Here is a 72,089-nt window from a genome sequence, read left to right as displayed (position 1 = left end):
ATCTTCAGAATTGCAATTAAACTCCCATTTTTAATTCAACATCTGGATCAAACTCCCATCTTCAACATCATAATCTTCATCAACAAAAAAAAAAAAAATTCCTCTGCAGATCCGGATCATCTTCATCATCTTCAACATCATCATCTTCAACATCTTCAACATCATCTTCATCATCTTCATCAACAACAAAAAAAAATTCCTCTACAGATCCGGATCAACATTATCATCATCAATTTTTTTTTTTTTTGCAGATCTAGACTTAGAAAAAAAATGAACAGATTTTTTTGCAGATGCAGATGCAGATCCAGACATCAAATTTCCCTTCTCTCTTTTCTCTCTCTCTCTCTCTCCTCTTCTCTTCCCTTCCCTCTCTGTCTCTGAGTTCGAAGGAATGAAGAGGAAAAAATGAAAATGAAAGAAAGAAGAAAAAGAAAAAAAAAAAAACACTGTCCAAAACGACGTTGTTTTGGGCAGTTCGGGCCATTCGAGCCAGACCAAATTCGAGCTACGAGTCATTTTTCAGGAGCTTTAGGGGATGGGTCTCACTCATTGATGTGATGTTTTAGATTTTTTTTCTTATCATATCATTAGAGATAAATTAAAGCTCCAAAATTAAGGAGATGTATTATTGCTCTTATTATTTTTATGTTCTAATAAGTCTATGAATGACATAATTACTAAAATACTTCTAATAATAATAGGGTGATGAACATTAATGTTCATATTAATAGTGTGAATACTCTATGTTGTAAACATTCTCATTAAATAAATGTGAATGTTCACAATATAGAACATTCACACGGTTAAATTTATTCATTTATTTATAAAATTATATATTAAAGTGATATGTTATTTGATAGATCTCGTTAACTAAGTTTCAAAAATATAAATTTTATATAAAAAAAAAATGCACAATAAAAATTATGAGTTTTTAAAATTTAATATATAAAAAGTGTAAAATAGTCCAAAATAGTGCACACCACATTGCTAAAAGGTTCAAAAAATATTTGTAAAGGTTAAATTATTTATAAAATATTTTAAATATGAGAATTAAGATTTAATGGATCAAATGTTTAAATAATAAAATTTATTAAAATATAAAAATATGTTATAAACTAATTGAGATATGTGTTTAAAATAAGATTTTCTAATAAATCCTCCGTAAAGAAACCACAAACAATGAAAAAAGAAGTAGATAAGAGAAAATTGAGTCCATGAAAGGCAACGGGATGGGACTCGTGGCATTAGAGGGGGGTTGTGTTCAAGATGTTGGAGGTGTTGCATGCCTGTGGGTTTGTGGTGGAAGCCATTGGAGATCATTATTGGGGGTATTTGGTAGGATTTTTTTGAGCCAACTTATGGCTTTTAACTTTTAAAAAGTTATTTTAAACTGTTTGGTTAAACTTATTTTAAACAGGTTCTGATTCTAACAACTTATTTTAAGTCAAAAAAGCTGATCCTGAAAAGTTGTTCACCCTTTATTTCTGATTATCAGCTTCTGCTATGGACATATTAATTCACAGTTATACTCTTAGATTTTTTTTATTTTTTATTTTTTTAAAAATAGAAAAAGACCCAAATGGACTATACAATATTATTATTATTTTTTATGAGAAATATAAACAAATAGTGAATAATAAAAAATAAAAGTTAATTGAAAAAGCTACTTCACAGTTTATTTAACAAACACTACTCAGCAATTTAAATCTATAATTTAACAGCTACACCAAATAGATTAACAGCTTCTGATTAAAGTCATAATCTATAATCTATTAAGTTATAATCTATAATCTGTTCTGACAGTTACACCAAACAGGACCATTCACCATTGATTCTCTATCTCGGTAGTAGATCTAGAAGTTGGCGGTAGCAGACAGAGGTGTTGACACCATAGGTTGATGAAGAAGGATGAACAAGAAGAGAAATGGGCAAACCTCTATAGACAGTGACGAACGATAGTAAGAATTGAATAACTCATTTCTTGCCATTTTATTGGTCCATTGTATGTTAGGTTAACCCATTGTTATTAATTTATTTAGCAACTTAAAAGGTCAAAACAATAAATTTAAAGTATAAATTGATGACATCTACGATCCTCAACGCCAACGGGTGCAGTGAAATACAACTCAAATGTTGAGAAAGGCTAGTGTCATTTTTCCAAGCTAATCAGCGTTTTGTTTCAATTTTTTTGGATTTAATTTTCTAAAAATTGAATTTTTTGTTTTTCTTATTTTTTTGTCTGTAGTGAATATTTTTAAAATTTTAAGTAATTTTTTTACTTTTTTAAATGCACCTTACTTTAGATGTATCTAAAAAATAAAATATTTGTAAAAAATAAATAAATATACAAGAATACTAAAAATGTACTGAATTCTCGTATTTTTTTATTTATATTTCTGGTATTTAGTAAATTTTCTAAAGATTTTTTTCACAAATATTATACTTTTTAAGTATATTTGTGTTAGGTGTATCTAAAAATTAAAATAATTTCTTAGAATATTAAGAAAATTTAGTAAAAACAAAAAAAAATATGAAAAATAAAAATTTTCAATTTTCTACAAAATGAATCTTGAAAATTCAAACCAAACAAGTTGAATGGGATTCAAACAATTATTAGGAAAGATTATTGTAATTTTCCCTAAAATATATATCCATCCTCATCTCGATTCTCCATTTATAGAGTGAATGCAGATAGAAATGGTGATTGATGAGGCCCGCTCACCCTGCTTAGTCTAGCTCGATATTTTTAGGATTTGGAAAAATTATTTTGCCCATAGAACTAAATTGGGTTAAGATTTGGTGCCCATTTAATATTTGGGTCGGATTTGGGACAAAAAGTTCTAATCAAGCCCTACTCAATCCGTCTATTTATAAAATATTAATTATACTTTTATATTCTTTTAATAATAAACTGAAGTAGAAAAAATATAGAAGACAAAATATATATATATATACTAGGACTTAAGTTAAAATATTTATTAAAAATCATAGTTATTTTACCATTAATTTTTTTAACATTTCAAGTTCAAATAATAAATTGGGCAAACTTCACTTTACTCCATGTGGCTTGGGCTGATTGCGGTTTACTCTCTTGACATTCGGAAATCACCATATAACCCCCCATGTGGTTTGTGGATTGAAATGCACACTAACTTCTATTAACAGAAGTTGTAAATTGATAGTTATACCCTTCTCTTTCTCTCTCTCTCTCTCTCTCTCTCTCTCTCTCTCTTCCTCTCTCTCTCGCTCGCTCTCTTCCTTCTTTTCTTCTTCCTCCATACCCACATTTTATACATATATATACATATATACATATCAAACCCAGTTTTCTTCATCAAATACAAACCCAATTCACATATACAAATCCAAACCATGGAAGAAAAATAGAATGGTTATTTTTCTGCTAAATCATGGAACAAACCATTGAAGAAAAATAGAGTGTTTCATTTTGTTGTAGACAAATCCAAACCCAGTTCTAATCATATACAACCTGTGGGGACATATTTTAGGTAGTCCACATGGCCGAGGTGCCACGTGGGTGGACCATGGTGCCGAGATATGGTGCGATAATACGGAATTCGAGATATTTTGGATAGAGGACTAGAGTCCTAGATGACATCAAGTTACCTATTTGGATAAAGATAAGACTCTTGAGGGAGTTCATCTTAATCTGAATAGTGTGAGTTGTGATAAATGTTATCCTTGTAAAGGATAGAGTCCCATGAAGTAAGACTTCTAGGGGAAGTTGGACACTGATCACTATAAAAGTGAGGCACCCTCATGGGTCTAAGATATGCTTTTTATGTTCTGTCTAGTGACTTAAGAACTATTGGTTATCTTTGAGAGATATTTGATTACGGACTTGAGCATCGGAGTGCCCCCAAGTGGACGAACCGCCGCCGGATTTTTATCTTTCTGTGATAGGTTGTTCGGGCTTAATCTATTCTGCTGGTGCTCTCCAGCTGAGTTCCCTTTTTGGTTGTGTGGTCGAAAATCAACACCCACAATTTGGCGCCGTCTGTGGAAACTTAGTAAGGATAGATGGCCAACAACAAACAGGAAGTGAGGATTGAAGACGACATCCATAGTAAGAAGGAGAAGAGAAGAGCTCAGCCTGAGTGAGCAGATCCAAGATTCCAGAAGACAAGATCTCGGGCTAGGTGATTAGGTCTGAGAAGACGAGAGTTCAGCCTAAGTGAGCAAATCCAAGATTCCAAAAGACAAGATCTCGGCCTAGGTGATTAGGTCCGAGAAGATAAGAGCTCAGCCTGAGTGAGCAGATCCAAGATTTCAGAAGACACGATCTCGGCCTAGATGGTGAGGTCCGAGAAAAGAAGAGCTCAGCCTGAGTGAGCAGATCCAAGATTCCAGAAGACACGATATCGGCCTAGATGATTAGGTCCAAGAAGAGAAGAGCTCAGCCTAAGTGAGCTGATCTGTAACAACCCCGAACCCTGATTAACGTTAATCCATGGTTAATTATGCTTAATTGGTAATTAGGATGAAATTATGAATTAAACTGCATATGTGTATTGCATAAAGTATGTCTATATCTATTTAACGTAGGAAAATCTGTTTATGTTTTTCTTTCGGTTCGCAAATTGGAGGCCTTATCGGTATCCGAATAAAAAATTGGCTTAATTTATGCGCTAATTAGGATTTATAGAATTTTATGGTAGGCTCAATTGAAATTCGATTTGGAACGAATAAATTAGATTAAACTAACGTCCACTAATTAACCATTAGTAAACACACTTTTGTTTAATGGCCTAATTAAGGCCTTAGTGGCCCCATTGATCACCATACATTACCCACTCACTCTTTCCTTCACCTTGATATTCTCTAAGCCCAAAAACGTGAGGGAGAGTGAGAGTAGAGGAATTGGTTCAAGACTTGAGAATTTGAGCTCAATTAAGGGGAATTGTTGGCATTTGGAGAAGTGTAACAAGCCCGCGGGGGACCTCGCTACAGCTCGGACTCGACTTTGTAGTCACGGTTCTAAGTCTGAACCAAAGAGTCCAAATCCGGCAAATCGTTTTGAGAAAACAGATTTTGAAAGAAGTGCCAAACATGGACTGCTTTGCCAGATACAGAGTCGCCACCTAAATGTTTTTTAATGGGAAATTTAGGAAACCCTGACTCGGTGCCAAAGGCCACGTGTCCGTCATCACCAAAGTTGCCTCGGCTCGGGAACTTGGGTACGATTGGGGAAGGTCACTTCGTGAGCACCCCCGCTCGCCCGATCAAAGATCGGCCTCTACTAACCATGATATCTATTTTTGAAAACATTATGAGTTCTTATTCCGGTTATTAGCCTAGGTTACTATGTGATGCGCACAGCATACAAGTATAGACTGGATCGCCTGAATTGGAACAAAAACATTTCATGTTCGCTTTTTGAAAATGGTTTGCTACCCGCAGGTAGGCTTGAAACATTTGATGATTTATTCCAATCCAACTAACCCAACCTTCACCCACAGGCATTCAGGCAGTTATATCACATAAGCATTTAGCCTCATGGTAAGCATGCTATTTATGGCAGTCACTCACACGCATGCAGGGATGCTAAAGCATAAAGCTTACCGAGTACTCCAAGCCAAAACAGAAACTCATTAGAATTTTATGCATGATCCTAACTATACAGAAATGCCTAATGCAACACATGCAAAATGCAACTATAGCAGGCTCGGCTATTCTAAGATGGCGTATGAAATGTTACAACTATCATGTATTCAATTTGGAATTGAAAGTACAATGCAGTTAGTATGATGCGCCGAGCCCGGTGCATGCAAAACAGATGAATGATGCAAACATGCTGTCATACTGTATACTAATTGAAATATGCCCTAATCTAACCATCAAAAGCGGATAAATAAAAGGGAAGAAAGACGTGGGGTTGGAAGACATACAACACACATACGCACACTTATTACAGTTGTGGCCCTCGCGCAGAGGGTCCAAATAAATATACAGTCCCGAAATAAAAGAATATTACAGTCCGAATAATACAGTCCAAATAATGTACAAATTTCTAATTAATTAATGAATTAACTAAGAAAGCGGTAAAACTGGCATGCAAGCCAGGGACTGCCTTGCTTCTGATGGATGATGCATGTCCGGGTTGTCTTGCGCGGAAATCCACCGGGATGCCCCAATTAGCCTCTGTTTAGCGGTTATTCTTGAAATGCGCGCCAAGTTTCGAAAAGTTGCTGATTCCTGATTTTGCTGCAACAGAGAGCAGGAAAGGGGCATAGCAATGTATTTCACAAATATATGCATACCTCGATCCTCGTGCCACCAATTACGCATGCCGAGGCATGATGGCCGAGGAGTCGAATTGCACAACTCAATATAGAATGAATGCACATGAAAACACAGCTAAAACCTAACTCCATCATGGATAATCCGGAGTGTCGGTGACTGGGAATTGAGACACATTCCGTCACTCGAAGTACGAAATGTACCTCGTTTCCCGTGCCCAGGCTAACTCCTATTCCGAACACGATGCAATAATGCATGACATGCATGAAATGCAACTAAGATACAATCCTAATATACACAATGCTATGGAATGACATGCCTCGAAATACGTGCACACGGGCACGCAAACTGAGAAAATGACAGAATGCGATCTAAGATACAACCTAGTATGCACTATGTTGTGAAAATGAGATTCCTCGAAATACGTGCACACAGGCACGCAAACCGAGGCAATGGCATACGCAATGCAATATGGCTAAAATGGCATGGAAGATGTAACATGGACTTATACTAACATGAGAGAGCCTCAGCCACTCTCACATAAGAAGCCGATGGATGAAAATGAAGTGCCTCGAAATGCGTGCACACGGGCACGCAAACCGAGGCAATGACAGAATGCGATGCAATGGCATGGAAAATGCAACATGGACTTATACTTACATGAGAGAGCCTCAGCCACTCTCACATAAGAAGCCGATGGATGAAAAATGAAGTGCCTCGAAATGCGTGCACACGGGCACGCAAACCGAGGCAATGACAGAATGCGATGCAATGGCATAGAAAATGCAACATGGACTTATACTAACATGAGAGAGCCTCAGCCACTCTCACATAAGAAGCCGATGGATGAAAAATGAAGTGCCTCGAAATGCGTGCACACGGGCACGCAAACCGAGACAATGACAGAATGCGATGCAATGGCATGGAAAATGCAACATGGACTTATACTAACATGAGAGAGCCTCAGCCACTCTCACATAAGAAGCCGATGGATGAAAAATGAAGTGCCTCGAAATGCGTGCACACGGGCACGCAAACCGAGGCAATGACAGAATGCGATGCAATGGCATAGAAAATGCAACATGGACTTATACTAACACGAGAGAGCCTCAGCCACTCTCACATAAGAAGCCGATGGATGAAAAATGAAGTGCCTCGAAATGCGTGCACACGGGCACGCAAACCGAGGCAATGACAGAATGCGATGGCATGGAAAATGCAACATGGACTTATACTAACATGAGAGAGCCTCAGCCACTCTCACATAAGAAGCCGATGGATGAAAAATGAAGTGCCTCGAAATGCGTGCACACGGGCACGCAAACCGAGGGAATGACAAAATGCGATGCAATGACATAGAAATGGAAAGCAATCATTCTAACAGAATTTCAGCAATGAAATATGGGGTAAAACAGTCCCGAAATGAGGCGAAATGACACCAAATGCATGGAATAGTCCCGAAATGCGAATTTAGGCACCCGAAATGGCCTATAGCTATGCCAAACATGCACGATATGGACATGCAATGCAAAGACAGAAGCTAGGCAGTCCCAAAAAAGGCACTTTCACAGTTATAAACATGACCAAACAGCAAGCATAGGTAGGGCAAAAATGGCATGCAAGAATAGGGGCCAAATAAGGGATAATGAAGCAAGTGATATAAGCAAAATCCAAACTGAAAAATTTCCTTCTACAACATTGAAGAGGGACCAAAAATATGAATGTTTACAGTATATGGAAAACCTCAAATCAATATACAAACATGCTAAAAAAAGGGCATAAGATTGAGGCTCAAAAGGTGCTATAACATGAAGTATACAAAATAATCACCAAACGGTGAAAGACCCTTAATAAAACATGAAGAATGGGCCAAAATAAGACTATTTTCAGAACTGTAAAATGGCCAAAAACAAAAGAATGATAGGCTAACAAAACATGCAAGAATGGGGACCAAAAGAGAGATACAACATGAAGTGGCATATGGAGGTCCCAAACCATGAAAGGACCTAAATGAAACATGAAGAATGGACCAAAATAAGACTATTTTCAGAACTGTAAAATGGCCAAAAACGAAAGCATGGTAGGTTGCCAATTTATGCAAAAATGGGGGCCAAACAAGGGATATAACTACAAGTGGCACATGGAGGTCCCAAACCATGAAAGGACCTAAATGAAACATGAAGAATGGACCAAAATAAGACTATTTTCAAAACTGTAAAATGGCCAAAAACCAAAGCATGGTAGGCTGCCAATTTATGCAAAAATGGGGGCCAAACAAGGGATATAACTACAAGTGGCACATGGAGGCATCAAATGGTGAGGGGCCCTTCAACAATGTTGAAGAAAGGCCCAAAATAAGTACATTCACAGATTATATCATGCTCAAAAACAGATTACTCATGGGCCAAAAATAGCATGCAAGATTATGACATATGAGAGGATCAATGAAGCAAGTGCATCATGGAGGACTCAAACAGGGTTGAGTCCTTAATGAAAAGTGAAAATGAGCTCAAAAGAGGGCCACTTTCAGTTAGGGCCGGAGCTTGAAAAAAAAAGCATATAGGGCTTATAAATGGATCAAGAAAAAGGGTCAAAAGAGGAGAAATGTCACTCACCCTTGAAAACTAAAGCTTTTGTTGCTTCTTGGACCAATTTGCAGCTCCTTTAGCCTTTGAGAAGCCCTCCTTGTTGCTGGAAATGAAGTGGTGATGGTAGAGCTTGGTGGTGATGAAGAAAACAAGGTGTAGGACTTAAGGTTTTTTAGGGAAATGAGAAGGATGGAGGGAGATATGGATCTTGAGGCTTGAAGAACAAATTTTCTAACCCCTAAATGTGATGCCACCAGCTGGTTATAAGGATCAAAAAGGGGGTGTAAAGGTGGGGGAAAAGGAGGCCAACTTTCTCCCACAAAATATCCCCCGGATATTGATATTTTCTGGGGGATAAAGCTATACAGCTGTAAAGTGAACAGTGCAAGGATCTCGGCCGGCCAGTTATTTTGGTTGCAGGTGGCCGGCCGGCCACACCCCCTAGCCGGCCGGCTAGGGGTCAAAAGGGTCAAGCTGATTTAGTGGTCGGCCACCACATGATGGTGTCCTCCCATGTGTGTACAATACAACCCTGTGGTTAAAAGTCCAAGAAAGTGGCTCAAGGGTGTTCAACATTAGCCCGGAAGGAGGGGTTCAAAAGGGTCAGGTGGAATTACTGGCCGGCCACCAACTTTTAGGATCCTCCCAAGTGTGTACATCACAAATATGTGGTTCAAAGTTCAAGAAAGTGGGCCCAGGGTGTTCAACATTAGCCCGGAATGAGGGGTTCAAAAGGGTCAGGTGGAATTACTGGCCGGCCACCAACTTTTAGGATCCTCCCAAGTGTGTACATCACAAATATGTGGTTCAAAGTTCAAGAATGTGACCCCAAGGTGTTCAACATTAGCCCGGAAGTGTGAAAAACGGGCGTCGGAGGGCGTCGGAGGATATATAACTGGTTGCTGCAACAATTACTGGCCTTCCACCCTTCAGTGACCTTCCTAGTGATAAAACAGAGGTACCTGGAAAAAATGAATGAAAACCGTTGCAAAACGAATGCTCGGGAGCCAAAACGCGCAGTTCGGGGCCTCGGAAATGGGCTGTTGAGCACCAAAAGAGGCATTCGGCCACGAAGTGGGTTTCTCAGACCCCAGTGTCCCTCAAAAGGGAGTAAATAGGAGGTATGCCAAAAACCGGGGCAAACGGAGATGGTTAGGCGGTCCCGAACCGAGGCACACGGCCAACGATTCCGAAAAATCGGAAACCGGACTCCAAAATGGGCAAAATGGCCCGCGGCCACAAAATGTAGCCCACGGCCACTAAGAGATGGTCTACAGGACCTCTTCCTCCCCTCAGGAAAAGAAACAGAGAAAACCGAGTCTGGTTCGCAAACCGAGGCAAGGCACAGAAGAGGGTTCGGAAGTCCGGAGGCAGGGCTCGCAGCCAGGACTCTGCAACTTCTGAACGAGCACGATATGCAAAATCACCGAGTGCTCAATTGGTGACGTCTGAGTCTTAAGGTCGGTCAAAAATGGGGTGTCTACAAGAAGATTTGAAGATCTTAACTTCAACCACCGTAGATTCAAGCCCCTAGGTAAGAAATTGGACTCTTCATTGAGTAATTGAGTTGGATTCTACAAGATTATTGATGAATTATGTGAATTCATGTAGGGATTGCACTAGAATTGGAAATAATTGGGCCATACCATACATGCATGTACATTTTCTTACAAATTGAGCATGATTTCAAAGAATTCCTTCATGCATGTGTTTATCTCATCTATGTTTTGAGAATTCATCATGTTTTCTATCAATTTTCCAAATTTGATTTTGTTTTGAGGTGCTTGAATTCAAAGGAGTTCATGCATGTTGTATTTTTGAAATGGTCATAAAGTTTATGTTGGAATTTTATACAATTGGCAAACTCTTGGGCCATAATTTTGTGAAATAATCTCCAATTCATCATGTATTAGAAGTTTGCTATGTTATCTCAAGTTTTGGGGCTCAAGAGATGTGTTTGAAGAGTTGAATTCATGTTGTGAAGATTGGAAACAAATCTGGAAAACCCAAAATTCTGCTTCCTCGCTCGAGCGAAGGATTCCACGCTCGAGCGACCAACTTTATTTCAAATTTCCGCTCAAGAGACAAAAAGGTTGGCTCGAGCGTAAATTGCATGCTCTCAGGTGTGTGTGCGTCTGGAAGCACGCTCGAGCGATAAGAGTTACGCTCGAGCGAAGGATTGTGTCTCACGCTCGAGCGACCGTCGAGCGAAGATTTCATGCATCCAGAACTTTTCACATTTTGCAGACTGCTCGAGCGAAGGAGTGTGCGCTCGAGCGACCACTCACTTTTCGGCATGCTCGCTCAAGCGAAGGAAGCTACGCTCTAGCGAGACCCCTGTTTTAGCAAAAATTTGGCTAAGTGTTTCAAGTACATTTTTGCATCCTCATTCCATCCTAGACATTCCTAGGCCATGATTAAGACTTCATAATGAGGTTAAGGGCTAGAAACACACTAAGAACAAATAAGATAAGTTATGTTCAATCTAAGTGTGTGTTTCATGCGTAAATCTGCTATGTTGTGTAGGTCACGCGCCTCAAGTTAGCTGAATTGCCCACTTTGCCGTCTACCTGGAGCTACCGATTATCTATGAGTAATAACTTAGTAAAACTATGTTCTAAGTTACGTATTTCCTATATACGATATGAGATCTGTTGAAAGAAATGCCATGTTTTATACTATGAATGATTGTCCGACAATAACAAGCTTTTATGATGCTATGCCATGATTTAAGTATGTTGCAAGTGATATATGCCACAATTCAAGTATGTTATAAGTGACATGATGTTATGATCCAAGTATGCTATAAGTTCCCAGTCCGGAGGTTCCTAAATAGAACTGACAAGTTTACGAGTTCCCAGTCCGAAGGTCCCTATAAGGGACTAACAAGTTATCCTTACCCGGCCGGAGGTTCTTTTATAGAGTTGACAAGTATAATTGGAGGCACTCTGTGTGCAATCTATTAGCACTAATGAATGTAAACTTTTATTTCAACCACGAGTATGGGACATCATTCATATACCCCCTTTACTTAGTTATTATTCGTTGGGCTTTAGCTCACTATTTACATTATGTATGTAGGTGAGCAAGCATATGATCAAGCCCAGAGTTGATGGCCTACACTTCAGTTTTGTCAGCCAACCATTGTGCCTCCCGAGGAGGTTCCGATTGAAGTCAAGTCTCATGGCTGTTTTTGTAATCATGTTAGGCTATGTTTATACTATGTTGTGTTTGTGCAAGACGTCTGGTAATGTGTACCTGGAAGTGATGTGTAAAGTTTGTATTACTGTTATAAAAATAAAAAAAAAGGGTTTTAAGTTATCTGTTCCAGGTATGTCTACACAGCTCTATGGACCATGTATGTCTTGATTAATTGCTTCCATAGCCCCTATTATATGTCATTATGCCAAGAGGCCTTTGGTAATCTAAGGATTACTGGATGGTTACGATGCTAAACCTATAGGGGCAGGTTTGGGTCGTGACAAGATCCAAGATTCTAGAAGACAAGATCTCAGCCTAGATGATTAGGTCCGAGAAGAGAAGAGCTCAGCCTAAAATGAGCAGATCCCAGATTCCAGAAGATAAGATCTCGACCTAGATGATTAAGTCCAAGAAGAGAAGACCTTAGCCTAAGTAAGCAGATCTCAGATCCTTGAAGATAAAAAGGAAGCACACAAGTTCAGACTGAAGTCAGCCAGGTTCTGCCTGTCGGCAGAAGGCCATCTATATAGAAGGGTTTTAACTAGACCTTTATTACGATATGTACATCCTTCCTAGGTTAAAGACTTTTTATATAAGGTCCACAAAAGAGTATGTGGAAGCCATGCAGGAGGCAGATCCCTTGTCCATAGAGCAATATCGCAAGGATTCTTTTGGCCTTACATGTAAAAGGAAGCTAAAGCCTATGTAAAAAAACGTGAAAATGTTATTGAAATCCACTTGCAACATGCAAGAGAACAACAATTCGGCTGGGGGCATACCAGCAACAATTTGCTAGGTCTTACAACAAGAAGGTCAGTCCAAGAGAGTTCAAGATTAGGGACCTCATCTTGAGAAAGGTTGTCGCCAATAAGAAGGATCATAGGGAGGCCAAATTTGGCCCATATATAATCATTTCGGTTGGTGGAAATGGGGCATATCGGCTGAAGTAATAATAAAGTGCTAGTTTGATTTTTGTGAATTTGAAATTTGTGCGATAGGACCGACCAGTCCTATGACGATGTTTCTGAATAAAACATGACGAATAACTTAGACTTATAATATGGCAGAGTTGAATTATATTTGCATATAATAGAGTTGAACTAAGTTGGCGATATTTATGAATGAAACATGACGAGTAACTTAGACTTATTATATGGTAGAGTTGAATTATACTTGCATATAATAGAGTTGAACTAAGTTGGCGATGTTTTTGAATAAAAATGACGAGAAACTTAGACTTATTATATAGCAGAGTTGAATTATATTTGCATATAATAGAGTTGAACTAAATTGACGATGTTTCTGAATGAAACATAACGAATAACTTAGACTTATTATATGGCAGAGTTGAATTATACTTGCATATAATAGAGTTGAATTAAGTTGGCGATGTTTCTGAATGAAACATGACGAATAACTTAAATTTATTATATGGCAGAGTTAAATTATACTTGCATATAATAGAGTTGAACTAAGTTGGTGATGTTTCTGAATAAAACATGACGAAAAACTTAGACTTACTATATGACAGAGTTGAATTATACTTGCATATAATAGAGTTGAACTAAGTTGGCAATGTTTCTGAATGAAACATGACGAGTAACTTAGACTTATTATATGACAGGGTTCAATTATACTTGCATATAATAGAGTTGAACTAAGTTGGCGATATTTCTAAATGAAACATGACGAGTAACTTAAGCTTTCTATATGGCAGTTGAATTATACTTGCATATAATAGAGTTGAACTAAATTGAATTCACCTAGACTTGCCATGTCGGTAGAGTTAAACTCAGAATGGAACTAAGTTTGCTTTAGAGAAACCAAGGTTGAACACCTCGGCTAGTCTTTGTTTGAATCAGACTTCAGCGAAATTAAAGATGCATGCTTATCGTGAACATAAGTGACACTTGGGTTCACATCAAGGGGCATGAAATAGGAATAAGGAATAGGCTTAACACTTGTTAAAAATTTTTACAAGTTGGAGTCAGCCGAGGTATCCAGATGAGGGGACACTTGAGTTATTGATTACCCGAGATCACCAACCAGTTCGTCAAACCTGGAAATATTAGAAGGCAGTAAGTACAAGTAAGGAAACAATACTTGTTGAATGTTGTTTAAAGAATTTTTATAAAATGCTTGTTGGCCGAGATCACAGTAAAAGGTGAACTCCGAGGTAAGTTGGTCCGAGGTGGCCAACTAAGGGTGTACCCGAGATGAAGTGGATCCGAGGTGGTATGTGTCAAATGTGTTATAACTCGAAGTGATTACACAGTTAAAGTATAGTTGGGAGAAATACAAAAATATTCTAAGTATAGAATCATACAAGGCAGTAAAGATAGAGACAAGCATTGAACACTTAGTCAAAAAGAGGACTTGCATTAAAAAAGACAACTTGTTCAGATACAAAAGAAGGCACCTCGTCCCAAAGCGAAACAAGATATCAAGATGGAATCTGACTTCACCCTCAAATGATAGATATTATAGGGAAGGGCATACATGTCTCTCCAGGCATCATGGAATCCTCCTCCCCAGCCAACCTTAGATGAACGTCGGTTGGAATGAAGAATTCCTAATGGAAGTATTCTAGCTTATTGGAGAAGTTTACCCTCCATTTGAACATCCCCATGACCTGGGTTATCAGTTTTAGGGTTCTGAGGAAGGTTTGGGGGCAAAATTTGTTTTAGTTTTCCTAAGTGTGGATTCTAGCAAATTCCAAACCTACGTCTATGCAAATGTACAAGATTTAGAAACAGTAATCTACTAACAAGCAAGAACAGACAGAAGAAACAGGTCTAAAAAACATGAAACAGTGATCAAAGACTCGAGAACACGAGAAAAATAGAGCATTGATAGATTCAAGGAATGAACAAATTGATAGAATTCGATGACAGTGTGCTAGGAGATATGTGTCAAATACAGGAAAAATGTGAAGATGGGCTCAAGAACATGAAGGACAAAATATGAGTCAAAGTAAACGAAGGCATGTAGAACAATGAGATTCGAATATGAATACAAGATGGCAATGTAGATGCAGATACAGATACCGTGTGTGATGTGTAACAATCCACAGAAGGAATATATTTGAAAACAATGGAGAACTGAAGTTAAAATAAAAGAAATCAAGGACTTACAAAGTGAAGCCGAGGAAGTAAATGTCGGAAAGGGATTTGCCGGAGTCAAACAACGTTATGATTGGAACAGAACTGCTGAGTGCACGCCAGAAGTGGTGACCAGAGTTGTAATAGGAATGAATGCTTCAAGAACAACGATGATGGTTGCAGAGACCAAGAGAAAGAGAGTCTAAAGGCACAAGTAGACACGAAATGAGAAAATGAAAAGGTGTTGCTAGAATTGGAAAAAGATGGCAAAAAGTTATGATTTCAATTCTCGACATGTCCGCGTTGACATCAAGCAGCAGAGGGCAGAATTGATGCGACACAATGGGGACGTGATTGGTATGCTCCAATCTGATGATGATCTTGATTGAGAAGTGCGATCTTAGTTGAGATATTGATCTCGGTTGAGATGTTGAAATTGGATGAGGGCAGAACTTGTTTATTTTTGGTTTCTGATGAGATGATACTAGGATCTTGATGTTCTTGAACTAGCAAGTCATGATCATTGCTAGTAATGTGATCTTTGTTGAGATGTTGGACTTGGATGAGATAGAACATGATGGTTCTTGATTCTTGATTCTTGACGAGTGGACATATGAGTCCTTATTTCTTGGAGCTGACAAGTCACAATCTCGGTTGGAGGAGTACGTGTATAGGTTCCATCACCTCAGTTTGCCGAGGTAATAGAACCTAGGGGGCAGTTGTGGGGACATATTTTTAGGTAGTCCACATGGCCGAGGTTGTTAGCCGAGATGCCACATGGGCGGACCATGGCGCCGAGATATGGTGCGATAATACAGAATTCGAGATATTTTGGATAGAGGACCCAGAGTCTTAGATGACATCAAGCTACCTATTTGGATAGAGATGAGACTCTTGAGGGAGTTCATCTTAATTTGAATAGTGTGAGTTGTAACAACCCTCACCTTACTCTTGTCATACTTGCATACATTCTTGCATGGTCTTGCTTTATTATGTTAATTGGAAGGATTTGTTTACCTTGTTTTGTTAGTATTACTTGCGTGATCTTGTCCCTTGTTCGGTGTGTGCGTAGCCGAGGTCATCTTGAGCTTAGTCCGCCTTTGAACCTTGTACTTAGAACTATTTTGAGATCTTGTTCAACCCCATCTTCACCTCGGGCATTCATTGCCGAGATGCTTCGCACTTAGTGAACCTTGTCCTTGGGCAGGTATGGCCTAGGCCGAGATGTGGCACACCTCGGCCAAGGTGTGGCATAGCTTAGTCAAGTGTCGTCCTCCCTAGCCGATGTTTTCCTGTCCTGTTGCTGGATCCTTGATTTGAGCCGATGTCATCTTGTTGCCAATGTGTCTTACCCGAGCTTGCTGCATACGCTTTGTCAGAGACTTGTCTTGTCTATCAATCACCTTTTTGGAGCTGAACCAACCCGATAACGCCACGTGTCCGAGCTGATTGTTAAGGCAGCCGGCAGACCCTGAAACAAATCATTTTCTTGTCTCAAATCTTCGTTTTAGAGAGAGAAGCTCTAGAGAGGAGGAAGAAGAGTTCTTGAGTGAGAGTAGTCTTCCAGGCTTGATCTTCGTGGCTTGAACCGTTGGATTCAAGATTTGGGGTAAGATTCTTGATCTACTTTGAATGTTGTTATGGATTATCTAGCTGCATTGCATGATCGGATTTGTGTTGCATGTCATGCATCGTTTTGAAGTTGGTTTTGGTAAGAGAAAATGGTTTTTCCGTGTGTTCTTGAAGAAAGTCTCGTTTTGATCGAAAAGTTTGGAACGAAAACCATGTTTTGTGTTTATTCTTGCATGACTTTCTTTAATGGGTACCCAGGTCCACATTTTGAACTCTTGGCATGAAAACTCAGATTTTTGTAACAAGTTGTGAGCTTGCATCCATCTTTCAAATGATCATGTTCTTCATATTCTTCAAAGGAAAACCCAGGTTTTTCCTGACTTTGTTTAACGGGACCTCGGCTTAGTCCTGGACGGTACCCAGTGTGTTTTCGAGAAACGGGAGCAGTGATTAAGCTCCCAGCTTGTTTGCTTTGTCTTTGACTTGGATCTGGCAAGAATGCCGAGATCATTTGTATGTATATAGAGCTTGCTTTGAGAATGTGACTTGCCATGTGATTGTAGGTCCTTGATATTTGCTTTGAGTCTACACCTGAAGAACTAGGTGAGTGGTATTATTGATAAAGCTATGTTATACTTGTTTTGATAAATCTTGCTTGCCTTGTTTTGACAAAAGTGTTTTGTTAAGCATGAATGAATAGCTCTTGTTTTGATGTGTCAAGTATACTCCTTGTTTTGATGCCATCTTTGAAAAGGATACGGTCCTTGTTAAATCGGGCTACGGGCCTAAGTAACACAAGTCCCTTGTACTGGAGGACTCTAAACTTTCGCGGTACCAAGTGCACAAGTCCCTTGTATTGGAGGACTCTAAACTTTTGCAGTACTAAGTATAAAAGGATACGGTCCTTGTTAAATCGGGCTACGGGCCTAAGTAACACAAGTCCCTTGTATTGGAGGACTCTAAACTTTCGCAGTACTTTTGACAAACGATTACGGATCGTACAGCACTTGAATGATGAATACGGTTCATCCCTTGCTTCGCCGATGTTATGATACTTGAATGATGAATACGGTTCATCCCTTGCTTCGCCGATGTTATGATACTTGAATGATGAATACGGTTCATCCCTTGCTTCGCCGATGTTATGATACTTGAATGATGAATACGGTTCATCCCTTGCTTCGCCGATGTTATGATACTCGATTGATGAATACAGTTCATCCCTTGTTTTGCCTATGTCAGTAAACATCTTTGGATACTTGTAATATTTGATTGATGAATACGGTTCATCCCTCGTCTTGCTAGAGTTGATGAGTTTGTTTTGAAGGACCTCGGCTATATTCATGCAAAACCTTTATTATTAGTACCATTCACTGAGTATTTGTACTCACCCCTCTATATATATGTAGGTGATGAGCAGGACGGCGGCGACGCCTAGATCGTTTTGGATGCTTGTTTTGGATTCGTACTTATGTGGGCTTTGCTTTTGTATTTACGTCGGCGATGCCCTGCTTTGCACGTCGGCAAATCTTGAAAATTATGCTTCTTGACTTGTATTAGCTGTATTTTGTATATGTCGGCTCGAGAAGCCTTTTGATCAAGATGTAACATATATTTTACGCTGTTGTATTCAAGTTGTAAAGTTAATTGGAAATGTTTGGCATTGCTTTGATCTACGCACAACTCTTATGGACTACTTGTATTTGATTTATCGCTTCCGCATTTGTGAGCCCCCTATATCCATACTCTGGTTGTGTTAAGTTTTGAAAAGTTGGCCTTCGGTAATTACGGATTACTGGCCATCACGGCACCAAACTACTAGGGGCGGTTTGGGGTCGTGACATGAGTTGTAGTAAATGTTATCCTTGTAAAGGATAGAGTCCCATGAAGTAAGACTTCTAAGGGAAGTTGGACACTGACAACTATAAAAGTGAGGCACCCTCATGGGTCTAAGGTATGCTTTTTATGTTATGTCTAGTGAGTTAAGCACTATTGGTTATCTTTGAGAGATATTTGATTACTGACTTGAGCGTCGGAGTGCCCCTAGTGGACGAACCACCGCCGGATTCTTGTCTTTCTGTGACAGGTTGTTCGGGCTTAATCTATTCTGTTGGTGCTCTCCAGCTGAGTTCCCTCTTTGGTTGTGTGGTCGGAAATCAATACCCACACAACCCAATCAAAGATATATATATATATATATATATATATGTATGTATGTATATATACAATGAACTCTTAACATATATTTGGAGGTTATAGATGTCCTTGATCTTTTGGTATATAGTTTGGAGCAAGATCTTGAGAACAATGACACTAGTTGACACCATTTATCAAATCATTCAACTCTCCACTTGGTAAGTCACTAGCAATGTCATGTCATCATCATGACAATTTCCTTAGATTTTATATCTTCACTTTCTGTACTTATTTTGTTAAATCTTTGGTCATGCCATTGTTGTTTTTTATTTTTTATTTCTTTCAGAGACGAGTTCTTTATTGGTTGATGACTACTTAATTGTGGTTCTTTCTGTACTAGAATATTGGTAAATGATTTTTTCCTCATTTTTCGAGGATGTTTCCATACACAGTGATCCTTTCTTCATTCACAAGATAGAATGTGGATATAGAGATGTTGAAGAGATAATTAGACGGGGAAAGGGAAAGAGAGATAGTATACAGTAGAGAGGAAGATCTGTATAAAGAAAATAGAGAGAAAGAACATAAAGAAAGATCTGTATATATATAAAAAAAAAAATTAAGAGAAAGAACAATGTCATTCTTTTGTAAATTTGAAGATATGAAAAGGGTATTTATGTCTTAAACAATGGCTTACTCACCAAATCAGCGTCTTAATGTCACTGCCAGTTGGCTTAGATGGAAAAGTTAATGGTGCATTTTGGTCCACAAACCATATGGAGTGATTTCCAAATGTCAGGGGAGTAAATCGCAATCGGCCCAAACCACAGGGGGTAATGTGAAATTTGCCTTAATAAATAAAAGGATCTAAACAATTTAATATTCATAAAAGATAAAAATAAAAAATAAAAAATTAACAGCTCATATTTGTTGGATTAAATGGGCAGGCTTGATAATTTTTTTAAAGTTGGGCTTGAAATGACTAGATTAGGCTTGGTGTTGGGGCCAACCAGACTTGAAATAACACATATCCTCTCATTATATAGTGCAAGTTTGACCTAGCCCGGTCCAAGGTTTGCTTAACCCTATTGCCAGTTGAAGTCGAAGTTGATGTAGGGGTGGCCATTCAGTTTGATATTTTTAGGGTTTAGAAAAAATATTTAACTCATAAAGCCAGCCTGGACAAATTTTTTTAGCCCGTTTAATTTTCGGGCTGGGTTTAGGATAAAAAGTTTTATCTTGGCCCAATTTGCCCATTTAGAAAATATTAATTTTAATTTTTATAGTATTTAGTTACAAAATAAATAAGAAAAATAATAAAAGATAAAAAATACACATATATATACTTCTTTCTATAGCTTAGATTACAACACTTCTTAAAAGATTATATTTGTATTATTATTAATTTTTATTAATATTTTAAATTTATGAAATTATGAAAAAAGTTTAAATAATTTAATAATTTTTTAAGATGGAAAAAAAATTAATAGCTCATATCTAATTTGAGATTTAGGTATTTTTTTTAAAGTCAAACTTAGAATAATTAGGTTAGGTTAAGATTGATACATAGTTGAACCAAACTTAAATGATGCACATACTATAGTGCTAGCCCGGTCCCAAACCACCCCCCCCCCCCCCCCCCCCAGCCTTTGTCCACCCTTAGCTGGTGTTGGAAAACGTGGATAAAATAAAAAATTTAGGCAATAATACCACAAATCTATTCACCTTGTTTTGTTTTCAGTTTTTCAAAACATTTTTCAAAAAATTCTACTTTCTTATTTTTCGTATTTTTTTTGTTTTTATTGAATTTTTTTAATATTTTAAGTAAATTTTTTTATTTTTTAGACATACCTAACATAAATACACCTAAAAAATAAAAAAATTATAAAAAAATTCTTTTAAAAATTCACTAAATACAAAAAATACAAAAAAATACAAGAATTTAGCACATTTTTTATATTTTTATGTATTTATTAATTTTTTAAAATATTTTTTTACAATTTTTTTACTTTTTAGATACATTTAAGTAAGGTGCATCTAAAAAAGTAAAAAAAAATATTTAAAATTTAAAAAATATTCACTAAAAATAAAAAAAACACAAAAACAAAAAAAGTCAATTTTAAAAAAAATTTAATCCAGAAAATTCAAACCAGAATTTATTTTAAAAAAAAATTAATAACTTAATTTTAGAAGTTGTTTGAGATGATCTAAATAAGTGTATTTTTTATCTTTTTATAAAAAAATATAAAAAAAATAAAAAAATAATGTGATAAAAAAAATAAAAAATAAAATATTTAGGAAATGACAAATCACCCCTTATTTTATATATAAATTTCATACTTTATCGATTTAATTTTCATCGTATAAACCAATTCGAGATAAATTTGGTATCATCGGTTGGGTTACTAACAATTTTCAAACTTTATGTTAAAAAAAAAAGAAAAAGGAGTCCTCGATTAACGATTTCGGACACTTTTCCTGAGAGATCGTCAAACCAGATCGCCCACCATTTTTCAACCCAACCACAATCCCTACCAGAATTTCTCAACTCATACACAGAATCAGCGACTCTCTCTCTCTCTCTCTCTCTCTCTCTCTCTCAAACATATCGATCTTGTTCCATGTCTTCTATTCTTTTGCTTCTGGCTCTGTTTCTGTTGATCTTCGAAGCATTTCCATCATCATCGGCTTCAATTGGATCTCGTTCAATTCTCAGAGCTGTCGTCACTAACAACGGCGATCAACCTGACTTCGCCGTCGAATTGAACGCCACGAATTTCGATGCTGTTCTCAAGGACACACCAGCTACATACGCCATTGTTGAATTCTTCGCTAACTGGTCACTCACTTTGCTTCTTTGATGTCGTTAATTGGACTTTGCTACTAATGTTCTCTACTGTTATATCTAGAAAAAAAATGCTTTATTATGTTGTGAATTCTTTATAGGATCTATCCAACTCCGACAGTGATATGCTAATTCAAAAAAGCTATAGAATAACTGTACTTTGAAACTATCAGTTATGTCATTGTTTGATAATTGATTAGAATTTTGATGTCTCCTGTTTTCAACAATGTAGTTTGAGAATATTTAAGAACTACATATAGATAAGATTTAAGGAAGAAAAGGTAAAATTTTCTCTAAGGCTGTGTTTGGTTTGAAGATTTGATGAAGGAATTGAAAAGGGAATGGGAAATAGAAAGAAAAGCAGAAAGAATTGATAGGATTCCAGTTACAAACTATGTTTGGTTAAGTTGGGAAATGAAGAAAGAGAAGAGCCTAACACTGGGTTTGGTTGGGGGATTTGGGAGGGAATTTGGAAAAGGAAAGAGAAAAAGTGTGTGAACTCGAATCCCTACATTTTCCCTTTCTCTTTCCAAATCTCCCAAACAAACACGGCGTAAGTGAACTCAAAAGACAAAAAGTGGGATTAAAATTTCCCTTTCCCTTTCCCTTTCCCTTTCTTTTCCCAGGTGTTTTCCATTATAATCAAATAAAAAGTGGGATTGCATTTTCTTTTCTCTTATCAAATCCTCCAACCAAACACAACCTAATAGATTTGAATTACTATTTTTAAAAAGTGGGAGCTGGAGAAGTGATTTCTGATAACAACTGTGGTCCGTGGTGGATCTGGGGGGGTTATGTCTACGGATGGATGGTCAATGACTGCCACCATTAAAATTTCAGTTTTACACCACCACATCAAGTTGGCATAGCGAAAATTAGAAAGTCAGCCTCTTTATGTGCACTACTACATTTAATACCTCGTAACTGTAAAACGACATGCATTTTGTGCTCCTGATAGTTGCCCATGGCCCATGGGGGAACAAAGGCCACGTTTCATTAATTAAATGAAAATTAGCTAGCTTTCATTGTTTTTACCAAATAATTTAGATACTGATGGCTTGTAGGTATGAAAATGCTGGATTTTTTGTTATTGTTCTCATATTGTTACAATATTAGTTCTTACATGCTTCTATCTGTCCTACAGGTGCCCAGCTTGCAGAAATTATAAGGTATGTTCTATGCCGAATGTTGTGTTTAGCATCTTAAATTAATGTTTTCTTATGTTTCTATTGCTTGAGACACAACTTGCAGCCGCATTATGAAAAGGTAGCGAGGCTTTTCAATGGACCTGAAGCAGTTCATCCAGGGATCATATTGATGACAAGGGTAGACTGTGCATTGAAGGTATTGTTGCTATGCGTACATGATACTTCTCCTTAGGTGGTATTATGCTCTTATAGTCATATTAATGAAATCAACTGTTAGCTCTCCACTGTATAATGTTGATATGTACTTTTGGAAAATGGAAGAACTTTAAGAATAATGTAATACTGTTTATATGGAACAAGGACATTGAATCTCAATTACATTAACTCTAGTGGTTAGCAGTGTTCTGTCATCTGCATTTGTTGTTACTTCTTTTGAAATATAGCCAGTCATCATATATATGCACATACATGTGATTAGGAGGCCAAAAATGTCATTATGGTCTTCAAACTCTATAGATTTGTGACTCGACTTATGTCAGTTAGACTTAAAAAACAGTCTTCAAACTAAATTGTGACTTGACTTATGTTAGACTTAAAAATTATAAATACGCAACAACTTTTCTAAATTTAAAATAAGCATCTAAGAAAATTAGGAGGTTTGGTTTGTTCAATCAAGTTGTTTGGGGTAAGATGTAGGATAGCATTAGAAAACTTGAATTAAGCTTGCATAGAATTGGTTTTCTGGCAGGTTAGTCAATTGCAAATTTTAGTATCAGTCAGCCTATCGGGGTTCTATTAGGTAGAAGGAAAGGTTTTGAGGTTTTTCTCGCAGAAAGGGTTGAAACCAGCTCAGTTTAGACAAGTGTATAGTTGCTTGAATTCCCTCAACAACACAACTTGTTAGGGATTTAGATGTGGAATAAACTCCCAAAGGAAGAGAAAAGGCTGATGATTGGGTGTGGTTTTGTGGCTGAAATCAGGGTTGTTCCAAGGATGGGAACAGTAACCCAATCATAGGTTTTCACAGCTTTGTAAGGAAGGAGATGGAGACGAAGAAGATATAATTTAGGAATCTCATCTAATCCCATTGAGGAAAGATTACCTGCATATCATTGGCTGCCAGTCTTCTCCTAAATTCTACTTAGACAATGACTTACAATTAGGAAACTAAGAAAATTTGACTAATTAGAATATTTTAGACCTAAATAAAGCCACGTGTAGCAACCTAACGAGAACACCCAACTCATAAGAAGACCCATTGATGGCCCTTTAAATATAATGTTTGGCAAATTGTAAAATTACTTATATTTCTAGATATAGAACCTTCCAAGAAAAAAATATGCCCAACATAGTCCCTATTGGATGGGAGTCGGGGAAGGGTAAGCCCAAACTTTGATATTATTTGCACAAAGTGGTTGCTCTCATGTTTGAAACCACGACCTCAAGATTGTTAGGTTGAGTTTTAACCACTAAACCAGTTCCCCCCTTGTTATAGAACCTCTGAAATATACAACAAAATTAAAATAGTATTTGACTAACATGTAGAAACATAAAATTCGCTCAAATTAACCCTAACTATACACATGGCAATGTTTTTCTTTCTTTCAATGCTTTGCCACAGCTAATAGAAGCAGTATATTTGCTCATGAGAGAGATAAGTGTTGGAGAAGAAATATCATATCAAAGAACAAGGAGATGAGGGTGATTGGAACACTATAGATAACTTTAAGGTGTGTGGAGTTGGCCTCTTGAAAGGTATTGGACAGGGATGACTCGAGTTTGCAAACCATCTTTTTTTTTTTTTGCAGAGGGAGATGGAGATGGGATGAGCTCTTGGCATGAAATTCAGTTCGGAGTTGCTTTTTTATGGAATGCATTCTTTTTTTTTTTTTTGTCCTTTCCTTGAGATGGCAATGGATAGATTTACTTTGTTGTTCATTGCATACAAGCTAATGATTGGGAAATTGAGCTGATGTAGTTTTTTGACAGTTTGTATAGGGAGGATGTTTTAGGATGGTGAGAGGATGGGTTAAGAGAAAACCCCCAAGGTTTGTGATGTTTGATGTCAAATCTTTTCATAAGAATAAGAGGCTATTAGGACCCTTGGATGGAAAGGGACTTGGAGAGCTAAAGTTATTTCCAATTAGGCATTCTTTTGGGTGGGAGGCCACTCATGGGAAGATCCTTACAGTTAAAGTTAATAACTTGATTAAGCTAAGAAAATTATCACCAATTGGTATTACCTGTTATGAAATAGGCTACCAGTGGACTCGTTTTCATTCATTGTATGATGGTAGGAGAGGTATGGTCACTTTTGTTGAATATGTTTGGTGATTTGTAGGTAATACCTAAGTCTGGCTAATTTATTTCGTTATTGGAGAGGGTGCAATATTAGCAAGAGAAGGAAGATGGCATAGTTGGTAGCTCCTTCACATGTGATGTTGTGTTTATGGGGTAAGAGAAATAGGCAATCTTTGATAGAGAGCCTCCAGTATTTGTTGTGAAGAGTAGATTTTTGAATTTTTTGCATTGTTGGGGCTCAAGAAAGGTGCACCCATTGTGGACATGTTTTCATATTTTGTGGATAATATGGAGGGTTGAGAGTTGTAGGGGGGTGAGGGGATTTAGTTTTGTATTGTATTGGTATTCATGTTGCATGCATATGTGATGTCCCCTTAGGCACTGATTTATGTGTGAGGTTATCTTCTTATTCAATTTCAAGTGGCTAAGGAGCTTTGAAATTTGATCTTGGCAATGTTTGGGGTCTCATGTTGTGGCTGGTTGAAAATTCAGAAGGCGAAAATATTTGGCTAGACAGGAATACCCACTTTTTCCATAGGATGGCCAACACTTGTACGAGGCAAAATTTTATTAATATGGGGGCTTGTTAGAGGAGGAAGCTTTGGTTAGATCCATTTTGAAAGAAGAGTTTGCAAAGGCTGTGAAGACGTAAGAAATTAGTTGGAGACAAGCTAAGGAAACTGTGGCTTAAAGAGAGTGATAGGAGTACCTACTTTTTCCATAGGATTGCCAAGACCCATTGGAGACGAAATTTTATTAATAACATTCATAGGGTGACTGTTGTTTTTTCTAACTTGACTTTGATTAAAAGCAGTTTGTCTAGCCTTCCCATCTATTTCATGTCTTTGTTCACTATTGTAGCCCTGGTGGTGAAGCTTTTGGAGGAGTTGCAATGTGATTTCCTTTAGGGAGAGATTTGAGAAGAGTTTAGATACCACCTTATAGATTGGGATGCAATGTTTTCTTCAATTAGAGAAGGGGGCTTGGCTATTCGTAGGGTTGCTCTCTTTAATCAAGCTCTGCTTGTGAAGTGGTTGTGAAGGTATGTTGTGAAAGGGAGAGGTATTGGAAGAGGGTGGGGGCTTGTAAATTTGGAGATGTGTGGGGTATTGGACCACTAAGGGGGTGTCTTTGGTTTATGGCATGGGTTTGTGGAAAGGCATCAAAAAGGGATGGGATATTTTCTTGTGCCACATCTAGTGTAGGGTTGGTATTGGCGATCAAGTGAAGTTGTGGAGCCATTGTTCGTATGGTGGGGAGAAATTGGGGTGGCCTATCGCAATGTTGCCTGGTTTGCTATTGACATGGAGTCTTCGAAGGTAAGATAAGAAATTTGAGATTATTCCTATTATCATAGATAACGAAGCATGCCATTATTCTAAAACATTGTCATTTAGGATCACCTTTAGCTTGTGCCCTTGAGCTTCCCTTTTGTTCGTTAGGAAACTGAGTTTTCATCTTAGGAGTCTAGGGGTTTTCGGGTATTTTTGCAGTTGGTGGAGTGATGCTGTTCTATATCGCTTCTGTGGTTTTGAAGTTTTCTTATCTTCTATGCATTCGTATCCTTTTGGGCCTTTTACTCTCTTTCAAATAGTAGACTATTCAAACCTTGGAGTATTCGGATGCATGTGCTTTGTTCACATTCCATCCTCTTTTTTATTTTTTATTTTTTATTACCCTTGATGATTTTACTTGTTCCTTGTCCTTACCTAAGAAACAAATATCATTCTTTAATAAAATAGGGACTAAGCATGAGCATTTTAAATACCATTGCACGGAAAAAATTTGTTGATCTTGAGTTGAATATCCATGGGCATGAGTCATGACTAGGCTTAATACAAGTTCATATTCGACCTCTTAATCTTCTGAACCAGTCTATTATATTGGTGCTGTATGTGCAAATCTGTCTCTCATTGCTTGTTCATTGTAAGGTTGCTAGGGATTTGTGGGGGTTGGTTATGGTGTTGTTTGGGGTTAGTTGGGTTTTTCAGGAGGAGGTGACAAGTGTCATGTTTGGGTGGTGGGGTGAGGAAGTGTAGAAGAAAAGGCTGGATCCTTGCGCCACTTTGCTTGATGTGGCTTATTTGGAGGGTGCATAACAAGAGGGCCTTCAAAAGTGGGGAGGAACCGGGGCACAAAGTTGAAGGGTGCATTTTTGGTTATTTTGTATAGTTGGTTTTTTGGGAGAGGCTTGTCTACTTTGGACAACCTCATTGATTTTGTAGATTCTTTAGTCTTGTGAAGAATCTTTACACTTATGCTTGTCCTGTGTTTTGGCTTTGTTTGTTGGTTTCTGGATGTTATTAAGGCTTAACCTCTTCTCCTTTTTGTATAGGGGTTTTTCCTTCTCTCTTCTTTAATGGAATTTTATTACTCATCAGGGAAAAAAGTCCATTTCCTTCTGTAGTATTTCTTTTCTCCAATTTTTTGGTATACTACTCCAGTCCCTTTTTTCAACATGTATGGCTTAGTGATTACTCTCTCCTCTCTTCAATTGTTGGCAGCACAGATAAATAACGAACTTTGTGATAAGTTCTCTGTGGGTCATTATCCTATGCTATTATGGGCACCTCCTAATAAATTTGTTGCTGGTGGTTGGAAACCTAATCAAGACAAAAGTGAGATATGTGCCATTGATGATGGACGGACAGCTGATCGCTTGCTTAACTGGATTAACAAGCAAATGGGCAGGCATGTAACTTCTTTACCTTTTCTTTCGAACATATATTGTTACTGCATGATGTCCAAGATTTAATCATTTTGATCTTCGAGTAAAATTGCTTTTTGTTTTTTTCCTTCTCCCTTTCTTAGGCGTTCTTATTCTCGATGAAATTGCTCTTTAATACTTAAAAATTTCTGTAACACTGCCTTTCTTTAACTTTAAGGAGCACATATATTTTTTCGAAAGACAAGTTTGAAAGGAACATGTAATTATCGTGAGTACAAAGATTATAACTTTGGAGAACCATGCAGTTGTGCATTAAATGTTTTCGGGGTAATGGGAATAAAATAATTATGCCATGATGTGTTTTGATAAAACAGATCCTTTATTCTTGTTTATTATTTTCTGGAAGGTGATTTAATTTTTATTGCAACGTGACAACTTGTGCACTGTGGTCAAAAGGTATGCACTGCCAAAAAGAGGAAAGAGATAACCTAAAAGACTGTAGCTTCATTGTGGAGGTGCAAGGGATAACCTAAAATACTAGAGTGTGGTGATATGCTTACTAGTGCTACCAAAATTGTGACTTTTCAGCTGTGGTTTAAGTTTGGAAGACTCTCACACCTATTGCACAGCATACATACAGTCACCCATACATATAATATGTTGATTTTCAAATATAAAATTTTGAAGATGTGGGGGTATATTGTAAACTTTGTATTAGTATTACAATAACTCTACTTTAACTAAAAGTGGGCGAATGTTAGAAATTTTAATAAACTAAAATATTATTTTATTTGCTTAGCTCAATTACAAAATTAAAGATCTTTATTATTACAAAATTTATGTTGATCTATTAAATATTGTTTTAATTTGTTTATTATTATTAATTAAGATTTAATTAAAATTAATTCTATATATCTTATATAAACCTATGTCTTCTTAAAGTTTAGAGACAAGAAAATCATGCACATGAGAATCATACATATAATTGAGATTTTACAAAAGAGTGTTCTGTTGTTTTGTATTATCTGCTATAGGTGTACTCTCTTCTTTCAAACTAATAAAACTGTGGGCATTTAATATATGTTATACTACTTATATTGTAATAAATTATATTGATGAATTCCTGAGACATAACTAGATAACAGACTCTTTATTTGATGAGGTTAGTGGCATATTTTCTGTAACCCTCCAAGTTGGACAACAAAATTATGAGTTTTAACCTCTGATTCTATGAATCCTGAATCCCTGTCTTATGTATTTGGTCATTTTCCCCTTTCTAAGCTATCCCACCCAAAACCAGAAAAGAAAATAAAAAAGAACCCATTTTATTTGGGACTTTACCCAGCAGATTTTCGAAATGGGGGAGCACTAAATACTGCTTGAGGTATCCATTAGTGCCTAGTGGTGCCAAATTTCTATTCAGTGTGTCACTTCTTGGATGGAGGGATTGATCGTATCTAAAAGTGCACTGATTGGAAGGGCTTAAGCTAACTTTTTGAAAGTGGTTTGATTGGAAAGAGGAAATCTCAAAGGAAAAAAGAAATGCTGTGTTAACTGGTTTGAATTTGAACCAATCCAGTTTGGCTTCAGCATGTTTTATCACCAACATGTCATCGGATAGGGGGTGTTTGGTGTGGTTTATTTTGGCCAACTTATAGATTCTAGGCTTGGACAAGCTATTTTGGATTGTTTGGTTAAACTTATTTCAATCTTCCTCTGATTCTAGAAACTTATTTTAACTCAAAAAAACTGATTCTGAGAAGTTGCTCAACCCTTACTTCTGATTATCAGCTTCTGCTGTGACATGTTAATTTAATATTTTACTCTTAAATTTTTTTATTTTTTATTTTTTAAAAAATAGAAAAAGACCCAAATGGACTGCGGATTATTATTATTATTTTTTATGAGAAATGTAGACAAGTAGTGAATAATAAAAAATAAAAGTTAATTCGAAAAGCTATTTAACAGCTTATTTAACAAACACTATTTAGCAACTTAAATCTATAATCCAATAGTTACACCAAACAGATTAACAGCTTCTGATTAAAGTCATAATCTATAATCTGTAATCTGTTAAGTTGTAATCTATAATCTGTTTTAATAGTTACACCAAACGGGGCCATAATGGGGGAAGGGGACAAGGGGCTTAGTATTAATCAACTAGTCCACCTATTCCCCTGTTCCTTTCTGCCTATTACATTAGAAGCTGTGGGTACTTGTATCAAGCCTAATACATGGCAAGCCCTATAGGTGCTACATCACCAAAACCCCACCCATGTGGTAGACCAACAAGGCACCACGCGGGCATGTTGTATGTTTGATACACGGTGAGCCCTACGGGCGCCATCTGCCTAGGCATTACGTAAAACCAAGACTATATGCTTAGCTTAAGCGGGAGCATACATATAAACCAAAATATATCTAAATACGAAGAGCCCTGCAACAGGCAACACCATGGCCCCGCAAGGCCCATGGTCCTTCATACCTCGCTCTAAGACCAAAACACCAACACAATCAGCCCTCGGTTCACTTAGACTTGGATTGATAAACACTGGCTCTCCTAAATATTGAGATAGGTCTACGGCCCATTCTCCTATTTGGTCGCTTGGAGGCGAGCCCTGGCTCTCCTAAACATTAACGTGGGCCGTAGCCCATTCATCTACTTGGATGCCTGGGTTGGGAGCAGGACCCAGGCACTACTACTCGGGATCACCAGAAGATACTGGACTGGCGGCTGAGGTCATGGGATCATCAAGATGGTTGTCTTCTTGCTAAGACAACTCCATCTCGACCAAGCTTGGAGAAGAGGTAACAATGACCTTACGTTCGTTTCATCTGATACATATACGAAACGTTACTTTCCGCTTGCCATGAAATGTTGCTCTCTGCCTGCCGTCAAGCCACAGACGGTAGAAGGGCTTATATCACTTCTGACAGAGTTGAGGAGAACGAGCCACCTGTCCAACAGTTTGCTTGGGCTCCAATACTCCTGTGGCCTATATAATGTATCGTATATGCAGCGAGACACAACAACAATACAACCAAGTCTCATGTTTAGACACCCTCTCTCACACTCTACATTAGTGTTCAAGGTCTATCACTGCCAACCTCTCCTGCTCCATGCTTGTCTTGGCCTCCTCCTCTCCACCTCCGGTGATCTCAGGCCATTGAAGTGCCCGCTATCTTCTTGGACTACCTCTAACCGCACCTCTCACCCACAGAAGCATTTCATCAGAATGTTCAAATCGAGAACTTACACTTAGCTTCACCGTGCTCTCACAAACAGGCAATATTGCACGTGTTGATAAGGGCATGGTGAATCTAAGTGCATGAAGGGGGGAAAAAACGAAGAAATGCTGAGCAATTGGGGAAGCAGGTACTTGTATAGTAACAGTAAAAGTTAATAAATGGTTCAACCATGTCGCCTTTCTCTTTATCCCTCTTCTCCATTCCACTTTCTTATACTTTGAATAAAATTTAACTCCTTTCCTTTGTTCTCAAATCCTCTTTTTTGAATAACAAAAAAAATAAATAAATAAAGGAAAACAAAAATAAATCTTTGTTAACACATAATCATCTATGGCTTATATTTGCAGATCCACTTAGAAAATGAGTTGATTTCAAATCAGGGAGACTTGAACTATCATTGATTGGTATCTTAACCAACCAACTTGTTTAAAAATTTCAATTTTATGTTACAGTTCTACTATGTTACAACACTAAATCTAGGTGTATATATTTTCAGTTGTATCAAATTGCCTTGAAATATTTATTTATTTTTGGGTTTGTGTGGAGGGAGGGAGAAGGAGGCGGTTTAGGAATAAATTGATTAGTGATAAAGCTGTTATAGGCTTATGTCAAATGTGGCAAATTGCCATCATCCATTATGTGCTTTTTAGGTGGTCAGTGTCATTGCTACCATGGGATTTACGCAATCGATTAGTTTATATAGATATCCCTTCAACAAACATAGATAATGTTTCAATCACCGAGACTGCCAATGAGCTAGTTTCTTTGTTATCCATTCTTGACGGGGATATCATTGAATCAAGGAATCATTGACAAGAGAGAGTGGACTAATCATCTATTATGGTAAATTTCTTGCAATTTCTTTTTTGATGAGATTATTGAATATCCAACTGTCCCATTTTTTTCCTCACAAGTTGATTTGGGATGCATGTGTGCCTCTTAAACTTAAAATTTTTGCATAGCCTTTGGCTTGGAGAAAACTCTATGCCAATGACAAGTTTTAAAAAAGAGGCCTAGTTGCAATTTTTTCATGTGGTGTATAATGTGTAGGGATGAGGAGAGTATTGATCATCTAGTTGTATGTGGTCATTGTTGGAGAGCTGGATATGCACTATGGGGTCCCTTTCCTAATAGTTAAGCTTTTCAGACTAGTGGTGATGTAATATGGTAGTAGAGCTTAGATAAGGAGAGGTCTTGGGATCAAGTATTTTCGTTTGGAAACTTTGCATTTGTTCCTTCATTTGCATTATGTTTCTCTTTATGTTTGGATGATTGCATCTCTACATGTAAGACGGGGTTGCACGTGAGAGGGGGTGTTAGAGAGCTTAATATATATTGTTGTTGGAGAGCTTAATATATATAGTTGTTGGGCCATTTTCCCATCTGCTTAAGCTTATGGGACTATTGGTTATCTAACAGTCCTATGGCTATGATGTTATGGTATTGATTATTTCAGTTAGCGGAAATTGATTGGGTAGTCCTAGTTTCATGTGTCCAGTTGCTCTTAATTGATTTTAAAGGTTTTGCTGTGTTGTTCTTTGGGCTATTTACTTGGAGACAAATTCGAGAATATTTGAAAATTAATCGAAAGATTTAGGAGATTTATGTAATAAGATTCATTATTTGTTTTCTTTTTGGGCTTCAGTGTAGTCTCCCTTTAAGAGGGTTCCTTAGTTTTTGATAGCTAGAGATTGGAAGGCTGTTTCAATTGTAATTTTTCTTTATTTTCTCTCTTGTTGTCCTCTTTTATTTCCTGTGTACTTCTATTCCGTGTGTACTTCTAATCCGTTTATTATTAATGAAATTTTGTTGTTGATTGAAAATAAACAAAGAAACATAGGTCATTGAAAGGATTTCGGAGACTGAAAAAAAAACTTTCTTCATGTTAAGTCTTTGTTATTAACTTTGTATGACTATAGGTATGCCTTCTTCTACTTCATTTGATAATCTTATGCTTTACAGCTCGTTTGGCTTGGATGATGAGAAATATGAGAATGAGCTTCTCCAATCAAATGTGTCAGACCCTGGACAGGTCCTTCAAAAGATTTACTCTGAATGTTTGCTTTCTGTGTTTTTACAAATTATAGTGCTCTGTAAAATTTGAAATTTAACTTTATAACACTGGCTTGTGATAGATTGCACGTGCTGTGTATGATGTTGAGGAGGCAACATCTTCTGCCTTTGATATAATCTTAGATCACAAGGTAGATCTTTGTTTCCTTTACGCAGAATTTGTTTCTTTTCATATGTTACATATGTTAACATTTGAGGCTTTGATGTACTCGAACTTTGCATTTATGCAGATGATCAAATCAGAGACTCGGGCATCACTTATAAAATTTCTTCAACTTCTTGTGGCTCATCATCCATCGAGGAGGTTAGTACCAAGACTTTGTGTGTCCATAATTGATTTGCACAAGCATAATGTGCTGATTCTTTCGTTTATCAACTCATGACTTATATTAGGTGCCGAAAGGGAAGTGCAGAATTCCTTGTCAACTTTGATGAGTTGTACCCACTAGATATTTTGTCAGCCAACAAACAGGAATCCATCAATGTTACCGGAAAGGGTGCACTTGAGAATTTCCAGATTTGTGGAAAAGAAGTTCCTCGTGGATATTGGGTGGGTACACGATAAATTGCTGTTCTAAATAATTATGATCTCATCCTTTGCTTTGTTTATACCGCACGTGAACGCAAGAAGTTATGTTTGATACTTTTGTGTCATAAAAGCTCTTGATCTGCTCATACTCCTTAGTGTTAATATTTTATGTTGTTTATCATTAGATGTTCTTCTGTTGCAGAATTAGTAGATGTTCTTGTGAAATTTTTATTTCCTTTCATTTCTGTATTTTTATTTCTTGAACCGCGATGGTCAATGCATATTATAATCCCTATTTGCACAGTAAAGGGGAATTGCCCCCAATTCATTAAAAAAGTTTGTTTGCATATGTTTTCATCTCATTGTCCATCTATTGATTGATTTAATTATTTGAAATTAGTTCTTTAGAAACTAATTTGCAATTTTTTTGTAGTATCACCATCTTCATATCATCATTGTGTCTTTGCACTTGGTTAGTATGTGACAATGTGTGGTAGAGACAGAGAGACACAGAGAGAGAGAGAGAGGAGCACATTACGATTGGTGGGAGAGTTGCTATTCTTACACCTCTATTACATAACCACAGTAACTCAGCACAAGTTTGTTTATTTGTAGAGTTTCATTTCATAAATAGATTATTTGTGTGGTTCAAAATCTCAGCCGTTCATTGTGTACCATCTATTCGAAGCGGAAAATGAAGGATACAGGCCGGTATACTAGTGTGAGTAGAACATCGCATGCAAACCTGTCAATTTGAAGTTTGAACAAGTAGGAACCAGATAATTAATCAAGTTGACTGTGAACTGGTCTGGTTCATGCAAAATTTCCTGATTCATACTGTGTATAACTCTAAAATCAACAGGTCAGGTCCGACATTTGCTGCTTCAATTTCTTTGATTTTCTTTGCGATTTCTTCAGCTAGGTTTGTACGATGAAAATAAAGTTCACAAATCTGCATAAGCCCCATCTCCCTGTTTTTAATTTTGATCTTGAGAATCTGATGGGCAAGAAATTAGAGAGAGAGAGAGAGAGAGAGAGAGAGAGAGAGAGAGAGAGAGAGAGAGAGAGAGACTTGCAGCATCCTGTTAAGCCCCATGCTCTGCTCTAGGTTTTAATCTTTGGGCAATATGTTGGCTTTGTATTGTTAAAAGATAAAAAATAAGATGATGAGATAACAATGCCAGAATGTTGTGTTGGTCTTCGTGCGTGAAAAACATCACAAAGAAGTAGGCAAAGTACTTCAAGGGGGCATACGCCCCATTACAAAGAGTAGAGCTCTAACAAAATAACGCTTCGTTTGTGTTATCCGGATTTTCCATAGAAAATGTTTGGTTGTGTTCTTGAATTAATGTACTAATGGTTGCATTAGTGGTGGTGGTAGTAGTGGCGTCGGTAGGGTGGAGGTGGAAGTGGAGGTGTTGGAGGCGGGGGCAGGGGCGGCGGCGGGGGCGGCGGTGGCAGTAGTAATGAGAGATTGTAGTGGTGGTGGCTGTGAGGCGGTGGAGGTGGTGGCGGCGATGATGGCAATGGTGGTTGTGGCTGTGGGGGTGGTGGAGGTGATGGTAGTAGCGGTAATGTGGTGGCACTGATAAAACTTTGGTTTGGAAAATTTTTTTCGCCCAAATAGGCTTGTTTTCCATTGACCACAGAAAATGTTTTCCGTTGACTTTGTGTTTTCTGTTATACCAAACGACAGAAAATGCTTAAAACATTTTATGAAAAATCCAAACAAACGGAGTGTAAAGTTCATCTGCTTTTCTATTACTTGCTTAAAGAATCCCATTTTTCCCCTTTTGTGGTACTGATAAGTATCTGTGGGCTTGTCCTTACTTGGTTAACAAAAAAATGTATGTGGGCTTGTAATTTAATAAATTTATATTAGAATAACACAAGCAAAATGTATCCACGTCACAAAAGTAAGTCAAATGTGACAATTGAGTTAAAGAGATTTAGAGAATATCTAGCATTGAGTTTTAGATTCAGAACCACGTCACCTGATTCTCGATGTATGTCGCTCGATACTCCCGATACTGTGACACTGATTGATACCGTTACATCTCCTGATTCAACTCTTTTTCTTGATTTTTTCTTTCCAATTATGTGTCATTCTGTCCCTCTATGATTTATTTAATGCACAATCACCTTTATTTATCAATTTAAAGTCCTTGTTTTATACCCCTACTTCTACATCTAGGCCATTCGTAAATTACCCTAAACATGAAAATATATGCTGCTCAAGTGCAATGAGCTTATTTTAAGTGAGGCACTATAAGAGATGGATTGCTTACACACCTAACCTTCACCTTAACTTGCGCCTCTGGAACAAGATATAGAATGGCTATCCAGACATGATCCGGAACCCAGTAAGGCAGCAAATAGGCTGGCCTTAGACCTAAACCCATTTACTCCAGCTTTATCCTATAAGCCATAATACTCACTCCGTCCCATTCATTTTGTCCATTATGAAAATCCAACTTCATAAGGGGGCATGCGTTAAATCCTTATGCATCCAACTAATATAGTTTTAAATTTTATAACTATCCCTCTTAGCTACTTTATTAATGCATTCACACTGATATAAGAAAGGATAATGTTGTAAAATCATTATTTAAATTAAATGCCCTGACTTTCAAAATGGACAACCATTTTGTGACATCCCAAAATGGAATAGTGGACAAAAATAATGGGACATAGGGAGGTCTTAAATACCACCTTCTCGAATATGACTACCGTAAACATCTCTAAACCATAGCCTGCAGATTGATTGATTGTAAACAGCGTTTCTTGCAATAAATTTCAATGGGAACTTGAGCTTAGCTCAAGTGGTTGTTCCCCTTGGTTTCCCAAGGTGGAGTTTGGGGTTCAAGCTTATGGACAAGCTTCGAATGCCCTATTAGAGCAATCTAACTTCCTAACCAGCTAACATCCTGCCTTTGACAAAAGAATAAAAATAAATTTCAATTATATGAATCTTAAGTAGCATTGGTAGTGATACACACGACAACGACTACAAGAGGAGATGGAGAACATGAAATAAGATTCATTACTATATTAGGCGGAAAGTATTTCATGGGATAACCAATTACTGTATTAAGCAGAAAGTATTTTCCTTTTAGTTGAGAATAGTTAAAATTGAGTCAGTTATGTTTGGATCTGGTAGTAAATTTATTGACCTATATTTTTTTCCCTGTATTTTGATGGATAGAAATTTCATGGTTGGGCTTAGATTGCATAATGGGCACAAAACTGGGGGTACTTTTTTACTTTGCATAATGGTGTGTGCTTTTACTTCAAACTGTTACTAGAGAGATTGAATTAAATTGGTGGGATGCTCCAAGACCTTAAATCCTATCTTCTTAATAGTTGATTTCTGATATTCTCATGATAATGTTTCTTCAAAGGAAGAAATTTACTGCAGTATAAAACTAACGCTGCATTAGTCGTTAGTCTAACTTGTCTAGTTTCTTGTGGTTTTCTATTTTAATCGTCCCTATATGTTAAATAAGTCGTTAGAAGGCAATGCACTACTACTAGTCAAAAACTAAGGTAGTGTTTGGTTCATTGGAATGGAAGCTGAAAATGGAATGATCATTCCGGTGGAATACACATTCACATGTGCGATTCGGTAGAAAGGAAGTGGATGTACATTTCAAATGGAATCACCATTCACCATTTTAGGAGAATAGTCATTCCATTGGGAGGCCAAGGAATAGCCAATCCATTCTTGCTCAAAATCGTTCTAGCAAAACCAAACACTACCTAAATGACTCTTTTGGTAAGGGATGGACCAGTGTTAGCTCTTGGAGTGGATTAGCCTTAAGAATTGGACTGATGTAGTATATATTAGGAAATTAGAGCCTAAGGTTGCCTACAATGTAGCTGTGCTAGGTTTTGGTTATGGAAAGCTTGTAAGGATAATGTTCTAATTAGTAAAGTAAATTTTCTAGGGTTTGGTGACAGAATAGGTGTGAGATTTGGCTTCATTCTCAAGATGGCAGTTTGCAGGATTTTCAGAAAAGTGGCTGCTGGAAGGTGTGGATAACAAGTATTGTGCTGTAATTTATTGTGGAGTTGAAGGCCAAAATGTTGGGGAAAGGGTCAGGTATGCCTGACCTAGCAGTGTTTTGGGGCTGAATTAGGGATCGTACTATGGTAGTGAAAACAATATCCCAATAGTTGTTGGTTTTTTTGTGCAGAGAAGGGGAAGAAGCATGAAAGAAAGAGAAGGAAAGGGGGCAAGATCACACAAACACAATCACAAGTTCTCTTAACTCAACTCATGCATGTATTTGTAGGCTGCTACTAGTAATTCTAATAGGATTTCAACTTGATATTAGGAAACAAATAGATCTGGACTACCTATAAGACCTAAATAACATTAATTGACCCATTACGCAACCCATGGGTAACCTTAGTAAATTACAAAATAATCGAAATACTGTCACTCTCAAAACATAAGAAAATATAGATAAAATCACCTAGCACCAAAGTTTTGAAGCCAAATGCATAACGCTGTGCATTTCCCCCTTGCACGACAAGGCGTGAGCCTCAAAGTGAAGCATATGCATTTTGAATTTCAAATTTCAAATTTCAAATTTTTATATTTAGTAAATAAATAAAAATAAAGGTAACTATTTTTGTCCCCAAGGAGTCGAACATTTCACTGCTGAGAAGAAAGCTTGCCCTCATCAATGGTGACACAACATTCTTAACTTCAGTTATTGAGCTTCTCATTTGAGCTTTAGCTTTGTGTTTTTTCTTGGTTGGTCATTTACTTGAGTTTTTCCCTATGAAATATAGTACAAAAGAGGATCTTCTTTTTCATGTTTAAACCATGTATTAGACTAAGTTTAACAACAGCCCAAGCCAAGCTTGCCATATGCATGCTCCCCATATGTTTATGTGAAAAAGGTGTACAAGTTGTACTTGAGGTGTGCGCCTTAGATTGTGATGCACAAGGCTTTTGGGAGTGTTGTCTAAAATTCAAATCGTCTATGCCCAAGGTTTTAAAAAGCGGTTGCGTTTGCCGTAACGGTGGCGGTGGCGCGGTTGCGGTTGCGGGGTGTAAAGGCCGTAGTGTAACGGTTGCGGTAACCGGAACCGTGAATTTTTTTATTTTTCGCACAATTTGAAACAAACTTACGGATACGCATATTTTTTTTCCATGATTATATTTATTGGGTTAAAAATAAATATTGATCAATTTTTATAAATTTTTAAGTATGATCTAATATATTTCATATTTTTAAATTACTATAAACTGAGTTTTTTTCATTTTATTTTAATAATTAATGACTTTATATTATACAAAAAATCAATCACTAACTATTATATATAAGATAAACAATGACAAAAGTAAAAGAATAAATAAAAGCCTAAATATATATATACATATTTTAACCAACCCAAATAGGTAATGACCACACTCATTATTATTATTATTTTCAAACAATATATAGATAGACACACACAAACAAAATGGTTGAGTGATAGCAGCTGAATAGAATAACATAGGTCTTACAACTTCAACGAATCAATAACATGTTCTTCATCTTCCATCTTCTCTCTTTCTATCTCTTGCTTCTCCATTTTCTCTCTTTATCTTCTCTCTTCTCTCTATCCCTCTTCCCCCCATTTTCAGCTTTTTTTGTGTGTTTTTTGGAAAGAAACAGTTTGGAACCGTTACGTAACAGTGCGTAACAGGCCGTTACGGCTGTTACTGCACCGTTAAGACCGTTACGGTAGCCGCTACGGCCGACACACCTGTGAATCTCAATCACACTGCAAAAGCGGCCGTAACGGGTGGCGGTAACCGCCAAAACCGTTACGTAACGGCGTTACGTAACGGTTGCGGCTACTTTTTAAAACATTGTCTATGCCTTTTGCAATAGCCTCGCCTCGAGGCCAGTCTTGATGCGGGCTTCAATAAAGACTTTTAAAACTTCGCCTAGCACTAAACCAAACTCTAAAATAAACCTAAAGTTAGCATTCTACATTACCTAAGACACTTCCTTTTAGATCAAAATGTATTCTTGTGGGGTGTAGAAGCCATTTGTTGTTGTTTTTAGGCTTCCAAACTGGATATGCCTCATCCAACCAAGCTATAGCTGCTGCATTGCAGAGTTTTGTTCCAAAACTCATTACCAAGTCAGATGCTACTGTTGGGCTCTCATGGCTTGTTTTTCTCTCATTTTTTTTCTTAATTCAAGCGGTTAACATGAAACTGCTCTGTGTTTTACCTGTGTTTCATCCTTACTGTGCCTCTTTCTTAGTAATGTTAAATGGAATATAGATTCAATTTCATCCATGCTACTATTTTTTATTGACGATGGTATTATAAATGAAACTGTCTCTGATTGTTTTTATCTGTTATGGGTATTATTTTCAGATGTTTTGCCGTGGAAGCAGGAATGATACTAGGGGCTTGAGGTAATGGTGTATCCTTATTTTTGATGCACTATATAATTTCCTTTTGATAATTTATTCTTCATTATGTTCAGTATTGAATTCAACAGCTATCTGTGTTATTGGTCATTACATGGTATGTTTCAAAATAAAAGTTCACGAAAATAAGAAATCTTTGGGTAGTGTAATTCGTAAGATCATTGTTGTCGTCATCATATTATTGTTCCAAACCCTTTTGGGCATTATTCACATAGGGAGGAGACACGCTTAATATCAACTGATGACCAGCAAAGCGAGTTCATCCATTGTATATCTGCTTGAAATTTCAGGTCAAGATTAGGAAAATGATAAATGTATTTAATTACTTAACACCGTTCTTCCCCCTTTCCATGTCTACCGTTGATTTGCCACTGATACAGTAATGGAAGGCATTGGTTATTCAATTAATATATTTTGTTTGCAGGAAAGAAGTTAAGAAAATTGGAAAGAAGAAATAAGAATGATAAGCTTTGCATGAAGATAGTTCTACTTCTGCCAACCTTTCCTCCTTTTTTTTTTTTTTTGATAAATAAAATTTATTGGGAAAGGCATCAAGACGTAACACCCAAGTCCAAAACAGCCTATACAGTTATACTACTACTGACATCCAAAAAGACTACAAAATCCAAAAACTGTTCAGTTTGTAAATGCCCAAAGTTAAAGAACAAAAACATCAACCAATTAATGTAAGATATTTAAATATATACTTATTAATTTATATGCATGAATTGACTTCTTTTGTGTCTAAATTAGAAATGTTTGGCATTTATTCTTATTCCGTTGGCTGACAAAGTGTAGATTTTTATTTATTTATTTATTTCACTAGACCATTTAACTTTTCCAATGTTTCACTAATAAAGAAGTGGAGAAAAAAGGAAGATGGAATTATTAGTTGTTGTCTTGTATCCAACATCTGTTTTTAATTTTCCTGATTTACCAGTATAATATTCTGTACATGCATATTTTCCCTAGCTTTAAACATTTAATGAAACATGTACAATAATTTGGGTTGTTGGGCACCATATTGGTTGTCAATAATAATACACCTCAGTTTCTCCAATACCATCCCTAGACCACAGGCCCATGAAATGAGAGGTCATTGCTGGCAGGGTCAATTGGAAATCCTTTGTTCTGGAGGTGGGGGGTTGTGACCAAGAGACATTGTTCATTATTCTCTTAGAGCAAGGGTCATGCCTTCAAAATGCTATTGAGTTTGTATGGAGGTGAGCTAAGGTGGGGGTGTGTGACCTGCTTGATAATGTTGCTCAAATGAAGGGTACTTGGAGCTGGAAAAGGGGAAGGTACTTGCTTATGTAGCCTAAAAAATAAGGGTAGATATTTTCAGTTGGAGTTGATAAGGCTTCAAGGAAGGAGGTGATGCATTTCAGAGGGAGAAGATACAATTAGATGGAATGAATTTGCTACGGTTTTCAAGGAGATTATTTTGGTGGAGGAGCAGGCCTGGAAGAACAGATCGAAGACATTTTTTGGAAGTCGTCTATGTGCAGAGGTTGTCAGAAAACACAGTTTGTGTTCATCAGATGGGCTCTAGATTTTCAAGAGGAAGTCATTCCTACTACAGTTTCTGAGATGGTGAACTTCCTCCAAAGATGCTTAGTGGTTGCTTTGGTCCATGGGATTCACCATTGTTGGAGAAGAACAGTGGTTAGGAGTAACTGGAACAACACTACTCTACTAGGTCGCAACAGGGGTTGAAATCAGAGACCAGGGCATTCTTTTTTTTTTTTTCTTTTCCCCCTCCCTTCTAAGGAAGAAACTTCCATAATTCTTATCGGGAGGAACTAGAAGTGCAACGACCAACCATTCTTCCTTGATTGGTGGCAGTCGGCATCTTTTTGTTGTTACGAGCCCGAAGCTGGGCCAAAGGGAAGTGTGGCTGCGGTTGTTGGGACTTCCTCTCCATCTTGGAGACTACACAAGTTTCGAAGGAGTTGAAAGAGTTGAGGAGTTAGATTGAAGGTGTAATGATGTAAGCAATACTTTCTGGGTATTTTTTTTTGGGTTGAAAGATGTGAGTGGGTGTGGATGTGGATAGGTAGTATGTGGTGACCAACCAGGTGTTTTTGATTGGGATAGCAACAGGGTGAGTTTGGGGTGCCCTGCCCTGCTCCGTATTAAATTGGGGACCGGGAAAATCAGGGAGGTGGCGGGGAAGTCCTTCACTAATTCAGAGATGGAGTGCAAGGGGCTAAATATGGCTGTTGAAACCAATTTTGTGGGCAAAGACCAATGGTTCAGGAAGGGAAAGACACCTGCTACTGCTAGAGGGAGACAGAGTAGGTAGGGGCAAATATAACGGAGTGTTGCTTAGTCAGTATGCTTGCGCCTTCCAGGTTGGATGAAGGGACTAAGGCATTAATGGGTAATTTGGTAAATTTCTTGGGCTCCCTTGTGACATATTTGAGGATCGGGCCTTAAAACTGTTAGTGGAAATTGAAGCAAAAATGAGTACAGAGAATGATGGTTTGACAACAAAATGGAGCACAAGCGAAACTAAATGTGGAAGGGAGTAAAGAATTTGGTAAGCACCATAAATTATGATGGTGGATAAATTATTGTTATACGTCAAACAGACACTTGTACCCTTTTAGTAGCAGTAGTTCAGCGATGCGGACAGGGAAGCTGTCGGATGAGGAAGGAATTAAGTTAATTTGGGAACTTATGATTTTTAGGAATTTTTATGGCATTAGGTTACTATTTAGGATTTTATTAATATTTGGTTTCATATCTATCAAGCTTTATTTTCCTATTTGATTAGGTCTCTCTGTCTTATAAATATTGAGGGTTTGAGTTGTGTATTGGACAACTTCTGAATGAATAAAAAAATTGAGAGTTGTCCAATAAACTAAATTGAGAGTTGGGTTTGCATGAATAAAAATATATATATATATATAAATATTTTTTTTCCAACACTCTTTGTCTGATTTTTCTACAAATATATATATATATATATATATATGTATCCATATATGTGTTCAATCTGGTGATGGGTTTAAACACGAACCTACCACTATCATCACACTCAGGATAATGCTGCAATTGAAGAATTGAAACCCCAATGCATAACCAAAATATAAAATTGGAAAAATTCATGCAAACCCATCACCAGATTGTACACACACACACACACACACACACACATACACACACACACACACACATATATATATATATATTTGTAGAAAAATCAACAAAAACAAAAAAAAAACAAAAAAAATCAATCAAACCCATCACTAGGCTATATGCATATATACATAAACACACATATATCATGTATGTATGTATTTGTAGTAAAATCAGCAACAATATTACCTAGAACAAGCTAAATTTTTTCAAACATAACCCATCCTTTAATGCAATTTTATGTTTACTAATTGGCCACACCAAATGAACTTGACAAGTCACCAAAATTGACTATTTTAACTGAATTGTTGCCTATTGAAATTCCAGTGCTATGGTGATTCAGTTGCCTTTTTTGGTAGTAGTAGTAGTAGTAATGCTATTGACACAATTGTCTTTTTACAACTACGGCTCTGCAGACTAGTTCTTTAACATGCTATGATTATTATGACTATATGCTTATTGAAACCTAGAATCATCTGGTTCATTGTAATTTATTGATATAGCTTGCCTGCTAAAATTTTCTGCTAAGCAGAAGCCTTGCGTTTACAAGCAACGATTTTTAGAGTTGGGTTGTTGGCATTTCTTTTTTAAATCAAGTAGTTTTTGTTCCTTTTACAGTTGTGGATTATGGGTTCTATTGCATTCGCTTTCCGTAAGAGTTGAAGATGGGGAGAGCCAATTGGCATTCACAACTATTTGTGAATTCATCCACGACTTCTTCATATGCGAGGAGTGCCGCCAACATTTTTATGAAATGTGTTCCAGGTAAAAACCTGTTGAAGATTCTTTTAGTTCTTGAAAAGCTCATTGGATCTGACAATGAATAATTCTGCCTCTTAGTGTCTCTACTCCTTTCAACAAAACCCGTGACTTTGTTCTCTGGCTGTGGAGTGCACATAACAAAGTCAACGAGAGATTAATGAAAGAAGAATTGTCTCTTGGAACCGGCGATCCTCAATTCCCAAAGCGCATATGGCCTTCAAAACAGCTTTGCCCTTCTTGTTATCTCTCTCGAAGCCAGGAAAACAATGGTGGTGTTCAGATTGATTGGGATCACAATGAGGTTTTCAAGTTCTTGGCTAGCTACTATGGAAACACGCTTGTGTCTCTGTACAAGAGGAAGGGGCTTCTCAGTGATGGTGGGACAGACGGGGCTCTTGTGGAGGACTTGGCAGCCTCAACAAATGCAATTGTGGTGCCTTTGGGGGCTGCATTGGCAATCGCTGTTGCCAGCTGTGCATTTGGAGCACTCGCTTGCTTCTGGCGCTCGCAGCAGAAGAATAGGAAGTATTTCCACCAACCACACTATTTAAAGAACATATAATTATCTGGAGAGTATTGAGCTGTTCAAAGGAGTGAAAGAAAAGAAAAAGAAAATAAAAAGTGAGATTTAAAAGAGAATGGAAATGAGAGAGAGAGAGAGGAGGGGGTGGGGTTGTGTTTGCTAGTGAAGTCGATGTTCTTATTTGTTTTTCTTTCCGCTAACGTTTTTCAGGCCAAGGAGAAGCTGGAATTGAGGTTGTTAAAAGGACAGATTTCACATGGCCGTCAATTTTAACGCACACAAACAGAGAAATTCGAGTGCTGAATAGGAACCTAAACAAACACCATTTTAACATATTGTCTGCTTGAGGTCTTCTTCTCTATCCTTTCACCTTTGCTTTTTGATTATATAATGTGGAATTGTACAGGTTTATATACTTACATTTGGATTCAAACAATCCCATAGCCCAGAGTCACTTGTTTTTGTGCCCTTTTTTTTGTTTTTTTGTTTTGGGTGAGTGTTCATTGTATGAATATGTGCAAACCATAAATATGATGATTTATAGAGCTGATTACAATTTTTTATTTTCCATTTTTACTGAGCCTAAAAGACAGATTTCTGTGTGTCTTCCAATACAACATATATGTATATAGAGGGATAGTTGTGATAATCATACTTTAAGAATGTGTTTGTTTTGAGGGATTATTTTATGGGATTGGACTATTAGTCCATCCGGACTAATAGTTTATTGTTTGGTTCAATTTTTTTACTTCGGATTAATAGTCCCTTCGGACTATTAGGTGAATTATTGTATCTTAGGGGGAGAGGGGTGATTATTACTATGGGATTGGTATCCCATGCAACTAATGTGTGAAATGCCCATTTTATCCTCATGCTATTACTTAATAAACAATTGGAAAATGGTAGAATAGTCTTTTGAACATTTATAAATTATTTTTTTAGTGTTAATTTAAAATTATATATTAAATAAAAAATATAAATTAAAAATTATGGCCTTATAATTTTTTTAGTGTTGTTAAAAAATTAAAAGGCAAATTACACTAATAGTCCCTATAGTTTGGGGTTCATTTCACTTTGGTCCTTGATTTTTTAATTATGACACATTTGACTCTGAATTTTGAATCATGTTTTAAATAAGGACAGTTGAAGATATCATTGCTTAATTTCAAGGGTAAAATCTTTAATTTGATAAAATATAAACTAATTTGACAAAAATAAATGTCAAAAAAATATTTTTAAAATTTTTAAAATTATATCTACATTCCAAATGTAAAATTATGTAAAATTGATAAATTTTTTAGATATTTATTTATTTATTTATTTATTTATTTTACTAAGTTAATTTTTATTATATGTTTAGATGATGATTATGTAATGGGTGCTTATTAAACTTTTGATGTGTAATTGATACATTTAATATATGAAATATTTTTAGTTTTGGATTTTTTTTGATTTAATGGATTGGTTGAATAATGATATCAAAGTTGTTGCCATATTTGACTTTTAGAAAAATAGAAACTAATTTAATGAAAACAAAAACAACCACTCATTACATGATTATCATCCAAACACATAATAAAAGTTAAATCGGTAAAATAAATAAATAAATAAATGTCTAAAAGATTTATCAATTTTACATAATTTTATTTTTAGTGGGTAGGAATAATTTTTAAAAATTTTAAAATATTTTTTTGACATTTATTTTTGTCAAATTAGTTATATTTTATGAAATTGACGGTTTTGCCCTTGAAAAATCAAATGGTATCTTCGATTGTCCTTATTTGAAACAAGATTCAAAATTCAGAGTCAAATGTGTCACAATTGAAAAGTCAGGGATCAAAATGACACAAGTTCCAAACTATAAGGACCGTTAGCGTAATTCACCTAAAATTATATTTATATATTAAATAAAATCATTTTTTTAGTGTTGTTAATTTAAAATTATATATTAAATAAAAAATATAAATTATAAATTATAAATTATAAATTAAATTTAATTAAAAAAAAATAAATTAAAATTAGAAATATTTACCAATAAATCCCATCCCACAAACAATTGCACCATTTGGTCCCAACGTTGTGTTTGTTGCTCTGATTGGTTCAATCAGTGAGTGAATATAGTCCTGTTGAGCCTTTTTTTCCTTGTTTGGTAATATGTATTGGTCATTTATACATTTTTTGTTCTCGTAGGTTTTGTTTTTTTTTGTTTTTTTTTTGGGCTTTGTTGTGTATAAGGAAGTACAATATGTTCCCTTCATTGTGTTAGGGTTTTTTCTGGCTGATGCGACGGTGTGTTGTGGTCGTTGGTGTGTTTGTGGACAGACGTTGATTCGAGTTTCGCCGCCAGTAGTGCTCATGTGTTGGAGGTATTGTTTTGTTTCGGGTGTTTTCGTGTGCGTTGTGTCTATAGGTTAATTGCATGGTGTGCCATATAATGTTCATATTGTAATCGTTGTTTCCCATTCGTATGGGGCTGGGCATATTCGTATTCAATATGGAAACGGCTTTCGGTCGTATACGTCGTTCTCCAGATGACATATTGGTGTCGGGTATTGGTGTTTTGGGTGTTATAGGTTTCTCTTACTGTGTAATTTATACGATTTTTACACTCAATATGTGTTTATACATATTGTTGATTTTTTGTGTATTTGATACACTTGTCTGATGTGACGGTGTGTTGTGGTCATTGGTGTGTTTGTGGACAGACGGTGATTCGAGTTTCACCGACAGTAGTGCTGGTGTGTTCGATGTATGGTTTTGTTTCTGGTGTTTTCGTGTGTGGTGTGTGTCTAGGTTAATTGCATGGTATGCCATATAATGTTCCTATTGTAATCGTTGTTCCCCATTCGTACGGGGTTAGGTACATTCGTCTTCAATATGTTAACGGTTTCCGGCCGTATACGTCGTTCTCCAGATGACACATTGGTGTCGGGTATTGGTGTTTTGGGTGTTATAGGTTTCTCTTACTGTGTAATTTATAAGATTTTTACACTCAATATGTGTTGATACACATTGCTGATTTTATGTGTATTTGACACACATGGCTGAGTTTTGCGTAGGGCACGGGGGGTGGGGGGTTGTCCACACATATTCGTATGTTACAGTCTGCTGTGTTGCATTTATTGTAATATGAAACCATTTTGTTACATTGGTTGCATATTGTAGGGATGGACGCTCATGTTATGTTGGTGTGTTCTTACCGTGACACGAACGCCGCCATGAAGTTGCAATTTCCATTTCCATTTCGATTTGATGATTTGGTTAATTCTGTCCATCAAAATTTTAATGGTCTCACACATGATGATGTGTGTTTATTTTTCAAGATTCCGAGATACAACAGTTTCAAATTACAAAATGATATCGATATGGAAAACATGGCATCCCTTGCACGGTCTTTCCGTTTAGGACATATTGACGTCGTCGTTGAAACTCGAAGCACGCTAAGTTCAAACGGTTTTGGTGACGCAAATCGGAAACCATGTGATGTTACATTCAGTTTGCCAAGGGAAGGATATGAGTCGGACGATGACGATAAACAAGATGATTTACTCCCCAAATTTTGTCCTCATGTTGACAAAGTTTACATGTCTGCTCCATGGGCTAATGGTATCACACATGTGGGTCAAAGTTTTGAAGGCGTGGCTGCTGAATTCCGTAATGTTCTTCGTAAGTATGCAGTTGAATGTGGATTTCGGTTCAAGTATCTGAAGAATGACTCCGTTCGGATTACAGCTGTGTGCATGATGAGGGAATAAAAAGGATGTATGTGGTCTATACATGCAAGAGTTCTTCATGCTGATGAGTTCTTTTACATTCCTAAGTGGAACGCAGAGCACATTTGCGGTGTTGCCATTCGGATACCAAAAAACCCAAGGGTAGGGTTTGATTTAGTGTCTGACGTTATCTCTGAACGAGTACGTGAAAAACTGCTCACACGACCCTCCGATGTTGTGTATGACTTGAAGGAAGATTATGGATTAAAGATAAGCTACCGAGTAGCATGGTTGGGAGTTGAGAAAGCAAAGGGCGACATGTTCGGTGCACATTCCATTTCGTTCGATCAGTTACGGTGGTATAGTAATGCTGTTATGGAAAACAATCTGGGCAGTTACATTAACATTGACTACGATGACCAAAACCACCGGTTTGTACGATATTTTACATCATTCAAAGCATGCATCGATGGGTTCAATCATTGTCGCCCTTTACTATTCCTCGACGGTACCTTTTTGAAGGGGAAATTCAAAGGCAACTTGCTAGCTGCAACTGCAAAGGATGTCAATCAAGGTTATGCTTATTCGTAACACACACACACTGTCATTGGCATAATTTTTAATTTTTTTAAAACGCACTTATGTTTGCGTCATACCCATTTACTCAACCCACTATTAATTTTGCACACAGGTTTATTCCCATTGGCAATTGCAATTGTCGGCTCGGAGTACACAACTAATTGGGCTTGGTTTTTGGAACACCTCGCGAACGTGGTCACAACGGACAGGACGATCACATTTATTTTAGACCAACACACAGGTCTACTTGAATCTATTCCGATCACATTTCCATCCGCCCACCACGCGTTCTACTTGCAACACTTGTAACGGAACTTGCAAGACAAGATGCGATACACCAACAAGATGCACCGTGTCGGATTGTTAAGCAAATTTCGTGAATGCGCTTATGCACTGACCGTATCAACATTCAATTCCAGCTTAGAAAGGTTTAAGACATCGGGGCGACAAGTGGCAACGGGTTTTCTGAAAGATTTACCTCCGGCGTATTGGGCAAATGCCTACTTTCGGTACACACCCGATCATGAAAATATTGCACCAAATTAATTTCCTAGATTGTTCGGCTTAATGTATTTTTTCCTTCATAATTACATGAAACTATTTTTTACATTTTCATCTTGGTGTGTGTAGGGGTGACCGGTATGGCGAGATGTGTTCCAACGCCGCTGAGTCATTTAACTCATGGATCCGTGAGGCACGACACCTCCCAATCACGAAGATGGTTGACAGCATTAGAACTAAAATTATGGACCAAATGTCAAAACGCCGACGTAAGGCAGCCGCGTGGCTTGGAGTTCTTTGCCCCAAAATCGAGTCCCGGTTGGTAAAAGCATACAACAAAGGCAGGGCGTGGCTTGTAAGCCAATCAAATGTCGATGTGTACGAGGTCCATTCATATCCATCAGTACTTGTGGATGTCGACAGACGGACGTGTTCGTGCTTTTAGTGGCAGATTAAACGAATTCCATGTGCACACGCAATGGTTGCAATCCGTAACAACGGACGAGATTTGTATGACTTGGTTGAACCATATTACCATGTGTCTAAATATCGTTCCACATACGCTTCAAGCATAACTCCAATACCAACTGTTGAGAAACCTCCGTTCAACACCGAAGATTTCATTATACACCCACCAGTTGTGAAACGACCACGGGGGAGGCCAAAGAAAAAACGAATTCTGTCTCGGGGAGAGGAAACACAGCAAATTCGATGCGGACGTTGTCAACGCATGGGGCACTATAACAGGTAGACATGTAAAGAACCAATTTAGCCGTCACTGCATGCAACATCATGTTTACTGTTTTTGTTCATAAGTTTGTCATTGTAATCTTCTTTTTCCCCTTTTAAATAAGTGTGTATGAACACACCAGACATACCATACTATTATCGTTTTTGTTATTATGTCGTCTTCATTATGTATTTCGACCAAATAATTTGGGCCAGACACAATCCCAAACGTAACAGTGTACCCAACTATTTTCCTACTACTGCACTGTTTAACATTTTTTAAAATATTTCCAAACAGTGTTACGTATCGTTTTCTTTTCCAGAACATGGTATGTTAACAACGTCACACATGCATCATGACACGCATTCATCAAACTGTAATACACACTTCAAAAGCTACAACACTACAATACCTTCTCACTTTCTCAATGCACGATCGTCACAATCTGTAACATACCATACATAACATATAACATGGTTCACCCATACCCCAGCATAAACATTTTACCTAACCACCCTATACGTGGAACAACACCTACCCACAAAGTTTTGGTTTGCCACACAAACTTCTGTTGTTCAACATAGCAAACCACATTACTATCCTCCATACAAACCCACTGTTAAACATGGTCACCAGCCAATATCATGTACATTTCATTCACAACTACATTTTTTCCAATACCAACCTTGTATAAACACAGTGCGCATGCAAGTATCACATTTCACAAAAAAAAAAAACACAACACAATTAACGTAACCCCACATCATATTTACTACCAAATTAATATTGTCAACGTACGTTCACAAAAACAAAAAATCCATGCATATACCACTTGCTAATAAAAAATATATAACTGTACCACTTGCTAATAAAAAATATATAACTGTACGATATTGTCTTCATATGTGCTTAAAAATAAACATTCAAGTGGAATGTTTAAGACCCCTGCTAACGTCGTTCACAAATCCCTTAACCATGTTTGCTCTCAACACGATGCCATTGGTACCTTGCAATGAACGCACTACATCAACATGGTGCACGTACTGCCTCATCACCGCGCAAACAAGAACAGCATAATCCAGCCTGCGTTAAGAAAACCCAAAAAATAAGTGTTCAATTACATTGCACAATCACTTTCGTAAACAACGGAAAAACATTACAGTTCCAACAATAGTTCACTTACGAGTCGGGTTTCTTCTAGGGGCAGTCTTCAACAGCCTCGAGGGGATGGTTGAAAGTCTCAGCGATGCTAACCTCGTCTATTCCATCTGCTCGCAACGACCGCTTCATTACAATCGACACACGTTCCTTCTATCACACACAAAACAACCACCATAATTAAATTCAAACTCATAATACATCCATGAACTGATTTAACACAACAATTACATGTGTTCCTTACCAGGACAAGCGCTTCACTGTAGTGCACGTCTGACCTGCCAGATGAACGTTGTCTCATTGAATTAAAATGTTTCCAACTTCCATCCTCTGCGTCGTACACCACCATCGTCCAGTGTGCGTGGTTGCATATTGGGAAATGAATGTACCGACAATCTTTTGACAATGCAAAATTCTTCAGCACATAACTTTCCATTGTTTGCGCACTGCCGATTCTGATAACGTTCTACAAAACAAACATTTAATATCAGTAGACAATGCACTGGTCACCATACAACAATTAAACAATACTTTTCTCAACATGCAAATACTACTAAAGAAGTACGATTTGTCCGATAAAGCATCACCCGCACAGACATGTGCCTGCTCTGTCATCAATGTCTTAGCATACGCATCAATTACCTGCATTGAGACACGAAAACATTAAATATGGAAACCGATCATATCATTCACATACGGTGACACACATTTCACAATTCCATGTAACATAACACAACTCGTGAGACACTAACGTAATAACACAACTCACATTGCCGCAAATACTTTCTCTACGTACAAGACTCTTCACGTCAGTAAAATACACCGACACACCACTTTCAACACTAGCTCACATCACAGCCCTACACATAAAACAAACACAGCATCACATAATGTCACCAAAACACATTACGCATACGGAGGAAAATTACATAAACACCCGCACATACCTGTCGCCATTCCGTTCGTAAGCCTTTGTTATTTTCTCCCTCTCCTCAAACGTCATCAGTTTCCACACCCCAAACCAGTTGTTCAACTCAAACCCAGACCATTTAGTGGCAGGCACACCAACTGTGTCCATATCTACAACTGTGTCATTTACAGTGCCTTTTTTCAACTCCCCACCCTTGCACCCGTGTGTCACTGTTTTCTTTTTGTACTCACGGCCTACCTGGTAGTCATAATCTCTCAGCCTTAACTCTTTCCTAACTTTGTTCTTAATGTTATGCACGAACGAATTTCTTACACCTTTCCCTTTATTCGAAAACACCCCCATTTCAAGGTCCGACAAATTGACATCACCCACACTCTGCTGTGGCACCAGACTAGAATCAGACACTGTGTGCATAGTAACATTTTCACCGCTAACGCCCACATTTACACCAACTCAAATAGGCGTAACATCATGAACCACTGTCACATCAAACCCACTACCTCCTTGGCAATGGCTTGCACCAATGTCCCCAAAGTTGTTTTTCTAGTAAGCTTGCGTAACAATGTGTACTTGCTGGTCAGCCAGTTGGTCCTCTGACATCGAAATTGTTTGGCGTAATTCCTTGTTCTCATTTTCAAATTTTCGTATTTCGTCATCCTTAACCTTCATGACACACCCGAACCCACCGACAATGTTCATGGCTTGCGTTTCCATTTTACTCTTCAAACTAAATACTTCATCCTTCAGCTTTGATATTGTCCCCTCGTTTGCTTTGTTTCGCACTTCCATGTCTGCCATAGACTTCAAAGCCTTTTCCAATTCGGTTAAACCAGCCACGTCACTCACTGCATCACGCACCGTGCTGTGCACATCTTTCGCTTTCACTCTCATGTCATCCCCAACCACATGTGCCACACGTCCCAACCCATCGCCGCAACCAACAACCACATCCGTCACTCCATCGTCACGACGGCCAACTTCATGCTCGTCTGTTGCCAAAATGTCACGTTCGTACTTAAAAGACCTTAATCTGTCAGTTCATACCTGCCCATCACATAAACAAAACACAGCTCAAACATCACAACATTCATACACCCTCTTCAAATAACAGTTCTAAACAAATATTACACATCATTATAGAGGTCATATACCTGGAATTTGCCAGGTGCTGAGAAATCCAAACCCTATATCCGGGTAACTAAGGCACCAATGTCCCATCTCATAAATCTTGGGAACATACTCTCCGTTTTAGGTTTCACCAGCGTTAAATGTTCACAAATCCAATACTGCGTTCCAAGTACAAAATTCTTTAAAACCAACCATTATTACAACAACATATATACTATAAAACAATTAATAAATTTGCAAAACAAACTAAAAAATACATACAAGCAACGTGACAACACACCCAGTGACCTTCTTCGGCGTACGATGGAAATCTTTGATTGAACCCATCAACATTTGCAGTATTGCACCAGTCCAATCGTATGAACGCATGGTATTCAGGTCATCAATGTATCGCACAAATGCTTAGCTTATTATCTTCCCAAAATTAGCAAAAAACATCTTCCCACACATATAAAGTGTCAATAACTTTGCTGCGTTCTCCTCGTCGACCCTTCTTCGCCCGGCCACGGTTTCTTTGAACAATGTTTTCACGAGTTTCGACGTTATCCTTACAGTGTTATGACTCCTCCGCTGAATGAAATCTGATGTCGGCCTTTGACAATGAGACAAATCAATATGCTTAGTACCACATTGAATCCCAAACAGAAGTCTAATATCACTCCTACATAGCTTCACAAAATTTCCACCAATGTTGAATGCGTCAGACTGTATTATTTTCAAAATTGCCTCGTCATACTTCCTGAATTCATTGTGATTCAGCTTGTTAATTCGGATAGCCTCAACCATGATCCAAAATGGAGTCCTCTTCAACTGTTCAAAGTGACCAGCCCTCAAAGAAGATGTTGTTACAAGCTTCACGATCCCACCAATGTTTGAGCGGAAGTTAATCCTTGTGGGTGCAGTGCGTGATGGCCTTGCAACCGCTTTATTAACTTGTTCACGAGGTTGCTACTGGTTTGTTTTTGATTGCTTGAACAATATGCGGCCCTGAATGTTAACACCCAGTTTGTTCGATTTTCCCCCACATACACCTTCAACACGCTTCCGTTCACATGAACGCGTCCATGGACTTCTGTTACCGTCATCATCTACATTTTCATAAAAAACAAATTGATTACATTGCATGCACCCAAACACCTACCCAATGTACGCACAACCTAATAAAAATGAAAAACCTTAATTACAAACATAACTGAAAGAGCTGAAACAATATAAACACACACATACAACTCCATGACAACTACAACCAACAGACAACCCACAAACAGAGAACATAAATCAACGTAACGACAACGTGTTAAATGTTTTGTAAAAATAAACAACGTGTCTATCAAACCAACTAACCTTACATGCCAACAATGTGACACATCGTGCCACATCATGTCACATTACATGCCAACACCAACTTTCCAGCCAACATCGCAACCCCACACTTTAAAATTCACCATAAACAGACACACCTATCACTATCACGACATGTATATGACATCTACAACATACGATAACACACCCACACACCCAACAACGTCACACACAATACACACCCACACACAATATACAACTCCCAATCTCCACAGTCACAAAATAACTGATTCGGAACATCAGACAAAAATCACCAAACCATAACCACACAATCAATCAACCACATAATGAACATAACGAAAAGGGAACAACAACAACATTGGTGACACGTACCTTTCGCAGACATCGTTCCAAATACCAACGCCTCCTTCAAATCCTCTCCCTGTACCCTATTTAGAATACCTTCAAACGTCGCAATGTAACAAATCACCCAACCGCCGACACATACACAATGAGATCACGATTGTCGATCGCACCTCAACATATACGACAGATCTCCCACAATCTTAGAACAGAACAAATAGAAACGACAGGAATTAGGGTACCCAAAACATGCCTAAATGGGTTTAGGTTTACAATGTATTATGGAAACGGTTTGCCTAACGGGTCGGATCGTAATATGTGTGGCACGTGCATTATGCTACCAAATGTAAGAAAGTACTAAAAGCCTTAGTGTACTTTCCAATTTAGTGGCACCCACCAAACACCATCAACGTGCCACGTGACAATTGAATTTCAACCTCTCAACAACATTGGAATATGTCACGTTTACAAAATGTTCACGCGTGTCACATTAAATACCTAATGGTATTTTTGTCATTTACTAATACAAAGGACCAAATAGATCATAAGAATAAATATTAGGACTAAATGGAGTGCAATTTCAATATTTAGGATTTATTGGTAACTTTCCCTAAAAATTAGTCTTATAAATTAAATTTTTTTTTTGTGTTGTTAAAAAATAATTTTATTTAATATAAAATTATTTTTTTAGTATTGTTAATTTAAAATTATATGTTAAATAAAAAATATAAATTGTAAATTTAATTTATTTGAAAATAATAAATTAAAAATTATGGCCTTATAAATTTATAAGAGTTGTTAAATTATAAATTATAAATTATAGATTACAAATTTAAAATTATATACTAAATAAAAATTATAAATTACAAGGGTAAAATAGTCTTTTGAACATTTTTCCTTATCCAGTCCGTCCAACCAAACATTGAATTTACTAAAAATAGTCCAATCTAGACATCTAATTCTATGACTAAACAAACATAGGATACAAATCCAATCCAACCAAATAGTCCGCGAACAATGTATCCCAAGACTAATAATCTGATGGATTACAATCCCCTTTATCTAGTCCATCCAAACAAACACACCCTAAGGATGTTAATCAAATGGTGTGTAAAATGTTTAAAATGGAGACAAACCTCTGGAGTCATTTGTTTTAGTTTTAGTTTTAGTTGTAGCTTTTGTTCATGAAGTGAATGGTGAGAACATTATTAGGTTGAAGAGATGGGCTTCTCCACTTCCGACCTCGAATTGGAGAGTCCAGTCCCAAGCAGCAGATGGTGTGACATCAACATTTTTAACAAATCAATTGTTCAAATTTGAATCAGACCATAAAGCCCGGGTCAATGTTAGATGGTTCTATGATAGGGGTGTAATTTTGGCCCGGTCCGGCCTGCTGTCAGGTCTTGCGGACTCTTGCCAATTCTCGGGCCAGTCACGGGGTGAAAAGTTGGGCCCATGCTTAGGTCCACTCAAAATAGGGCTGGTGGGCCAGGCTTGGCGATGGTTGTTTTTTTTTTTTTTTTTTGTGTGAAAAATAAACAATAGATATATTATATATATAGATTATTTATGAGGGATAAAAAAACAAAAGAAAAATTATACTAAAGTATTTTAATTAAAAATGAGATGTTTGGTTATATTTTCATGTGGTGGTATTTAAATTTAATTATGTATGCTTTATGTTTTTTTAGTTATGAACTTATGATTAAAAAAGTATAAAATTATGTAATTTTCTTCTTTCCAAATGAACAATTTTATATATATTATCAAAATGAAATAAAATATTACAATCACTAAATTAAATAGATAATATTTGTTTAATGAATAATTTTTATTTCAAAATGAAATTTATATATTTAAATAAAATAGATATAGAATATTGATGATGATAGAGCAATTACATCATTATAGGTTAAGTATAGCCCAACAAGTTGACACCTACTAGTCTACCAATCATTTGCATTATACTCCACTTCAATAATTTGATAAAAACATTACGAAATGAAATAGTGGGAAAAAAAAATTGTTGATCAATCATCGAAGGAGGTAGACAATTCACTCGAGTTGTCAGAGGATATGTCATCCAAATTGTTTTGAATTTTCTCATTTTCACTATAATTTTATTTTCTTGTTTGTGCATGTATATGATCTCTGGATATCATCAGTGCCTCAACCATTTGGGATAAAAGCCTATTACGGTAATTGCTCAGTATCCGTTTACCTGCATTAAAAGTTGTTTTAGAAGCAAATGTAGAAATATAAACGGTTAGTATATCACAGGTCATCTGTGACAGCACATGTCACATAGGTTCATTTTGTTTTCACTAATCCAAAATATCAAAATCTTCGCTATCATCCATTGATGGGTTATCCAAATAAATTGTAATTCATAACTGCTTACGTTTGTGCGTTGAGATATTCTTTTACTTTTTATTATTGAAAAACCACTTAATCTTCTGCCTCGAGATGTGGCTTGTATAGTGTGTGTAAGTGTATTTGCAGATACGACTACTCTTTATTCTTCAAATAAATTTTTGCATATTTTCATAATAGGGGCAAGTTCTTCTTAATCAGTGAAAATACGTTTTAAAAATTCTTGTAAACCAATTTTTTTACACATATGATCAATTATTATAGCTAAACCTAAAAGATGAAGCAATTGATCAAAATATTTATCAAAATTTTCTTTCATTATAGTAATAATGGTTACACAATATTCATTATCCATATATTTTGTGAAAATTTTTATTATTTCTGCTGACATATGTAAAATAAATGGTGAAGTAGGAATACATATATATATATACAAGAAAATAATTTTGTTGCAGTATCAAAAACTTTTAGAAAATCTTTATATAAGGCTACTTGGCGTCAATTAAATTCTGTGGAGTCAGCACTCCTCCTATTGATATTGTTGTAAAAAATGAATCTATTACTTTTATTTGTTTACAAGCACTCTTTAACATATTATACGTTGAATTACACATACTATTTATATCTAAAATTAAATTTTAAATGGTAAACTTTCTCGTTGACAAATTTACAATATTTACATTTTGCTTTAATTGAATTGTACCATCATGATTATTTACAGATATTATTTCAAAATGCTCTCAAACACCACTAATCTTGCCCCTAGATGATGCTGCTGCTGTTCAAAGAGGGATATTAGGTACATTAGAAGGAGAATCAACAGATTCATATTGTGTATATGCATCAATATTGACATAAACATTAAGAATATTCAGATCCATGGTAATGTAAGTAAAACAATGTATATGAACTACCAATTAATTAAAATAATGTGTAACCAATAATGAGTAAACAATAACAAGTAAATAAAACAACTAATATACGTTAAGAAATAATTAATGTAAAAAAATGAGTAACAAATAGATATTAATTCAAATAATCAATGTCAAAGATTGGCGAATGCATGCAAAAATTAGCTTATTCTGATAAATTTCTTCTTGCACAATTACAATTGCCACTTAGGAATGAAACTTCAAAATTAATTGAGAGAGTTGAGAGTTGAGAGAGAATGAAAGTTTGAGAGAGAGATTTGTCTGTGAGAAATAAAAAAGGAGATGGGTGGTATTTATAGGAGTTGGGAGAAGGGTGGGGTTAATTCATAAATTAAAAAAAAAAATTGTGGCCTTTCCTGGTGAATAACGGTCATTTGACAGTTTGACTTATTATTATTTTTTATTTTTTAAATTTTTTACTGTTGGTGCGCAGGGAGCTGTTGGGTGGGCCACGCTGTAAAACAAACGGCCCACGCCTATGGTCCTAGGCTGGGCTTGGACCTGAGCTTGGTTGGGCCCACCTGGGAAGTGGGCGGATTACAGGTGACCCGCGGGCCAATTTTACACCTCTAATCTATGGATTTTGTGAGTGATTGGACAAATCTGAGTCTTTGATTTGTAAAACATGCTTATATTATCATCAGATTCTCCAAATTGGAGAGAAACCAATTTCTAGGTTGAAATATGTATGGGTAACTAGATTTAGGTGCTTTATTTTGGCATTATGAATATTTTTTAGCAAATTTATTGCAGAAATAGTCAAGTTTCTTATTCATAGTGGGATGGTTAAAATCGTGTGTTAGTGTTTGTTAATTAATAAAATGTAACAAAACTGAGATCTAATTTTGTGTCAAGTGTCTCTCTCTTGTTGATTGATTGTCAACCTCTATATCTCTTTCTCTTTTGTACTTTTTTAAAACACTCTCCACAGTCAGAGCATCTTTGATGAGATGCCTAAATTGTGCCAAAGTGTGTTAATTGACAAGAAGTGATAAAAATGAAACCTAATTTTGTGTCAAGTGTTTGTTAATTTAAAGCATGGTTGAATATTCTAATGATCTAGTTAAAATGTGTAATAAGAGCATCTAACACCAATAAGTCTCTTAATACACCCATTGGAGGAAAAAAAATATTTCAAGTTTTGCTAATTGATTTTTGTTTGTTAGCCTATGACATAACTAGCAAGTTTAACACACATTAGAGATTCTTTGACAAGATAAGAAAGAACATAATAGGCTACTCCTTAGAGATGCAAACCTGGGCAGGTAGAGAGAACTAGGCAAATGGGTGACCCAGGTTGATGTTCTCACCTGTAACGAGAACCCAATATGATGAGTGGTTACGTCAAAAGACATGTTTTCTTAACACTTATTTGATGATTGTTTGCAAGTGAGTGACATGTTTGTTTAACACTTTTTTAATGATTGTTTGCAAGTGGGTGATGTCAATTTGGGCATCTATTTGCTGCCCAATTGCATTCAATTTGATTCAAAAGTTTAAGATTTAAGTTTCAAAAAAAATTCAAAATTCAGAGTTTAATTTATTAAAAAAATCAAACCCTTAGGATTTTATATAATTTTCTTAGTTTTTTATTATTTGCATACCACCAGCAGATGTTGCACACTATTTACTCTCTTTTTGCCCTTTAGCAAAAGGTAAAGCAACTATTTGATTTTTTTGATGTTACCAGCTCCTATGGTTTAGTAAAATAGGGGAGATTTTCTCTTTGTTTGGGAGTTCATTTCTTTCATTATGAACTACAAAGTATAAGGCTGATCAGTGAACTATACAATGAATGATTGGGCATTCCATTTGTGCTTTCAGCAAGTAGGCGACGTGAATCTATGCTGTTTATGTTGATATCAATTGCTTGGGTGCCTTTGAAAAGTCTCAATATAATTCCTTTTTTAAAATAGCCTACTCTATTTTGTAGAGCAAAATAAAGAAAATCTTTAAAATGGAGGAGCTTGATCCAAATGGAGACTAGCTAATAGCATGTGGCCATTTTTGTCAAAAGCCAAAAGGAAGGATTATTAATGTACTTTTTTTAGAGAATGGTAATAAATTATAAAATTTATTTTGACATCCAGTAACGATAATCGTCTTTTTGATTGCTATGAGCCCTTCGGTTGGGTATTGGTGTAACATTACTTATTGATAAATTCCCAACTTTAGTTTGTTTAATTGATCCAATTATTGTGAAATAAAATATTATGATGTGTGTATCTAGGTATTTAAATAAATATTATAACATTACCTCTAGATATATCTATTTAAATGAATTCTGGCATCCTTTTATTTTTCATTGTGTGAGCCAAGTATAAAACCTGCACATTCGGAAAACAAAACATATCTGAGCCCATCCTTCACATGCCCAAGTGGCATGCTCGGCTCTCAAATGACGCGCCGAGTAAGTGGATTAGGTAGAATCGTCAAACAACTATGCCGCGTACCAGAGTAGGCCCAGGATGTCCCTTTACGGAGGTGTGATAGGAACTTGGACCCTGACATTCAAATGATGATGACAAACAGGTTAAATTATGTAGGAAATATCTACACCATCTACACCAGAGGACTATAAAAAGAAGGTAGATACAAGGAAAAATGTATGCACTACCAACCAATAAGACACTGTCTTTGAAATATTATACCCATTCCCTCTCATACACAATCTAATTTAATCATCACAGTGCTAATTTTGACACCCCTGATCAGAGTATTTCCTATTTCAGGCATCAGAGTAAGAATCAAGTAAATGATTGTTTGAGATGAAGAAATGTTGTAAAACCACTCATCACATTCGTTTAAGCAATTTTGGCTAAGGGAAGGTTTCTCGACCACTTTGATAAAGTTTTTCCTTGTCAAGTAGTGGTATTGCAAATCCAGCATGAGGTGTGAAAGTTTTGAGAGTAATGGTAGCAGAAAAAGAGGAATTAGCATTACTGACCCAATAATAAACCACTAATTACAAAGCTCTAATAAAAATGCCTCAAATAAAGGCTATATTATGTAAGGAAAAAAAAAATTTCAATCATATCAATTGAATCAGATTGAATCAGTCATACTTGCTCTATTTTTTAACAATAATTAATTAGTGCAATTTTTTGTTTGATTTTTTTCGACTTTTGATTCGATATTGATTCAAGCACCTTGTATGTCGCACTAAACCGAAACCGACCATTTCAACCTATATTGTATTTGTTATAATATCTGTGAGAGAGAGAGAGAGAGAGAGAGAGAGAGAGAGAGAGAGAGAGAGAGAGAGAGAGAGAGAGAGAGATAAATTTGTATTATATTGAATGTTGTAACAATGTATACAAGACTCCTTTATATAGGAGAAGAGAAACCTAAGTATGGTAATGAATATAATATGGTATGTATGATAGATAGAATATATAGTTATTATATTTAACACTCCCCTCAAACTCAACTAGGGGTACCAACTTGAGTTTGAAGAGAGAAACCAAAACATGAAACAAAACTAAAAATATGGATAGATCCGAAGCAAATAGGTTGCATAGTTTAAATAGAAGCACAGGGGAGCTTGAGATAGATTAGGGGCCAGAGCTAATGCCGAGAGACAGTTTATGGTTATGTCGGACCGTTGTAGAAGAACGGGTGTGAAAATAGCAAACGTGGTACATACGTAACTTATGATGTGATGCTAAACGGTGATGGTAACAGATGAACCATGTGCACTAGAGGGCAGCAGCTTGGAAAGGAACCATGTGCGCCAGAGGGTGGCTTGGAAAGGAACCATGTGCGTTAGGAAGTGGCTTAGAAAGGAACAAAATGTGCCAAGGGGGCGGCTTAGAGAATGGCCAAGGGGGCGGCTGAGTGAGTGCGCCAAGGGAGGCGGCTTAGGTAGTGCGCTAAGGGAGCGACTTAGGGAGTGCGCCGAGGGGGCAACTTAGGAAGTGTACCGATGAGACAACTTAGGGAGTGTGCCAAGGGGAGACTTGGGTGGTTCACATGGTGTATAACCATGCTTACCATGATATAGGTATAATACCCCCCTCAAACTCAAATAGGGTTGAAGATAAAAACCTATTTGAGATTGAAGTAAAGGGAAAGACAGAGTGGAGCGGAATGGAGAGACCATGTTAAAAAAAAAAAAATAAGAAGAAGAAGAAGAATATTGGGTAAAACTTTTTCTTTTTTTTAGATGATGTGGCTGTGGGGAAAAAAAAAAGTTGGTGGAAAAGGACAAAAGAAGAAAAGAAAAATAAATAAGTAAATAAATAATAAAAAAATATGTCAAGACTTTGAAAAGGGATGTGGGGGTGGAGTGTAGGATAATAATAATAATAAAAAGAGAAGATCGCATGGGTGTATGGAAAAAAGAGAAAAGTGAGAGAGAGAAAAAAACAACCAAGATTTGGGTTTGAAAATAGAACAAGAGAAAAGAAAAGAAAAGAAATTTATGCTCTGGAGAGAGTTAAAAGCTGAGGCGACAGTGGAGAAAGCTATGTAGACCGACAGCTAATAGAGGAGGAGATGGTGGTTGAGAGTGGAGTCGGTGGAAAAGAAGACAAAGGCCAAAAAGAAGCCGGCGATTTAAGGCAATGATTGGAGAGTTTTATCATTGTAAGGAAAATATGGCAGTGGATTGGGTTTAGGTTCGGCTGGTGACTAAGACAAGATTATCGCTTATCGGTTAGGCAAAGAACACCAAAAGCTTAACCTATAGCTTTGATACCATGTTACAATATTTAAGAGAGAGAGAGAAAGAGAAAGAGAAATTTGTATTATATTAAATGTTGTAACAATATATACAAGACTCCTTTATATAGGAGAAGAGAAACCTAAGTATGGTAATGAATATAATATGATATGTATGATAGACAAAATATATAATTACTATATTTAATAGTATTTATAATAAATATAATCAAATAATATAATAATATTAATAAGTATAATAAATTATTAACCTCAATTATTAACTTTTGTAATCCCTATTACATCCTCCACTATCTTATTGCTTGGGAACGAAAAGCAGGGAAAGTTGTCTTAGAGAGCTAAGAGAATATAGAATGTACTTTACTTAGATAATGTTTGGTTCCTTGGAATAGAGTAGAAAGGAATGATCATTCTATTAAAATATTTATTTTCATATTTAGTTAGACTAAAAAAATAGTGACAAATGTATTACAAATGGAATCATTTTGTACCATTTTAAATGAATGGTCATTCCATAAGAAAGTCTAAAGAATCATTATTTTATTTTATTTCATTCACTTTTTTCAATGAAATACATAGGGATTACAGTTATGCGGAAAGATAGTGGCCTGGTTAAGCTCATAATAAAGCTCATATTCAAGAGGAAAGCCTTTAACCCATTCTTGTCTTTAATGGAGTGCAAAGGGCATATGAAACAAGAAGTGAGAGTAATTCTAAGGCTATTTTTATTTTTCATTAGTTAAGGTAATTAAAAGTATACATTTTTATTTTACCTAATTATTATTATTTTATTTATGTGTTCTAAAACTACTTTCTATTTTATTTATCTATTCACACAAACTGTTTAAAAAGTTTTCAAGACTCCCTAAATGTAACTAACATGAAAGAGTTTTATTAAAATAATTATTGTAGTAATTAGCTTATAGAAGGGTGTAAAATAGGATGAGATTGGTTATAATAGTTAAGTCTTTTTTAGAGAGTCTATAAGGTCTTGTTTGGTTTGAGCACAAATAATGGTTATCAATATCACCTTTTTCTCATAAAGGATACACAATTTGAGATCCATTCGAGATGTCCAAAGAAAGTTAAAATCTCATTGTCTCTTCATAATCAAATAATTCATATATATAGCAACAATGTTAAGGATACTAACACATTTAAAAAACAATATTATTAACACACTCACATGTTTTGATAAGATCAACTATTACTAAGTATGGACCCATATCAACTTGTGAATGTGTTAGTATCCCTAACATATTTCTATACATATATATATACTTTCTCATTGATAGTTGTATCAAATAAAGGGCTCTCACACTTACCTTGCCTTTAAATTTTGGAGTTGTGAAAAAATAAAATTATAAAACTATTATTTTGTAACTTTAAAATTGTATTTAATTTGATATTTGCATCTTTTTAGGAATAAATTTATAACGTTATATTAGTTTCTTAGTCTTTTGGATTATCCCATAATGTCTCTTAAATATCTAATTTATTGTTATTTAATTGTGTATATATTAAAACTTAAATGTTGTTTCAAAACACAATAGAAAAGAAGTCTTTCTTCTCCTCTTCTTCTACTCTGTTATTTTCTTTGTGAGTTTACTGTATTGAGTTTAAAAGTGAGTGTTGGGAAATTCAAGGTTCGTGAAATTCACTTGGCTGTATACAAGTGATTTCGAAGGTCATTGTATCTTGGGAGAGGAATACCATTCAACTCAGTGCAGAAGAGGGTGTATCGTTCCTAAAGAGCAGAATTTGAGGCTTCTCTAATCTCTCTCTAATAATAATATTTATTTGTTATTTTTGGTTTATTATTAGTTTGGTGTTTTTATTTTGACAGTAAATCCTATTTAATTTTTCTAGCAATCTTAGGAACGATAATTAAGATTTTCTGTCAGAAGTTGTTGTGTTGGTTATAATTTTATTTTGGAAAAAAAAAGTTTGATTTGATGAAACCAATTCCTGCAAGCCTACTAAGTTTAATGGTCAAAATTTTAGATGTTGGCAACAACAGATGAAATTGTGGTTAACCACTTTGGGCTTTTATTCAGTGATTCATAAAGCTACTATTTCAAAAGGAAAAGAAAAGGCTTTTGAAAAAGGAAATGATTTTGGAAAAAGTGAAACTTCTAAGGCTGTAGAAATTGTTGAGACGGGTAAGGATTCAACTTTGCCCAAAAAATTTGATGATGATGAATTTGATGAAAAACATTATCTTTATCATGGTAGGATTTTAAGTGCTTTATCTTCTTGTATATATAATAGTTTTTGCAATAAAAAACTTCTATTGAATTATGGGAAGCACTTGATTTTAAATATGGGTTTGAAGATGCAGGTTTTAAACGTTACTATGCTGAAAATTTTTAGATTTTCGTATGATTGATGGTAAATCAGTTATGGAACAAGTGCATGAATTTCAAAATGTTTCGTAATTGATGGATTTATCTGATATTTTTTTGGATGGATTTATCTGAAAAGAAAATTGTGATGACCGGTTTTATTGAGCGTCTTTTCACTCATTGTCTTCATTGGGTTCGTTGCGTCCGAAAGTTTTTCTTAAATTCCTGACCTTGTTTATTCCGGGATGAGTGTCACTTACTTCGGAGGATGCACGGTCGAGTCCGAAGTGTTTGGAATTGAACCAGAAAAATTCTGGGCTGGAGGACCAGGGCCGCACGTGCGGGAGATGAAGCCGCACGTGCAGGGAAGTGTGGGTTTTTCAGCTTGCACACTGCATTATATGCAGGTGCAAAGTGAGGTGCGGGGAGGGGCCACCGCACGTGCGGGGGGTGAAGGCTGTACGTGCGGGAGTAGGCATCGCATGTGCGAGCCTCTGGGCAGTTCGAAAATGTATTTTTTCTCTTTTTTGGGGCTATTTGTACATCACTTTTGTTGCATCTCTCTCTCTCTAAAAACTCTTTTCTCTCCCTTCTCTCTACATTTTCTACACCCAAACAAGATCAAATCCTTGATCTTTTTACATTTGTATGAGCGCGAAATAATCTTCTCGTATAATCCTGTTGATCAAGTTTGCACTCCTCCAAACATCGTCGCTTTACTCCCTGAAAACACAAACGTGAGCTAGCCGGCGTGTGTGTGTTGGATACCTCTCCGATGCCTAAGTCAGCAAATAGACAATAGACAAAAGCTCTGTGAATTTGAGAGTCAAAATTGTGATACCTGTACATAGGTCCTGCTATGAGCTTTTATAGATTTTACCTGGCACAATCCTAGTAGGATTCCAACTTTCTTTAGTAGAGTCTTCCTAGGAATCACAAAGATAATGCCTATCTTTTTACACCCTCCTCACTGCTTAACCAAGTGAGATGGTTCTACCATGGTCTGGTAGCAAACAACCAAGCTAACAGAACCACGCCTTACGACAGAGTTCTCCGAGCTCACCTAGCTCGGTTCCGCCTTGTCCTTTTCCAGTTCGGTTCTGTTCTCTCTATATCTTGGTTTAGGACACTAAGAACAGTTTTCTGGCAAATAGCTCTGACAAAACTAACGGGATAAGGACCGAGCTAAGCAAGCCAACACCACAACCCATAGCTCGGTCCATTTCCCATCTGGTCATAGCTCGGCCCATGTACAAACATAAATTACCCTCTCAACATCCATTAGAAATTTTCCCATAGCTTCTTTATCAAAGTAAAGAGCTTCTCAAGAGCTACGTTGTGTACGGTGGAGATTGGGTTTTGGCACCATTGATTTCAAGGGTTTCATCTCTTTTTCTTCTTGAAAACTTGAGGTAGGGACTTTCTTAGAGTCATATATATATATATATATATATTTGCAAGATTTATTGTTGATTTTCGAAGTTCCCTTGTAAATGTTGAATATTGATGATTGGCTCAACAAATGTGGGTAGTTTGGGAGGGGTTTTGCTGATTATCTCCCATGAAATAACTTTCTTGAGGGTTTTAAATTACATTGGCTAGGGAGAGATGTTTTTGAGGAAATTCTTTCAAAAGATTGGTGTGTGTGTAGTGTGGTTGGGAAAAACCTAGAAATTGGGATTCTTAAAAGATGTAGAGATGTATGTGGTTTATATTGTTAATATGTTATTTTGTGGGCCAAAATGAGTAACGGATGTGAACTCTTTTTTTCATTATTATTATATATTAAATAATGATTTTCATGGGGCACGGGGATTGTTGATGTTGTAAATTGTTGTTCAAATGTTGACATAGTCTTGTGAGGGCTAAATTGTTGAAGGAAGTAGGAAATAAAGAAATGTTGCTATTTATTGATAGAATTAAAAGAACATGTAGCTATTTTGTGAAATGGCATGGAAAGGAGAAATGGGATTTTGATTCTCATGGGATTATTGTTGAAACATTTGAACAGGGAGAAATAAATATTGTTGCATTGGTATTTGTTGCATTGCTTATCCATTCAATTGGTTATCACATGTTTTGATTCGATTTTTGGAAACTTGCATTGAGAAAGAAAAGTTTATATATTAAAATTTTATTGAAATATTTGGGGTAAATACGTTGGTAAGTCCGAATAGGAGGTGCAGTTGAAATTGTTTAAGTTTGCCCGAGTGTCCGGGATGAAAGACCGAAAACATGCGCGGAGGAGGTACCACTTCCCTTCCGGTTAGCAACCGGTAAAGTGGGATTTTTGGTAGAGCTAGTTATGGCTACTTGCAGACACCAACCTAGGGATTACCTGAGTCGTATTTACCGCCCTAATGTATTAAATTGTGAATTTTTGAATTGAAGAGAATTTCAAGTTATCATTGTGCATGGTCTTTTTTTTAAAGAGATGTAAATGAAATCTTTTTCCTTAAGGTATGGCATGGCATGTGCATCTCATATTGGGAATTCTTGCATAAATGTATATACTTTGTTAAGATTTCTCTATTGGACTTTATGCTCACCCCTATGAGATTTTGGTGCAGGAAAAGACGTGGTGAACCCGCCAAACTAGGGCGTGGAAGTTTGTGTTGAGAGCACGAGGCTCTATTTTGTTGTGATTGTAAATTTTTGTAAGCCAAGGGCTATTCATGTATGGGTCTGAGAGACCATTTTTGTGTAACCGGGATTAAGCCTTGGGACTTGTAAGCCCTTGAAGGCATTTACTTATTTTGATTGGACGATTTTACATGCTATAGATTCATATACTAGGATTCATTGAATGTATAACCGCATGTGAGCTTATTCTTGCATAAACATTGAGACTATGCAATGGAATGTGTTGGGGATATTTCCAGTATTTCTTAAGAGCCATGATTATTATTATTATTATCGTTATTATTTCAATAGTAAGTATATTTTTGGGGCGTTACAAAAATGAATGGATTTTTCTGATATTTTTTTGGTTGCTTCACTAATTAAAAAATTACCTCCATCTTGGTCAGAATTTGGTAGAATATTAAAACAAAAACATGATGATTGTACCACTGATGGTATCTCTAAATATTGAGGATAAGCACTATAAAAAACAAGCTAAGTTTTTAAATTCTGATTTTCGAGCCAAGGCACACTTTATAGAAAATCTTAAACCCAAACCTTTTAATTTCAAGAAAAATGGTGCACACAAGAATGTGAATAACAATTTTAATAATAAATCAAAAGGAAAAATATTACTCAAAGGAAAATAGTGCCTTGTTAGGTGTGTGGGAGAACTAGAAATTGTTATTATCAAAAATGTCAACCCCTTAAAACTCGTGGTCCTCCAGTAACCCCTAAACCACAAGCTAATGTTGTGACTATGGGGGCTAGCTCCTTTAACCTTGCTAGTAGGTATTTTGTTAGTGATCCCGAGTTAAATTTTGTTTTTAACTCAAATGATTGGTTTATAGACTTGGGTGCTAATGTTCATGTGTGCGCTAATAAAAATATTTTTTTCACCTTATCATCAGGAATCAGGCATAGGAATTATAAGCATGGGAAATGGGAGCTTGGCCAGGGTACTCGGTGAAGGACAAGTTAGGTTGAAATTGACATCAGATAGTATAATCACCTTAGATTGAGTTTTGCATGCTCTTGATATTAGGAAAAATTTAATTAGTGCATCTTTGTTAGTTCAACATGGTTTTAAAGTTGTTTTTGAATCAAATAAAGTTGTAATAATTATGAATGATAACTTTATTGGTAAATGTTATCTTTATGATGGTTTGTTTAGTCTTAATATTATGGACAACAATGCTAGGTAGTTCAAAATTTTGTGGCTCAAATGGCTCAAATCACTCAAAACGACGTCGTTTTGAGTGTAAATGAGTGTAAAACGACGTCGTTTTGACGGATTTGAGCCATTTGAGCCACTAAATTTTGAGCTACCAAACATTTTCCAATTATGGATTCTGATTTAAGTAAAATTGCATGTTATTATTTCTCTACTTCTTCTATCGCTAATGTAAAATGCTCTAATAGTTGGCATGGTAGACTTAGGCATGTAGATTTGAACACTATTAAAATAATGATGAGTTTAGAATTAAATTCAAAATCTGTAATTAATTTAAAGGACAAATGTCAAGTATGTGTACAAGCTAAACAAACTAAAAAACTTTTTAAATCTGTTGAAAAAGACACATTTTTGTTACAACTTATACATAGTGATACAAGTGATCTTAACAATGTGTTAACTCGTGGTGGAAAAAAATATTTTATTAGGTTTATTGAGGATTTTTCTAAATATTGCTATGTGTGTTTAATAAGTCACAAAAGTGAATTATTTGATATATTTAAAATATATAAAGCTCGTGTAGAAAATCAATTAGAAAAGAAAATTCAAATCTTAAGGTCTGATAGAAGAGGCAAATATGCACCAATAGAAATGGAAGAGTTTTGTGAACAATGTAGAATTATTCACCAACAGTCTCCACCTTATTCACCTCAATCTAATGGAATAGCAGAACGTAAAAATTGAACATTGCTAGATATGATAAATGCCATGTTAGCTAGTTCCGGTTTACCTAATAATTTATGTGGTAAAACTTTATATTCTGCTTGTCATATATGAAATGAAGTGCCTTACAAAAATTCAGAAAAAAAAAACCTTATGAAATTTGAAAAAATCAAAAACCTAGTTTAAAATATTTCAAAGTGTGGGGGTGCTTGGCTAAAGTTTTAATACCAATTACTAAGAAAAGAAAATTAGGGTCGAAAACTGTAGATTGTATATTTATTAGGTATACCTTTGATTGTGTTGGTTATAGATTCTTAGTAATTAATTTTGAAAATTCTCAAATTTCTAATAATACTATAATAGAGTCAAGAGAAGTTGTATTTTTTGAAAATGTATTTCCTATGAAAGATAAGTTATCTAAATCAATTGATGAGAATTCTATGTCTAATAGTAGTATAGAAAATCAAATAGAAATTGAACTAAGAAGAAGTAAAAGAGGTAGAATAGAAAAAAATATTGATAATGACTTTCTTACTTATTTAGTTGAAAATGATCCTAGAACATATAATAAAGCTATGATATCGGTAGATGCTACTTTTTGAAAAGATGCTATAAATAGTGAAATAGATTCTATTATGACTAACAATACTTGGTACTTAACTAATCTTCCCCCAAGTTGTAATACAATAAGTTGTAAATGGATATTCAGGAAAAAATTAAGAATGGATGGAACCATAGAAAAATTTAAAGCTAGACTTGTAGCTAATGGGTTTAAACAAAAAGAAGGGATAGTTTTCTTTGATACATATTCTCTGGTAACTCGTATAACTACTATAAGGGTCTTAATAGCTATTGTCTCAATTTATAAATTAGATATACACCAAATGGATGTCAAAATGGTGTTTTTAAATGGAGAATTAAATGAAGAAATTTATATAGATCAACTTGAAGGTTTTGTTGCTCCTAGACAAGAAAGAAAGGTCTGTAAAGTCTTTTTATGGATTAAAACAAGTTCCAAAACAATGGCATGAAAAGTTTGATAAAGTAATTCTTTCTAATGGGTTTAATATCAATGATTTTGATAAATATGTGTATATCAAAAAATTTGATGGTGCTTGTCTTATTCTTTGTTTATATGTTTATGATATTCTTATTTTTGGTAGTAATCTGGTTGTTGATACTAAGAATTTCTTATCTAGCAATTTTGATATGAAGGATTTAGGCCCAGCTAATGCTATATTGGGTATTGAAATAATTAAAAGTGATAAAGAAATTGTTTTGTCACAAGAGCATTATGTTGACCAATTGCCAAAGAAATTTAATTATTGTGATACGAAAGTTGTATCTACTCCATTTGATCCTAATATTTGCTTAAAGAAAAATATGGGCGAAAGTATTTGTCAACATAAATATGCTCAAATAATGGGATCTTTGATATATCTTTTTAATTGCACAAGACTTGATATTTCTTTTGTTGTTTGTAAACTGAGTCGTTAAACTATTAATCCTAGTTTAGAATATTGGAATGCAATTGAAAGAATTTTTAAATACCTTAAAGGTACAATAAATTATGAAATTCATTTTTGTGGGTTTCTTGCTTTGCTAGAAGGATTTAGCGATGCTAATTGGATATCTGAATCTGATGAAACTAAAGCAACTAGTGGTTATGTGTTTACTTTAGGTGGTGGTGCAATAGCTTGGAAATCTTCTAAACAAACTGTTATATTTAAATCTACCATGGAAGCAGAACTCATCGTCTTAGATTTGATTTGTATCGAGGCCGAATGGCTAAGGAATGTGTTATATTATTTACCATTATCTGATAGTCTTATACTTGCTGTCTCTATTCATTGTAATAATCAAGCTACAATTGCTAAAACAAAAAAATATAAATTTAAATGAGAAAAAAAGACTTATTAGAATAATACATAATTCTATTAAACAGTTATTATCTCAAGGTATTGTAGCACTTGATTTTGTGAGGTCTAAAAAGAATATAGCAAACCCTTTTACTGAAGGATTAGCGCGCAGACTAGTCATTGAATCATCGAAGGGAATGAGATTGAAACCCATAAATTAGTCATTGCAACGGATACCTAACCTTTGTGATTGGAGATCCCATGAATAAGGTTCAATAGGTAATAATGAAGTTGATGTGTAACTTGGAGGAGCACTAAAAATATTAGAAGGAAATTCCCTAGTCCTATTCCTATGGTGATTGTGCTCACTATTGTGACGGGTTTTAGGAAGAGCTTAGCTTTAAATGTTTCCAAGGTAGGATTTCTAC

General features: G+C 36.2%; 1 protein-coding gene and 1 long non-coding RNA gene across 3 annotated transcripts; both read left to right on the top strand.

Moving 5' to 3' along the window:
- Positions 1-21,218: 21,218 nt before the first annotated feature.
- LOC114317123 (sulfhydryl oxidase 2) lies at positions 21,219-45,115 on the top strand. 2 transcript variants are annotated; one of them, XM_082892461.1, is made up of 12 exons: positions 21,219-21,698; positions 22,849-22,873; positions 22,956-23,048; positions 27,663-27,844; positions 33,033-33,102; positions 33,206-33,274; positions 33,374-33,447; positions 33,537-33,693; positions 40,061-40,101; positions 43,879-44,025; positions 44,101-44,547; positions 44,756-45,115. In XM_082892461.1, the coding sequence occupies exons 1-12, from the start codon at positions 21,481-21,483 to the stop codon at positions 44,775-44,777; spliced, it is 1,545 nt and encodes a 514-aa protein (XP_082748587.1). In that variant the 5' UTR covers positions 21,219-21,480; the 3' UTR covers positions 44,778-45,115. The 2 variants fall into 2 exon arrangements, with proteins under 2 accessions (XP_082748587.1, XP_082748586.1); XM_082892460.1 differs by lacking the exon at positions 44,756-45,115 and having other exon boundaries at positions 21,224-21,698; positions 44,101-44,674.
- A 2,595-nt stretch (positions 45,116-47,710) lies between these two features.
- On the top strand, positions 47,711-50,289 carry LOC145801344 (uncharacterized). The gene is made up of 3 exons (XR_014342689.1): positions 47,711-48,832; positions 48,950-49,346; positions 49,468-50,289. It is a non-coding gene; the product is annotated as an uncharacterized LOC145801344 (long non-coding RNA).
- Positions 50,290-72,089: the final 21,800 nt, after the last annotated feature.

The sequence above is a fragment of the Camellia sinensis genome, chromosome 10, assembly GCF_055761805.1.
Source record: "Camellia sinensis isolate YWXY chromosome 10, ASM5576180v1, whole genome shotgun sequence".
NCBI classification, from domain to species: domain Eukaryota; kingdom Viridiplantae; phylum Streptophyta; class Magnoliopsida; order Ericales; family Theaceae; genus Camellia; species Camellia sinensis.
Note: the sequence above shows the minus strand (reverse complement) of the source record. Positions and strands in the feature narration are given on the sequence as shown.

Bases quoted from the DNA above. Each gene is read 5' to 3' on its own strand.
- LOC114317123 (XM_082892460.1), top strand. From the start codon at position 21,481: ATGTCTTCTATTCTTTTGCTTCTGGCTCTGTTTCTGTTGATCTTCGAA. The intron at 33,103-33,205 runs GTCCTTCAAAAG...GGCTTGTGATAG, and splicing joins ATGTGTCAGACCCTGGACAG to ATTGCACGTGCTGTGTATGA. The intron at 33,448-33,536 runs GTTAGTACCAAG...GACTTATATTAG, and splicing joins GCTCATCATCCATCGAGGAG to GTGCCGAAAGGGAAGTGCAG.